Source organism: Hippoglossus stenolepis, chromosome 6, assembly GCF_022539355.2.
Source record: "Hippoglossus stenolepis isolate QCI-W04-F060 chromosome 6, HSTE1.2, whole genome shotgun sequence".
NCBI classification, from domain to species: domain Eukaryota; kingdom Metazoa; phylum Chordata; class Actinopteri; order Pleuronectiformes; family Pleuronectidae; genus Hippoglossus; species Hippoglossus stenolepis.
In genome coordinates this window covers 3,135,182-3,206,158 of record NC_061488.1, presented here as the reverse complement: position 1 = coordinate 3,206,158, position 70,977 = coordinate 3,135,182, and the positions used below count along the sequence as shown (strand labels likewise).

The window sequence follows — 70,977 nt, the reverse complement described above, 5'->3', positions numbered from 1 at the left end:
TCGACGGAGTAATGATTGATCTACTTTTGCAGGTTCTCTATGATAAACTGTGCAAAAGGTATTTATCCAGTTATAGGTTTTACACCGTGGAGCCTGTTTTCTCTGAGCAGGTTTCATCCTGAGAGAAATCCACCGGCCGACTGCTTGAGAGGGAAAGAGACCGACTGAAATGATCCTCAGAGGAAGCGTCCACATCGGATTGTTTATATAAATATCGCACCGGCTTGTCAGCTCGTCCAAACACCGAACACCCGCGAGAACAAGCATCATGAACAAAGTAAGTTTCTGTTTGGTTCCGTTAAAACCTCCTATTAAGCTGCTAAAGGCAGTTTGATGCAGGATCTCAACCTCAGCTCGTGTCACAGCTTTTTTATCCTTTTTACAAATAGGCACCAGATGTGAGAATTAAATTGTCTAAAATCAGAACAGGAGGTGAGGTCGCAGCCTTTAAGACAAACCGCGAAGGTGACGCAGAGACGTGTGTTGTCGCAGCAGCAAGAAACCAAACAGCAGCTCGGCTAAGCAACATGTAATCTGTCTTCATGCGACCTCTGGCATGTGTTGGCGTTGTGTAACAGATGGCGTCAGACGCTCTCTCTAACCAGGTGACGGCCGCGCCTCCTCCAGGAGAAAATCAAAGTCCGTTATCAGGTCTGTTTCTCCTGCTGGGAGCACAAATCCCACCGGCCCCGGCCTTTATCCTCTCCTCACTCCGACGCCGCGCCCGAGATCCTTGCTGCTGCAACTTAATCCGCGACTCGTTGAAACGTACGTGATAAAGCACTGTCTTCCAACTTCCCTCGTCGAATAGAGTCAGACGTCTTTAGTTAATATAGAGATCAATCAAAGCTGGATTATTAACGGCGTCTGCCGGCCATTTGTAACGGATATTAGTTTCACCCCCTTTCCCTCAATATGTCTGGAGAGTCAGAGATATGATGGAATTGTGCCGTATATCATTAGAGTTTAATGATTTCTAGAATATAGCGGAGCAGGACTTATGCTTATCTGATGAAGTTAATTATAGAGAGTGTGTTAAAAGTATTAGGGGCGGAGGAAAGAAGGAGTAGATTCAGATGTTCTGTTCGTTTTAGAGTTACAGTAAAAATATCAAATAGTAGAGTTTTAAATAAAATCTTGTGTGATGAATTTACAGTAACAGGAAAAAGTTTTACATTCCCTTGATGCATTTACAGTATTTCTAACTCAACAACATGCTTTGACTGAGATCTGTGTTCCTTGTTTCGTTATATTGCAGAATTGTTATAACCGTAGTGTACGATAGGAGGAGCTTTTCTTTAATTATTCTATATTTGAATCCAGTTATTGTGGGAAACTCATCATGAAAAAAAAAAATGACTGTCCCATATTTCTTCTAATTGCTAAGTTGATGTTGTTGTGTCCAATTATTTCTTTTGACCAAATCCCCACAGTCCTGCTCCTGCACCGGAGCTGGAGCTCAGCACACGAGCCGCACATCGTTTCCACATCCTCAACGTAGACGTGGCGCAAAACTTATTCCATAACAACTCACTGGCTAAAACTAATCCCACGTGTCCCTGTGATTCGAGGACCAATCTTGAATGATAATGAAGCAGTGATTATTCTCTCCTGCATGTTCCAGTGTTGTAGCTGCACGTTAAAGGCTCCAGTCATCACACCTCCCCTGTTTCTCATACCTCACCTGTCTGCGCTCTAACGTCGTCCTCTAATAGAAACACAGATTCATCATCCCTGAGCCATGCGAGCGAATAAGTGACCAATTATTCAGAGGGAGGGAAGTGCAGATTCTGCACAATGTCGGGGATCCTCACATTTGAGGCGATTGATAAGCCGCGTGTCGGTGTAAGTGCTCGGTGCGACTCTGCTGCTCGTGATTTAATACCTCCAGTAATTGGCCAGGTGTTGTCTTCTGCGGTGAAGTTCAGCGGCACGGCCCCCCAAAAAAAAAAACAAGCAACTTCCCCCGTGGCGCTGCAACGAAGATGAACAGTGAGGACGTGAGGAAGTGGTGAATAGTGTATGATGATGTACGATCCAAACAAATCTGCCCCTGGCGACTGGTGTCCTGATGGCAATTAATCTCCACTATTTGGCCCAGTCAATAAGAGCGGTAACCATAGAGAAAGAGACACAGCCCGTAATGGTGATTAGTTGCTACGCTATTACTCTGAAGGTGTCACCAAAGTTGGCCTTAAGTTGCATGAACTCTTTTCCCACGACGGGCAGGACGGCTTCGATCTCGATGTGAAGCAGATTAATGAGATAACACGAGAGAACAGGTAATCCCTGCTACACACACACACACACAGACACACACACACACACACACAGACACACACACACACACACACTGTCTCGTTCTAACAAAGCAGTGGAGAAAGAAATGTTTTCCAATTGGATTTCTTGAGCTCATCCTCTGATGAGAGTCGGCCTATTTCATTGATTGCACACGTTATCTCAGAATGGAAAAACCTCAAGTCCAATAAAGACAGATGGATGAAACCCCCGACAGGATTTGTTATGTATAACCCAACAACAAAAAAGAAAGAAAACTTGGAGTAAAAGCTTGAATTTCTCTCGTTCCGCACGTTAATAAACGCTGTGATCTCTCAGCTGTCGCATGCACGAAACAAATGTCTGACCTTCATTCCCACGACTGGAGAGTGTTCACGTGTCGTTGTTGAATCAAAGGAGATTCAATGTGTTTCCTGCAAAGTGATGATATAAAATAAATTCCAGACATGAACTCGAAGGGCACTTAGTAGAGAGCATTTCTCCGCCAAGGCCGAGCGGCCCCCTCACGAAACCACATCACACGACAACGAGCCGGTGTGAGAACACAACAGGAGATTGACGACGTTCTCAACGCGCAACAGATGCAAAACTGAACAAATAAAAGTGTACTAATATCTCAGGATGAAAAAGGGGGCGTGTTAGATGTAGAAGACGCAGACGAAAATGTCAACTTTCGAAAAGACGACAGGATCCTGGAGCATTTTGGTGATAAGGGCCAAGGTCGATCTGTGTCACATGCTGCCTCCACAACGTTCCTCATTCTTCTTGTGTGAATTCCGAACTCAGGAGAAAGTCCGGACTCAATCGTGAAGGTGTTTCCTTCGAGTTCATGACTGAAAATTACTTTAAATTCACTAGATCCAGACTTTGTTTTGAATCTGCACCTAATTACACACACTCATGAATATTCGTCTCCTAAACAAGTCGGATTTCTTTCATCAAGATCCATGAATTATTCTGAGAAATCAACAAAAAATTTGGCAAAATGTCCTTAATCACAATATAAAAGAAAGTGAATAACCCAAGTTTAATCCAGTTTTGTGGTAATCTGTCGTAATCCTGCTGACTAACTAACAAACAAACATGTTAACCTCCGTGGTAAATATAAAATACACGCTTACTTTCCGGTGTGAAAGTATTTATTAGGACACAAGCACCTGAAATTCACACGATACGTTAAGTGGAGATTTAAAGGGTTTCAGGAGATCACACGTCTCTGTCTGTAGCGTCCCGGTGCCGCCTGGCAGGAAGGACGATGGAAACCTGCAGAGTCTGGGGCCAGTTTCACTTGGACATGTTAGACGGGTCTGCGGTCCGTCTGCAGGCGGAGGCTGCGTGCACGCCACGTGGGAGGGGACGACGGGGGAAAAGACTCCCCCGTGTTGTCAACTTCAGAGTCCTCACGTCATCGGACAAGTCAAGATGGCAGCTGTCAAGTCTGTTTTGAATTCCTCTCCGAGACAAACATGTTCCTGCTGCACTGAACTGAGCGGAACAGTTTGAAGCAGTGACTCAAACGAACCTTGTTCTGTATGAAGCGAGCATTCAAGTCATTCCTGCAGAACAGGAGCTTGTGCAGCGGTCGATCCTGACACTTGGCATGAATGAATCTGGTGCGATTTGGACACACACAATATGTTGAATTTTAATTAACTTTGAGTAAACAGGCGACCGGTGCTTTGCAGCCGCGGCGGCTGAGACTCATCAGTCGATTGCAGCACGTTCACCACAGCTGCAGCAACAACGGCTTCTCCAGTTCGGGTGTAATTTACAAACCAGCCTGAGCAAACAATCTGATAATCATAGTGTCACACTGAATTAAAAAATATTGATGATCATAAAACATCATAAAGTGGATGCTTTTATTGATTAAGTTTGATTTGCAGCACAGAAACCATAAATTTACTGCAGCTTTTTTAGCTACTGGCTAGTTGGTAAGTACAATGATTATTTCAAGCAATTTTTTAAATAATAATTTTATATTAGACGAGGCCCTTTCACCTCGACGCCCCATGTTTAACACAAAGTCACGCCCTGGCTCTCAGCGGCTCATTCACCGCAGGTCACTTTAACAGTTTCAGAAAGGAAACTGCCGCCAGCGTCAGCACTCGCCAAACAAACGGCCCCGATTAGAACAGGGGAACCGCACTTGTAACGTACAAGCAGCCAAATTAAATCTACTCGGATTCGCTGTTGTGAGGAAATAAAAGCGTCTAAGTGGGCGAACGCCTCTCGTCGAATTACTGCGGCCGCAGCAATTCAGACTTTTTTTTGTGAGAGTGTTTGCGAAGCTTTTCCTCCATTTAACGTCCCCTCAAATCGGCAAACTGGCTCGATTTTTGTGCAGCGAGTGTACGAGAGGAATCACAATCAAGCCGTCGGCGCCTCCAGGCCGCTTGTTCTGCTGATTGTGAGAGGACGACAACAGGTTGGGCAGAATTAAGGCTCATCTCCCTCCGGCTAGTTCGGCACCTGCCTGTTGGCCACCGGCCTAATTTACCTCTGACAGCCTCGGCAGGAGTGATTGATGCCTTGGAGGCCTCTGATGGTGTCTGTGTGTGTGTCTGTGTGTGTCTATCCATACACAGCTCTCTCTTGAAACCCATTCCTGTCACTGCACACATCGGCTGCTTGATGTTTTCCCTCATAGGCTTATACTGTCCGTGGGCACACACACTCCTCAGAGATAAGCCTCCACTGTGCGGCGCTGATAATATTCTGGAAACCTTAATCACCTCCGGGGGAATTTCTGAGGCAATAAAGGTAAAAAAAAAAAAAAGACAAATCTGTAAATCTACATTGTTTAGCTGATGCTGCACAAAGTGTTGTGGGTTTTGTTAAGGAAGTTTACTCCTGACAGGAAGCTCCTCGTTTACATTATTTCATGAATGCTCGCCAACACACGGCGACCAGGGATTCCTCACGCCCGGCACTTAAGCTGTTTCTCTATTGTTCGGTGTCGATAATCTCATATATTCGCCTTGTGTGTGATGACCTGAGTGCAGCTGAACTCTATCCTCTTTTTATGCGACACACACACACACACAGACACACACAGAGCTCTTTCAGCTCCAAAGAATTCTAAACCCCCCCAATGTCCTCATACTATGGCATTTTTCATCGGTATTTTAAGCGAAGAGTTGTGAGGTCTTAGAAGTCAGCTGGCATTAATTCCTCCGAGGCAGAGGGATTCAACTTCTCTGTGGAAAGGAGCTTAAAGGAAAAGTTCTCCTGCTTCCAAACGACCGGATTTCTCCTCCCTCGCATTTATTCTTATTCTCCCTCGACGGACACGAGAACAACGGCTAATTGAATTCTGTTTGTGCTCAATAGCTTCAAATGATGAATTCAATACAAATTCTAATTGATATATTCATGGCAAATAGAAATAATAACACTCGGTGCAAACGGGGAAGTTGAGTAATCCCATTGTTCTCTGTGGTGGTGGGCAGCAGAGCGTCGGGGGTGCAGGTGTATGCATAATTCATCAAGGCAAGAGGAAATACAAGGAAACTGGCATTATTAATGCCGCTTTGTGGAAAAAAACATGAAATTTAATGTTTCAAACTAGCATGAGAGCAAGCCAGAGGGACAGGGGGGGGGGAGCAAAAGTGACCGGGTATCACTCAGCAGAGAGAAGTCAACGAGACAGGAAGCATAAATTAACTGACATATTCTTATTGTGCTGTACATGTGAGGTTGTATCAGGTGCTGAGGTACAAAGTCTAAATCTAGATGAACTTCTCCATTCGCATCACATTGATTCTGGCCAGTTTGGAGAACCAGCGGTTGGCGTGCGTGTTGGCGTGCGAGGCCGTTTGAACGAAGCCGATTTTTTGGCACAGGGCGATGGCGGCCGTCTGCGGCGAGCTGACGTCCAGGACGAGGCGGGCGTGGCCTCGCTCTTTGCAGAAGTCCAGGGCCTTCTGCATCAGCTGCGAGCCCAGGGTGCTACGGCGATGTGGGAAAACCACGACCATGTGGGACATCTCGCCGTGGCTCCCGTCTCCGGCGTCCTGGTCGGGCTCCGAACCTCCGCCCGCCACTCCTCCGTTCCTGTCGTCAAACCTTGCGCTTTCCTCCTCCGCCCTCTTCCCCGTCACTGCCGCCATCCCCACCACCTTCGTCTGGCCGCCTACGTCCGCCTCCGCCACCCAGAAACCACTATCTGGGTTGTCCAGGTAGTGGGCCTGAATGTCGGCCATGTCCGTGCTCAGCCGCCTCGTCATGTAGCCTTCGCAGATGTCGTGGCAGCAGAAATAGATGAGGCCGGCCCAGGCGCCGCCGAAGAGCAACGCCTGGAAGTAGGAGCTGCCGCCGAGCACGTAGCCGGCCATGGAGATGCTCAGAGCGATGCCCACGTGGTCGGGGTGGCTCAGGGCCTTGAAGAAGGCCGGGTACACATGTTCGAGGATCCCGTCACGGAAGAGCGACGTGACCACATGTTGATCTGAAGGTCTGTACTCCCTGATGGAGAACTGAGCTGTATGATAGAGGGAGAGAAAGAGCGAGGGGGAGAAGGGAGCTCAGTGAGACTAATCTTCCTGTTGTTGCACGGAGAAATTCCTGCAGGATTTCACAATAGGCTCAATGGGCTCATGTAAGTCGTAGAAGAAAAAAAAAAAAAAAGAGTGAATCAATACACCTCTTACCCTTTTCATTTTTTAATTCTCGCCATTCCACATGAATATATAAAAAACGCCTGGCATTTAAAAACATGACAACCCCGAGGTGAAGAGTGCAATTAAAATGATTATGCCGTTGTTTTTTTTTCCTTAAGATTTCAAGAGTCGGAGTCTTTGTGAGACGCAGAATAATCAGGTCTCAAAAGTGCTAACGAGAAAAAGAGGAATCAAAGGAAGGCGAAAGTTCCCGAGGCAACAAAGGAAAAAGATCTCTAGCTTTAACGTAATGTGTCACCGAGGCGAGTTAGTGCTGCCACTCATTTACACCCCAGCTGTCTTATTAGTGCTCTTGTTTGTAATCAAGTCTACTCGGAAAGAAACAGGTAACAAAAAAAGAAAGATGAAGATAATCAGAACAGGAACTTACCGTGACTTTTCTGGGCCATGACGACTCTGTTCCGCTCGCTCTCGCTCTGAAAGGGCTTTACGCTGCTGCTCCCCCTGAACTTAAGCAACAGATTGTGATAATCAGCCATTCACAAAAGGGATTGAAATAAGTCTGGGCATGCTCACCTATGGGAACACACACCCCCACCCACCCACACACACACACACACACACACACACACACACACACACTCACACTGCGACAACTTGCAGACCTTGAATGACATTAAAGTTTAGCTGCTCCTGAGATAAGGTTGACGGAGCCAGTTTTTTTACGTTCGGTTGAAATTAAAGACGTTGTTGCCGTGATTATGAAACTCTGAGTATTTTTTTCAAAAACTTAATTAGCTTACTCAACAGAGTAAAGAAGTATATCATTGGATTTCTCAGGGAGGATGAGCACAGATCCTGAGCACATTAAGTCAGAGAACCGAGCAGAATGGGAATTCAGCGGCCGTTCGAGCACTTCGGGGATATTTCCAGGAGTAAAATGTTATTAACCTCTTTTCTGGGTGCTTCAGCTTTCTGGTGGAGTCCTTTCAGAAATGTGCCGCGGATCTCTTCGCCGCTTTGTCCCCCCCCCCGATATATGAGGTGAAAGTGAAATAAAAGTGTCATGTGGTGTCTAGTGCAATAACCCGCCGGCAACTCTGACGTGATTCAATCTCCCGGGCAGGTGAAGGGGCCTTTACACCTGTTTAAATCAATAGCGCTGCCTCATGAATCTCTGAGCGCTGGAAGGTCACGACACGAGAACCTTCTCGGTTTCACGAGCATCAAGCGAATTCTGAATTCTGCAGACAGCGAGTGAAACCTCGTCAGAGCACTGGGGTCACGTCCGATGACGACTGTGTGCTGCCCCGTCTCCGGTTATGGTTCTCTGCTGTTGTTGGAGTGGCAAACGTTACGACTTATATTCAGAAGCAACGTTTTCTCTTGTCTTTGTCTGAATAAAACGTAATAACTGCACAACAATGGAGAGGAAGGTGAACGAAGAGCACAACCCTCCGACCAGAGCTCATCCACGGTCCAGTCTGGGGTTATTGGGCAACAGAAGCCTGTTGGTTAGGATTATGGTTTTAGTTCGTAGTCATTTCCTAAATTCGTCTCACAAAGTTCGTACAAACGTGACAATGCTTCCATCTCCAGAAAAGTGTATAAGTAAGGAGCAACTGTGTGTGTTTGAGTGAGCGTGCACGAGGATACTAAATTTGCATAATTAACACCAAAACAATATCATATGAGGAAACACGTCCCGCCCAAAGTTCATTCGTGAACTTTCTGAGTTTAGAAATTAAAGTCCTTCCTTATAAAGATGCAGAGAAGAAAAAGTTATAAATCACACTTATACACAACTTCAGAACAAACTGCAGGCAGCAGCGTAGATCATAAACCTGCCTCCTCCATGTTAGCAGATGGGACATGGACCAAAACAAAAAAAGTCAAAATATATGTCAAATACACTTTTTTTCAAAGAAGGTTTTTGTCATTTTGGACAGATCTGATCACACTGATGTGCAAGTGTTTCAGTAAGTTTGGTTCTAATTAGTAATTTAAAGCAATTAAAACATCATGAAAACTGATATTTTAGTTTCATTTTGCACATCTTTAATTACTCTCTGTGTCACAGTGTGTGTCAGAGATATTACCGGGAATATGTTATATTTTTCTACTTTGCATAGTGAAACTAGAATGTGACTCAGTAGAGCTCGTACCTCCGCCAAGGTCCAACAGTCCCCTTGTGAAACCACATTTAAATTCACTAGACCTGCATGTTTATGTGGCTCATAGACCTCGGGCCTGAAAACACGTCCCATATTTTTCAAACTTAATGTCTTCTCTCCTGAGCCACACAGCATCCTTCCACCAGGTCTCATGGAAATCGGCTGCTAACTCACAAACGCTGATGAGAACACATACCTGTACTTTCTAAAACTCAACTTGAAGTACCAACTTGTACTTCCAGCATTAATCAAGTCTGAGCCTCCTGAACGCCTCATGGTGCGAACTCCTTCAGCACACAACACTTCATGGCCGCGGGCAGTATTAATTTCACTTGATGAAATTGCCCGTGTGCTTCATCGTTGATTGCCCATTGTCTCGAAAACAAAAAAAAAGTCACAAAGAAAACAGGTTAATGTTGCCGTGGAAACGGAGCTCCGCGGGCTACCTGCACGCTCCGCCTCCATCGGGCCCACGAGATCCCAACGAGCGGCCTTTTTATTCAAAGACACGCACGAGGACTGTGAGGGAAAGAGCCTGTTCTGTATGCTTGTCACAGAGCAAAGACATTTAGGGTTTAAACCATTCGCGAGCATTCGAACGCACCGCGGACGACTTCATTTCCGACCCACTACCGCCGCTCCACAAACTCTAAATTGAACCTGTCCTACCTCGTGACTCCCGGTGGCTCCGGCCATCTTTCAACATTACAGTGTGGCATCTGCGCTTGTGCAGAATATATGTTTGGAGACGTTTCGGCGGTTATGGCGCTGGCGAGTGCTCCTGTCGCAGTGAAACGTGGACGTGGAGTCACGCTGGTGATTTTCCCCCTGTGCAGAGGGGGAAGGCGTTCAGTGATGGCACTTCCTCCACGTGCAGGATGTGCAAACACAAGAGGAAAACAACACGGATACACAACTGTGATGAGGTAAATGTTTGCTTCAATAAAGAATCTCGATGGTGTTTGTCGATGTTTCATAGTCGGAATCATGGGAGTCACATTTACTTTTTACTGTAGTGTAATGAACACAGCTGCTTTCAGACATGCACCAAAATCAGGACGCACCAATCTCGGAGGGGCTGCGTGTGAGAACGCACACGTCCGAGTGAGAGCCTTCAAATGGCCACTTCCCATTTAACAGGGGATTTTATGTCGTGCACGATTCCTCCGCTGGCGGCCCGACCGCTGGTCCTTGCCCAGAAATGGTTTGGCACACGAGCCTCCGGTAAAGTGAGGAGTTGTTTTCACACGTTCTTTGTTTTGTTGTATAAAAACAATCCAGATATGATGTGTGAATCCGAGCTGGTGGGTAGAATCTGTTAGATCTGCACAGAGCAGGTTAATGGGGTTTGTGCGATGATAAGTGGACCAGCTGCAGAGGTATTAATCTTCTCTATGTAGTCAGAGATCAGACAGAATAAAGAATAAATCCATTACAAAAATAAGAAGATAGATGTGGTCAAATAAAAATGAATACATTTAATAAAAACTATAATACAGATAGAAGTAATTGACCAAATAATGTGAAAACAAATGAAAGTTCTTGTTCTTCTTCCATCTTATTTCTCCACAAATTGCAAATGTATTTATCTATCTTGGTGTTTCCACATTTATTTACTTGATCTTTTGCAGATTTCTTCTTTTTGACATTTTTTGATATTTCTTATAAGCTCTGCAGTCCCAAGAAAACCAAAATGTAATTCCCCTCCTGGATTCTCGGTACTCATACTTTGTGAACTGTGAAAAGGAAACATAAAACTAAGGTGTAAATCTCTTCCTCTCATTTTTGGATCCTAAACCTGGAAGTTTCTGCTCATAATGTACAGACCAACCGACCCTATCTCCTAAAAAAAATCACTTCTAGAGACGGATCGGACGCATCTTTTACCTCCTGAATCATATTTAATGGGAACAAGTGACGGATTTATCATTTTTTTATGGAACTGAAACACTGAAGTCGAAACTGAGCCAGTGGAAGGCTGTCGTCTCTCTTGTTTTATGATTATCTGACTTTATCACAATGCCTCCGTCTTTAATAACTGCTGTGACAAAAAGTGATTGTCTCACCTCAAAGTCAGAATCCCACGTTATTTTTACACTGAAAATAACAGAAATACAATAATAGAGACACATCTAGACACATAAATGAGTTGGGAACAATGTGTGGATATATGAGAGATGATGAACATTACACAGATAGATTCCTTCTTCCTAAACCTCACCTTTAATGTCTTTTTGTGCAACACTGAGGATTTTACAGTAGATTGGAGGGGAAGACATGTTGTGTTTGGCTTCAGGGTCGTGACTTTTCAAAAGCGTTGTTTCCCTAAATCAAATGTATTTATCCTCTGGGAGACATGACAGCATTTAGCATGGAGGGTTTTATAGAAACAGTCTGAAGACCTAAACCCTCCAGGATCAGGAGATGGGGAAAACAAGTCAGTGAAGGGATTTGAACCGTGGTTTTCTCTTCCTATCATTGCACATCTCTGGCTGCTTGTCAGAGTTTGTTATTGGTCGGACGTCTGCAGGCAGCTCGCTCTCTCACGGGGTCACTGCCCAGAAGAGTTACTGAGGCGGCTGACACCTTTGAGGGCGAGTGTGACATATAATAGTGATTATTAATTGGTCAGAAATAATAATTTAGAAATGATTCAGAGGCTATTTGAGACCAGACTAAATTCTGGTTCACACTTTCATTTTCTATCGCTGTGGTTCCTGGTCTTGAGACATGCAGTCGTCCACTTATCATTCAACGTGTTGTTTTCCACTCGGACTAAAAGATTTACACCACGAGCCACATCAGAGTCTGTGGGTCTGATTTGAATCTGTGAATGTCGGCTTCAAAATCCATCTCATCATTTGAGAAAATGATTTTAGCTTCGGTCGCCTTTGAGCGACACAGAAAATGTTTATCTACAGGATCTGTGCGAGATAAAGGACATCGGATAAAAACCATGGTTAATGGATTCTAAATACATATAGAAGAAGCTGCAGAAATATGAAAAACAAACCGTGGAGTAAAGGGGGTTTGTTTGCACTTTCCCTGAATACAGATTGAAGGACAACAAAAGGCTTTTCAGCCGAACCATATAGCGGCTCCGGCTCATCCCGGCTCTCAGGGGACGACCGGGTCACACACGGACGCTGCAGCTGAAAGTAAACTCCATCTATCACACTTAAAACGCTGCACACCTCCATCTAACCACCGATGTGCCAGGAGATGTTCGGGGGGGATTATTCAGGGATTTTAGCAGCAAGATAAAGCTTTGAATAACCACCACCTTCTTCTTCTTCTGGTTATAAAGGAGAAGCTGCTATTGTTTCAGGTTAATCACTGACTTGGGGGACACGGCTTGAAAAGACGTGGGGGCGAAATGAAACAACTGGTTTGTGTCAGACGAGGAACAGCAGCTCCAGGAGGCTCTGATAGAACAAAGGAGGCAGTTCTGATGAGAAGTAAATGGGTAGAAGATATTTGATTCACCCAGTCGCTGTGATGTGGTCAGATAAAGACAGAACCGACCTTGCAAACACTGAGATTTTAGATACAAGAGTAAAAATTGAAACCCCTTGAAATGAGAAAGAATGGTCAAGGTGAAGCAGAAATCTTTTCAACGTTCCTTCCTTTTCCTTTTTCTAGGTCACAGTTTCTGTGAAATCAGCACAGATACGTGACGCATCTGTGCTCTGTGGCCTTTACAGCTGGTTCGTAACAGAACTCAATAATTTATTGAAACACATATGTTGAATTTAAAGAAACAAAAAACGTGTGACGCTGCTATTTTTACATATTTGGACTTTGAGCTCCTCGTCTTTACTTCACCTCCACTGACACACATCTCGTTCGGCTGAATCCTGAGCTTCTGTTTGTCGTTTTTTATTTCCTGCGTTCCTTCTGCTCCTGAAACCAAACATTGTCATTTTTTATTTCTCCTCCATTTCCACTGTTAATGCGATGGAACGCACCCGTTTAATGCAGCTCTTAATTCTACGCAGCCGCGTCGACGGAGGAGTCGAGAGTCTGTTCACGGCCCCTTCTGTTATTTATTCTTCCATTACCTGGAAGAGTTCATTTAAAAGTAAACATCCTCCTGGTTTTTCTTTCTATGGACTCTGCCAAACTGTTTACGCCAAACTGGATTAGATGTGGAGAGGACTCAGGAGTAAACTGCCTGCATGCATCAAATCACTTTATATGATATCAACATATTTCAAATGCAGATCCCATAATGCACCGTGCACATAAAAGCACGGCTCCTCTCTCCTTTTGAAAAGGTGGAGGCACAGTGTGAGAATACAAATTCAACTCTGGGATTGAAAAGAGGAGAATTTGTGAGACTGATATCGGTTATTTCTGTTTGGCTCCAGAAACTGGGTGATGTTTTTAAAAAAGTTAAGAAAGTCAAATAAGAGATAATCGAGCTCTTGATGTTGAAGTTGTTTTTCATGCAGAGAAAAATAAATTGATATTGCGCCCGTCAATAAAGTTAAATGAATGTTAAAATGAACTATAACACAACTTGGAGCGTATTTATTCTGCATCGACACAATCGAGCTCACCTGCTTCATATCTTTGCTTTGATAATAACGTTTAGTGAGCGGAAGCATCGGGAGCCAGGACCAGGGGGATGTCTGAAGTGCTTTTAGTTTCTGGGCAGAAAGAAACAAATCAGATTCAGATCCGTTAATGCAACAGTTTAAAGGGAAAGTCCTCAAACTAAACAAGTATATGCAAAAATGTCCTCAAGGATGAAAGTACTTAATATGCAGAATACACCCTTAAAAAGGTCCAGTGTGCAAGATTTGAAATTGAAAATAATCCTTGTGATGTTTTGTACGAATTGTTGTTTTCTTTTAGGCCAAAAAATTCGAAATTCGAACGTTTCCTCCGGCTCTTTTCAGTTTGTGAGAGAAGAGGAAACCTTCACACTGTCATGTACTTGCACAAATACTTCACAGTACAAGTACAGGACAGTGTGGAGGATTCCTCTTCTTTCACTTGCATGTCCATTGTTTTTTTTAACTTGCTCTTATCAGTTTGTGTGAAGCCGATAAGATTAACGGTTTTCGAGATATGCTAACCACAGAGATACGGAGAGATTTATAGATTAGTAGATTAATGGTGTACATATGTGGTGTAAATACACAATCAAATTATCAAGAGGGATAAGATACACGCAGTGAAGGAACGGGGCCCCCTGGGGGTCTTGAAGCCGAGGGCAGTTTCACCATTTGTTGTACCACAAGTGGTTTCTACAGAACCGAGTGCTCACGTCCCTCAAATCATCTAAACTTTTCTCCACAGCTCTGACAATATGGCTTTTTGCTCACAGCATCAATTCAAATCCACTTTTCCTGAAAATCCAGAGGAGAAATAAACCTCGGCTGTTTTTCTTCATCTCACTTAGAAAAATACTCCGACGGGAGAAGAGCTGCCTGGAAGCAAATGAGGTTAGACCGGTCTCTCTCCTCTGCGGCAACGAGATTTGATTTGAACAAAAAAAATGCTTTTGACACACAAATGTGTTTCAGCATCAGAAATAAATGTGTGTGTCTCAGTGCGGTGACGCTCCTCAGCCGTGATGGAAGGACGCTGTGACATCCATGTGCAATGTGACATGTGTGCAGCTGGGGTTTGAACATACATCACGTGTTTTCAGACCCCTGACGATTAAAACTAAGAGCAACGACTCAGCATTCATCTAATTTGCTGTTTTGGGCCAAGACCTGCGCTATTGATATTTTTACAAACTTATCAAAAGGTCAAAAACACCCTATCTCGCAATTTTCATTTATCCAGATTCGCTCCAACTTCAACAGGTCATGCACCGCCCCTCCAGGAAATTATATTTAAAATCGATTTAGTAGAATCCTGCGTAATAACAATCAAATCAGCAACAGTCCACTGACGAAACCACATTTAAGCCGTACGATCTTAGAGTTTTATGAACACACTCATAAATATCAGTCTCCTATTTATGCTTCTTCATCAAGATCCATGAATTATGTTCTGAGAAATTAGTACAAGTGTAAAAATACAAAAAAGCCCTTAAACCAGATCCATTCAATGAGTTCTTCTCTAACCCATGACACATCCTTCCACCAGGATCCTGCTAAATAACAAACACACACACACGTGCAGATGTAAACAAACCCTCCTTGGTAGAAGTACGACTAGAGTCAAGGAAGATCTGTCAGTAACATCATGTCCTGATCTCATGAATCTGAGGAGACATCTTCAGACCTTTGGTTGGAAATGGGCCTATCAATGTGTTTTTTACACCGACCAACAGGGGGCAGCACCAAATACTAACAGTGTGACCTCAAAACCCAGTTAAATTAGCTGTGCATGAAGTATTAAGCACAATCTGAAGAACCAATCACAGATCTGCTCGCAACTCAAGAGGCCTTTGAGCAGAGCTAGTTGGACTCAGTGGCGACATCTTGTGCCAGCTCCTGGAAATACAGTTTCCTTCATGGACGTATATGGATCTTTGATTGCACGATTAATAAAATGCTCCACACACACATGATCTTCTACAACATTGATATTAGCTGCAGCAGAAATGATGCTCATCAGGTCTTAACATCTCATTTTACAGTTGCATCATTGATTTATTGTTATTTCTGCTCACCTGCCTCCTTCTTTAATTTCCAGGTTATAATAATTTCATCATATTTGTCGATCAGAATCTTTCACCTGTGCTTGGAGGTTGAAACTTTAAAAAATGTAGCCCACACTGAATCATCACCGACCTCCTGCTGCGCGGCTCTAATTTCTCTCTGAGAGCTTTTTCCACTTTCAATTGTTTCATTTTGCTCCAAACATGTAAAGTCACATTAAAATATTCATAAAACCCGACGACTGTTCTCTTCATGCAGCGTCCAACGTGCCCTGCAGAGACGTGCACATTAGCCACACTGCCACTTCAAAGCTTTCCACAGACAGATCATCCCAGTCTGGTTTACCAACACACAGACGGAAGATGAAGATGTGTGTCGTGATGAAGGAGGGAGGAGGAGGAGGAGGAATTCCCAGGATCGTGTCTCTTCCTTTACAGAGCCTCTGTGCGGAGGCAGCGTTCTAACGGTTCTAACCCACATCCTCAAACCGGGTCGCTAAGGGATATCTGTTCAGATCTGAAGAGTCAACACAATAATGATTCTTATATCAGACAAAATCTACAACTACTACTACAAATAATATATATATTTGATCAACTAAGCCCTTTTCAAAACAAAGTTACAAAATGCTTTACAAATAAAAACCATGCAGGTGAAAAAACATACAAAATCTAAACATGATCATCCATAAAAATAGTAATAACTAGAATTAGATAAAATGCAGTAATGAACCTGCATATTTACATATTTCCTATATCAATCCCATATAATAATTTATCCTGATATGATTATATTACATTGCAATATATGCATTTTCCATTCAAAACAATGCAGCCTGATACGAGGGCAGCTTCAGCTTCAATCTTTTATATCATGTCTCCGCCTTTGTTTTCATTTTAAATCTTTTTAGAGGCTTTAAACAAATTTAAAAACGATCAACTTTTCAACTCACAGTTAGCTAAATGCTAAATGCTAAATGCTAAATACCTCTGATAAAATCTGCTGCCCACAGCTGATGAGTGACTCTGCTTCTGGACCTGCTGTTTCTAAATTTACTGCAAAACGTCGAGGGGTGAACCTTAAATTGAATCACTGACGTACAGTTGCAATGATAAATGTGAGATTTCCAAAAGCACAACCTGTCTTCCAAGCGTTCACCGGCCTTGACAGGTCTGAACTAGAGCGGGAGGGAGATGCAATAATCCTGTTCAACGCTGTTACAGACAGAAGCGATGCAGGAGAATTGGGTCGAGTAGATCATGAGGTAGAAAGTCTGAATCTATCAGCTCCAGCTCCTCGCTGAAATCAAACCACTCATATCTCTGACCTCTTTACACAATTCTATACAAGTTGGACTCGTTTCATCCAATGAATATGAGATCATATTCAAATTTTGCACTTTTTAAAAGAGTGTCCCAAAGCATAAATGAATCAAAACCAATGCTACATGCTTTACATGTATACATGAGTTCAGCCACTTGATAATTGACAGTGTCATAGACGTTAGCCCTGTTATGACTCGACAGCATCTCCGAGGAAATTCTCCTGCATTCAGATGCAGCTCAGTTTTTCTCTTTCATACATGAAACGGTTTCTTTCATGAGATGAATGCAGGTCAGGTCCTGATTCACCATCAGCAGCTTGTAACTGTACACACCTGAGACAGATCCCTGGTCTGCAGATACACTCACTTTGGAAATGATCTTTTTCTGTATATCCACATGTTTTACTGCATCGAAAAACATCAGCTCAAGGTCAAACAACTAATGTACCGTTTGAGTCCCTGAGTCCTCGCGGCTACATCACATGTCGAGTTGCTGCTGGAGAAGTCGACCTCCATTTTACAAACAGGGAGCAAAACTACACGGTTTATGGAATTTGTTGCTCTCGGTGTCGTCTGATAAAAACAAATACAACAAATCAAAAAACAGACAAGAAAAGAGAAGGTGATGTCAGGTAGCAATCAGTGTTAAACAATGGACGGATGGATATAGATGGAGTGATATAGTAATAGAGATATAGAGAGATGGACAGGTAGAGATAGAAAGATATAGAGACAGAGACAGAGAGAGGGATAACACGATAGAGCGATATAGAGAGATATAGAGATGGAGAGATAGAAAGAGAGATAGTTTGAAAAATAGACAGTGTGAGAGATAGATAGAGAGAGAGAGAGAGAGAGAGAGAGGGATAACTCGATAGAGAGATATAGAGACGATATAGAGATGGAGAGATAGAAAGAGAGATAGTTTGAAAAATAGACAGATAGTGTGAGAGATAGAGAGAGAGAGAGAGATAGATAGATAGTTAGAGAGAGAGAGAGATTGAGTGATGGATGGATGGATGGATTGATAGAGAGATAGAAAGTTGGAGATAGAGAGAGATAACGGTCATGCAGTTAGAGCAAATTACATTATTTATAATAAAAGTTGTAAAATTGCGTCATATATCCGTAGAACACCTCGAATTTAAAAATATTGCAACTCTTTTTTTTACTCAAACTCTGACTCCTCGGATGTCTCTTATCTAAAAGTGTAATTTAGTGCATGATTCCCCCAGGCTGTTTTAATGGTACCTCCTCTGAGCTGGTCGAGCGGCCTAATTGAAAAAAGACGATTTATCGGCAGGACGACAGCAGCTTACTGGCAAACATCAAAATTACAGTTTGAGCCGAAGCGTTGAAACCAAACAGCTGAAGTGAAAAGCTCCGACCCCACCCCCCCCCAGTGTCAGCTTCTATAACGGGATTCATGAACCTCAACCACCAGGATTTATGTGGGAATTCAGGAGCTCAGGTTCAGTTCAGGTTCATCACGTCATATATTATCTCAAGGTACTAGATGGTGCAGTGAGATAAAGCTGTGGATTGTGTTGATGCGTAACGTCGGAGGAAATAACACTTCCTTCCCCTGAACTTGGTTTCAGTGTTTTTTCGTTGTAATGAAAAGTTTCTCCAGATTCTGTCGGAATCCGTTATTGTGAATTTAAATGTCACGAAAACGGTGAGAGAGAGGAGATTGGAAGGAGTTAGAGCCGGTTGGTGCAGTGACTGAAATCTAAATCGTAAAAACAATCCAGAGTTTCTAAAGGTCATTGGAAAGTCCCTCAGATCCTCACAGAAATATTACTTTTTAATTTTCAGTCAGCACGAGGTCGCGGGTGATATTAAAACAGCGAGAGGGATCATTTACATGTCCAGAGAAAGTCTCACGGAGCTAAACGCAGAACTGAGACCGTCCCTGACAACAATCACCCACCATCATTACTTTATCTCTAAGCATTGAATCAGATAAATAAGATTTAAGATAAGAAAATATCTGAGTGAGTGGCAGGTTAATGAGGTACAGTTGGTTTGTTTGTATTTTCCAGATTTGGCTGAGAGGCTTTAAAATGAGTTTTCTTAGTTTGGGTTAAAGGTTGATTTAGAGGCTATAGATCGATTATATTCTTACTGCTACAGATTCCAGTTATACAGAATAAATTAAAGTCTAATTCTTCTATTTTCTGGTTCTGCCGTAGAAGTTGTTTCCATTTTTATTAGGTTTGTTTACATGATTCATGTTCTGTTTACTTTGGAGTTAATTAATCTGAAGGACACGTTTATGGACGTTTATGATATAATCTGACGTTTTCATTGCATATATAGACCCCACCTATACATTACATTTTATGATCAGGTGATGGGAGGACGTTGCCACGGAGATAAATAGTAGTTTGAATATTTCTGCAGCAGCTCTTCACTCCGGCTCCAGGAGATCACGTGACTGTGCTCTCTGGTGCAGCTCGGCCACAAAGCAGATGCTGATTCACTTTGTGCTCCGGCCTCATGTTGACCAATTTAATTGGACGAAAAACAAACGACAAGTCGTAATTCATCCCCGTTCCCCCCCCCCCTTCTTCTGTTTCACACCATTAATTGAGCCATGAGTGTGTTTCAGGGAGTCGGGGGGGGGCGGACGTGGAAACCAGAGGGATTATAGAAGTAACTGGAAAGATGTCCCCCTGTAGGACGACTGGATGAAATGTTCCGCGCTGTTATTTGCTGCTGTTGCACCATAAATCGAAGCTAATTGGACGACAGCAGAGCTGAGTCGGAGCGACACTAATATGAGTGAAGGATCATTGGTTTGAATTTCTACTTGGGACGGGGGAGAGAAGCATTCGTTCTTCAGTCAATGCAAATTAGAGGGAGGCTGTTTGATACACAGAACTTTGGATTGAAGAAGTGGGACTTGACCACCAGGACTTAGGGCCCTGTGGTATGTGTACTTAAAAATAACAGCCCCCCCCCATGCTCCTTTACTGGGGGAAGTAAAATGTGAGTCTGACGCCTTATTAGCAACAAGACTGAGTGTCTGCAGCCGTGCTAGCAGCACCGTGAGGCTGCAGGAGATTGTCCGAGTCAGACGCATTCACATCAACAGGAAACTCCCTGGAGCGTTCAGGTGAGGGGGGGCACCTGAGGAGAGCGTGCACCAGGCAGGACGTGCTGTTTAAATCCCACTGCGGAAATCAGGGAGCTAAATGGGAGGGGTGTGGCCGGTGGTGGTGGAAAATAAGAGTCCCATTCATTCCTCCCATACAAAATGTCCTGTGAGTCACAGTTTAAGTGCTTCAGCTTGGGTCAGCACAAAACTCACCGAGTTCACCGAGCGGAGAACGCAATTACTGTGCGAGGAGACACCGGGTTCCTTTGTCAAGAGGCTGAGCTCGTGAACACAGACGTTATTTATAACTCCACAAGGTGTCGACCACTCCAAACGCTTTAAAGAAAACTTCACGCACACCCTCGCGCACGGCCAGCCGCCCTAAGGGGTCGTTTGGGAGTCGCATCCATTTCAACACATTCACGTTCACCACCGACCCCCACCCACCCCACCCCACTCTGCCATCGGAGCTCTTTACCCACTGACTTACTGGTCCCTTGAGTCACAACACTATAGCCTGGTTGAACTGGTTAGAGTGGGGAGGTCAAACAAACGGCCCGAGGACGGCTGCTGAGACGGATCCTACAAAAAATACAACTTGCAAAGATATTGACGATAAACGAACCGTTGCCATGTTTGAGGAAACATCAGACACAGCAGCAGCGAAAAGCTAGTTAACGAAATCGCCAACATTGTCTTTACGCGGTGGTTTTACTGGTGTGGCCCACTACAGGTTAAACTGGGCTGGCTGTGGCCCGGGAACTTCCACTACTGACACAACTGGTTCCTTAAAATCCCTCAGACATCACTAACCAAAGATTTAAAGCATCCGTCAGGTCTTAAGAAAAGGTTCTCGTCTCCCGGCGGTTTGGACGAGTCAAGTTTCTTCAAGGTCTTCGTGAAGTAACTGACATAAATTCAGTCTTTGGCAATAATGATATTCATTGAAATACTCGGAGGCAACTTATTGTCTCTCTCGTGCAGGACGTCATTTGCTCCATCGCTCCCTGGTGGATATGGAAATACCTTTCTGAGGTGATATTCTCAGGATATTACGAGCCTGTGATTAAAGCAGGAAACCGATGGAAACGACTCCCACACGTTTCAGAAGCTCGACGGAACACGAGCGAATGTTTTAATTTCAAATTCAAGCAATTCATAAATGAAAGATAAACAAATATTTAAATAAACCAATGGATGTTTTGCTCTGAGACACCAATTTGTTTTCAAAGCACTTTTAGGACTTGATTGCTGCAACACACACACACACACACACACACACACACACACACACACACACACACAGAGGGATCAGTCCACACAAAGACGTGTCCTCATCATTCAGATGATTCATGTGCAGCCACAGAGGAATTGAGCTTTTATTGCCTCGGCTGATCAGCTTGACAGACAGTAATGAAATGAGTGACAGAATATATCCCAGCAAAGTGCTCAGCCTCCGCACATGAACCAGTCCAGAGTGAAGGGATGGAGAGGAATTCATTACCAATACATGAATTAGTCTTTAATGTCTCTAAAACGTCTCTGTGGCCTTTTCACTACGTCCTAAATAATTAAAAATAATACCTGAGAGTGAAATCTTAGCTGTAGATGCTACCTGCTCGTTCTCCTTTCACCATCTTGCCCGACATCCCCCGAGGAGCGTTGGGGCTTCAGACCGAGCAGCAGGAAGTGATGAAGAGTGGCTGAAGCCGACGCAGATGATTTTTCAAACCATCTGCGTCGACGCTCTTGACATTTAGGAGAAACACACACGGAGACAACCGGCAAACACGATGCAAACTAAAATCATCCCATCGCTGTTATGACTCAACTTTATTTAAACAGCTTCTCGCAGCTTTTCTCTGGATCTCATTCAAAGAGAATTCCTCTTCAGGACCCCGTGACGTGACGATGTTTGACGTGTTTGTTCAAGATTGACAGCGTGCAGCCTCGTCTAATAACCTCAGGGCTTGTGTTGGTCCCACGGTAAAGCTGTTGGATGTGACTGCAAAATTACTGGGGAGACAGAGACACCCTCTGGTCTGTTTGTGCTGCTTGTGCATTGAGCTCAGAGAATCACAAACATCCATTATCTCTACTGCTTATACTTTAATATCACAAATATACTTTGTTTTTTTAACACAAATAAGTTTGTGGTCCCTGTAATAAACTACATTTAGTTATACAAATATAGAAAGTAACCACACAGTAGGTAAACACTATCTGAGGACTTGAAATGTTGCCTTAAAACTTTTACTTGTTTTAATTGTTTTTGAGCCATTTCACGCTCACATAATTTGCTTTTGCCACTTTTAACAGTTTCCACTTTAAATGATGTATTATATCATTTTCTGCCCTTAATTGATATTTCATAAAGCACTTTGTCGCAGCTGTTTTTGAAAGGTCAACATTATTATTTATTTCAGTGTCCAGTGAACATGTTTATCTCTTATAAAATACTTTGATCAGCAGATTCTGGTCGACCACAGCAACTTATTTGAAGAGGAGGTGATGAAGATTCAGTGGAAGTCACCGCGGTGTGAAGACTCTGAACCTCCGACAGCACAGTGGATAAATATCAACATCTGTGTGGTCAGGCAGCAGCGGGGGGAGGGGACCCAGAGAAACAAACAGCTGAAGACAGAGAGTAAATAAGGACGTGAGGGAAATAAGTGCAGTGATTTCCACGTGTGTTCCTCCGAGCCGGGGGTTTAACAAGCTGTGCATGAAGACGAGCCTGCGAGGGAGGAGTTCCTCTTCATCACAGAAACCCACTGGGAGGAGGAACTCGTTAATTGAGATCTTGATCCTCCAGAGGTGGTTTTTGCTAGAACGTCAAGGTCTACACGTCTCTTTCCTTTCTCTTTTTTTTTTTAAATTCCAGATATTTTATTAGCTGGAGCAGGCCGCACTCCAGGGCGCAATTTAATGAGGTCTGTGCGCCGGTGGATATTTGCGGGAGCCACGGAAATCGTCCAGAATATACAGACAATTAACTGGAAAGATAGAGGACAGATGTTCAGAGAAGAAACTCTACTGCGAATCTTATTGTTGTATTTGTGAGAGAAGCTTTAAAAAGGGCCGTGTGCATTATTCTGACTCACTGGATTGCTGCAACATCAATATCCTACAAAGATGTGTTTGTTTTTAATAACAAATGTGGGTTTCTGTCAGATTTTGGTAACCATCCATTTATAGATTTTTCTAAATATGTTCAGTTGTTGACTTTGAATCAGTTGTTTCTCATTTACCAGATACTGGAATTTAATTTGTTATTTTTTCCTAAGCTCATTAAAAGTTTAAAAGTGTATTATCTGTATTTTTTATTGCTACAAGCGAAGACTAATTAATTATCATTTGTGCAACAGGGCTGCAGCTAAAACTTCTTTTCATCAATGATTAATTTGCTGAATATTTTTCTTGATGGATTTAAATTGTTAGACATTTTCAAGTTTGCTTTTACAAGTTTTGATATTTTCTTTAAAAATCAAACTCAGATTTATAATTTGATTTATCGATGAACTGTCAGAGCTGTAAAGTGTAAACATTTCACAGGCCTTGATCATTTTGTTGATTTGAGCTCATCAGTTCATCTGATTCATGTGACGACGTTTATCAGCTCAATGATTAATAAGTCAAGGAAATGTGCAGGAAAACCTTCAGGAAATGTCCTGTTGATTGGTTTAGTTCAATAACACAAACGTTTGTGGTATTTGAATTAGTATTAAACAGTATAATAAAGTTTTATGAGTAATACTATGTGTCTGGTTTCATCCTGCGTCTTATTGTCCAAATCAAATATTAATTTTGACTTTCGGGAAATAGAACCAGGCTCATTTGAATCTTTCAGTCTGGGTTTCATTGAGGCGCTTGTGACCACTCAGCTGCTCAAACTTCAAAGTAACTGAAAGTCCCTCAAACACCGTCCGTCACGACCAGATTTAGAAATCTGTGTAGTTTGAGATTCATTTTCTCTTTTCAAATAAAAGCTTCACTTGTGTCTCTTAAATCCAGACGGTTTGGAGGATTTCAGTGTTTTCACTCCTTCGTTTGCTAAATCATGTTTTATAAAACATCGTGGTCACAGATTAAGACGAGATGACTTATTTAAGATGTGTTGATTCATCTCAGCTCAGCGTGTGACTGCAGCTCAGATGTTTATTATTCATTTCAAAAGGAAACGGCGGGTCTGACTGTATTCTTCAGTGACAGAGCGAACTCATTTAATCAATACCGACTTGATTTGAAGTGTCGACGCCACAATATTCGACATAAGGTCGAAGCAGGTTGGACACTTTCAGTGCTTTCATTTGAAAATAACACTCACCAAGCACGGAGCCCTGTTGTCAAACTGAGAACTTTTATTAAAGTTAATCCAAACCTTTCAGGGAATCAAATATGCAGCAGGCTCGTAAATGAAATGTGTTGTTGTGCAGAATGTTGAACAGAAGCTAAAACAGACGTTTTGTTCCTCTCTTTCACTTTAGCCTCTATAACAAGTAAAGAAAAACATGAACATTAAATAAGAGGCCGATTAAATGCAGAAGAAATGAAGTGTATTTATTTATTTTTACCTTTGTGACTTTGTGAATATCATCTGTGTAAACAGAAGCTACAAACCTAAGCTGTTCATGTCGGAGCTCGGTTTGGAAAACGTCCTGCGGATGTGATACGAGAGCTGCATGAAAAAGTCTGTGTCGGCGAAACTGTCAAAGTCCATTTCACGGCTCAGCTTTCGTCCGCCTCCAGGTTAATGTTGTTGCCGAACTTGGCGTAGAGCTGCACCTTCAGATCACCCAGCACTTGCTGTATCCCCGACACTTTGTCCTCGAGGCCTCCGACCTCCTGCTCCAGCGCTTTCTGTTTGTAGACGTAGACACAGTTAGATGACAGACACGGAGATTTCCCCCACAGAAGCAACAAGAGGGTTAAGACTGATCTGTCAATAAAAGACCTTCACTTCCTGCCATTGTACAAAGTGATGCTGCCATCTGGCACTTGTGAGGTTATTTGGAGCGGGTGTCTGGTCGTGGTGTGGAGCTGTGGTCACTAGGTTCTGCTGATACTGACAATCAGGATGTTTCACCCATTTTGTAAAACATCAAATAACCAAACTTTTCAGAGACCTGGACACTTGAACGACCAAACATTAAATAAAACATCTTTGGGGAAAACTCTCTCTCAGCTATAGAGACAGGGGTTAAGAGTTTAGAAATCCCAGAGGAGCTTCACGTAGAAAAGGAGACAGGTTCCCCCATCAAATCAAGATGCCTCATTTCATTGGTGGTTTAACGTTGGTTGTTTGGGGACAGACCCAGAACTCGCTGGAGGGACAACATCACCATCCCCAAGGAAAGAAAGCGTGGCTGAGGAAAGGGACACTTGGGACACCCTACTTGGCCGACTACCCTCCATGTCCCATCTGCTAACGAGGATGAGATTTGACCTAAGCTGCAGCCCGCCACCAGGGGGCCATCAAGGTGTTTTTGGCTTCACTTTCGAAGGAGCCATATTAACAGTCTGTGTTTAAGACTTTCAAATCAAGCAGCTTTGAATAAATGACTTTTAGTAGCCGTGTCATCAGAAACACGTTCTGAAGGGAAGAGGAGAAAAGAACTGTGTGCAAAAATGTGCGAGAGATAATCATGTGCGGACATAATGAGTGATTCCTCATTAACCGTGTGCAGCGGACTGCCCCACATCAATCAGGGCTTCTGTTGTGCGATGATGACGACGTAAACACGAGGACGAAGAGGGACGAGAGACAGAACGGAGGACGAGGCCTGATGTAAAATCCCTCTTGTTCACCGCCTGCCCTCTCTGTGCTCAAGCAGCTGAGGAGCAGTGACAGCGCCTGGCTCTTCTCTCTCAGCTGCCCTGAGGAGGAGCTTATGAAAAATGCCATCTGGCTAAACAGCATTGTCTGACACTAGAGGCCCCGAGTCTGGAGGAGTTGTTTTATTCTGTTCAATCTTATTTCCTATTCAATCTCACCTGCACCAACACTTGAAGGAATTTGTGAAATACACTCATTTGTTTTCTGGCAGAGAGTTCGATGAGAAGATCGTCCTCTCCACTGCTCTCATGTCTGGAGGCTTCCTGTTGTTTCTAACTGAGAGGATTCCAGAAAGCAAATGAGCTTTTTCTTTTTCATAAAACGTTGAATGATTAATTTAAACCTGTTTATGGGCACAAATACAGTTTGTACACATTCTGCTTCGGTCTGAAAATCCAGTCTGATAATGAAGAGAATCAACAACACACGAGTGAGTCTGGAAATACTGGAACACGTATTTCTGTCTGCTAACGACTCGTAAAGCTGTCGTACTGTCTTCGTCAAAATAAAATATCTGCAATTAAAACTTTGTGCTTTTTTTGTGCTTCTCATAAAAGGTTTTTTGTTGTTGAGTGTTGTGTGTCCTTGGTGGACAGAAATCCAATTACAGCTCTTTGTTCTGCACATAAGGAAGAGAAGGAAGTTCATTTCTCACAACAATTCTCGTTGGTGTGTGTGGAAGTATTTTGGGTTCATCGTAAATAGCAAAGAAACGAACAAAGAAAAGGAAGTTGTGAAACCGTGCGCTCAGTGAAAGAGTTTTGTGAATAGATTGAACATTTCCATATAACTTATAGATCAGAATTTCTTTAGGGCCACTGTGACAGGTCTCTTATTGAAGTGGGAGACGACTGGAAAAATGTATTTGTGTGAACAGATGTATGAAGCAAATGAAACGTTTTAGTTCAGAGCTTTTTGTGGCTGAAACATTTTTCGAATAAAACACAAAACTGAGGCTTATCTGCAGGAAGTGACGTATAAAAGAACCAATACTTCAAACTTAAAAGCAGCTAATTCATTTCAAAACTTTCAGGTGAAGGAACATTTCATGAATATTTATTTAAAAGATTTGAGGCTTCACATTAAGACACAACTTCAGATCAGTGATTAGTGTAATTCACTAATTAAAAACAGTCTAAAAAGGTCAAAAGTAATTTTCAAAAACACAATTTTGCTCAGATTATCTTACACCAGCGGCAGAAATCTGTGCAAAATAAGTTTTAATAATTAAAAGCTTTGAAAGTATTTGTCACGTTTGATTCATTTATACTTAAATGCTTCCTGATTTAATTTTGCTTCAAAGAAATTAAAGAGGATCCATGAAAATATGTGTGTGAGCTATTTTGCTGCATTTCCCTTTCTATTGTAATTTATTTTTAAATCAATTCATCTTAATCATTTTCTGGAGGCGAACTGCTCATCAATAGTTTCTGTATGAATCATTATATGTTAAATTATCTCCCACAGTCCTTTCACTTGAAGACTCTGGTTTAATGGGGGTGTTTTACATATGATTACTACTCTAAAGAGGATGAATGAGCGCTGAACCCCCCACCTTGGCCGTCTCCAGCATCTCTTGCGTCTCCTCCTGGGTGTGGCTGATAAACACGTTACCGATCTGATAAGGGATCAGTTGGCAGTCGTCGTCTAACATCATGAGGTCGTCGCTGGCGTCCTGCAAGTTCTGCAGCGATTTCTGCACGGAGACATCGGCAGATCATTACAGAGCGTCTCAGCGACGGCTGCTCACGAAAGAGTTTGAGTAATTTAGCAGCTGCAGTGCTCTTCACACAGACTTAACCGTGACTCATCTGAGCAAACTGAGCTTCAGAGGAATCAGTAAGTGTTGATTCAGCTTGACAGTCACTTCACAAGCTGCAATTTGCATTGATGATTAATTATACCCCTTTCAGTGAGGGTAAACTAAAGATTAGAAGTAAGTAAATAAAGTTTAACAGTGAATACACATGAAGAAAATAATTATAAAGTTTATTCAATGCCTCCTACATAGTTTCGGTAAACACTCAACACATTATAACCCTAATGAAATAGTTATTCCTAGCAAGGCTGTCTGATAAACCGGCAACTGAATACAGATATTAAAACGTAAGATCCAGTTCACAGACTGAGGTCTAAATCAAAATGTGAATTTGTAATCTCAGACTACACAGTGGACCTCGACTGTGACAGACACACATTACTTACTTTCTTTGCCTCTATTTCGCTTTTGAATTCGGACATCCGACTCGAGTTCCGGGCAAATTTGTTGATCTTCTGCTGATCTTCAAAAGTGACGTTAACGTCTTCGACCGCCTGCGAAGAGAAAGAGAAAATGAGCAGCGGTGGAAGAAGTCCTCAGACCCTTAGATGAATAAAAGTACAAATACTACACAGTAATAATACTCCATCCAACTAAATGTACACTATTAATTATCTAAGTGCCATCAGTAATAAAATACATGTGTTCTTTTGAATTGTGGTTGAGCAGAAGTGTTAAGTAGCAAAACATTAAAATACTCGGGGTTTAATACAAGTGCATCAGAATTATACGTCAGCAGTTGTATTGAGAGAAAATAACAAATACTGTTTACACAAAATGCAGAAGAACATTTCAGTCAATAAGCACAAAGACATGGATAATAATATATTGTTGTGTATTGCTCTCTTCATGGGACTTCATGAATAAAACTTAAACATAGAAAAAGACACCTTCATTACTGCTTATTACCCTTTAATACTTTCTATGTCTCTCATTTGCCAAAATGAAAGTAAACAATGACAATGATGACAGCAAAATATTAAAATATGAGGGAATCCAATACAGAAACACGTGTGTTAAGTTATTAAGGGACCAACAATCAAGTATTTACTCTATTTGAGCTTCAGTTGGTGATTTATCTTCATCAGAGCTTAGAGTTTTGTATTAAAAAATAAATAGACTCATAAAATAAGACATCTCCTTTAAAGCAGTTGAGAAGAATAAAGACACTGCATATAAATACTCATGTACAAGTACTTCAGGTTTGTACTTAATTATAATAAGTGAATATAGTGAATATGATTAGTGGCACTGATTTCACTTTGTTAAACACACTTATATCTGCTGCTCCATCATATTTCACAGACTCTAAGTCTAATGCACAACTTCATAAAGCTTCAGTCATTCATATTTGAATCTGTATTAATCTGTGGCTCAACGCTCGAGTTATGGAGCTAAATAAAAACAAACCTGAGAGAATGAACGGTCACTGCAGCTAACGTTAGCACGTTAGCTAGCTAGCTAGTGGTGGTGTCCTGACACTGTCATGTCACCGTTTAGCGTCGTGACACCAACAATATTATTATTTTTATTGGTATTATTATTGACATTAATAGCATGCTAAACCACCAGTTAGCCTCTAAAGCTAACAGTCAACAAATTACAACTAAATACAGCTGCTGCATTAGCTCCGGAGCTAACAGCTAACGGTAGCTGCTAGCTAGCGGTAGCTGCACGAGGGTGTGACCGGTGGTTTTAAAAACATCCCTGACACCGGAAACGCTTTGTGTTCCTGCACATGCACGTGAACACGTATTTATTAAAGACGTCCACAGTTGAAATACACAGAAAAACACGCACCACGAGACACGTGAATATTTATAAATAAAGATTTTAAACTTACAACAGGTCCCTTCACTGCGGCTGCCATGGCTACTTCCTCGACTGCACAAAGGGCGTAGGAGATAACGCGAGAGGGCAGTTATAGCGCCATCTAGCGGAACACAATATGTGGAGTCACGGTGAAAGAACAACAGCTAAATGTTTTAGTTTTGTCATTTTTGTCAGTTAAATATTAAATTCCTGTTATAACTCGACATCGCAGCTAAAGTTTAAATAACTTTGATTTAATTTAGCATGAAAATGGGCCTTTATCTCACAGCTAGACACTCACAGACTGAAGTTATTTAATTTTTAATGAATTTCAATAAAAAAGTGACAACTCAGTAAGTTTGGTTCATATTTGTCATGAATCATACAATGATATATAAATATATGTGTGTATACACTTGCTTTGAATGGAACAGACATGTTATTATATCAACCGGAACTGCAGCTCTGTAAATATGTCTCCAGCAAACAGTACTACACCCCATTGCAAATATTTACCGAATATATCTGCAAAGCTGGAGCAGCATATAGACGAGCTGCAGCACAAGATGTCAATAAATCTAAGGGAGAGCACCACATCAAAGATATGAGCTGCAGCAGAGTATCGAGAGCAAAGTCGAGAAAAGTCATATGTTGGAAATACTGCTGCTTTCGACCGGACCTAAAATCAATGGGCTTTTTGTCAGCGTCGTGCAGATAATAAAAACTAGTAGGCCGTTCTGCGTTGGTACATCATGAAGAGTTTGCTTGAGGTCTCTCAGCTGCGTGAAGTCAGACGTGCACGACCCAAACAGGGGAATCCAACTCCCACCTCGACGTGCAAGCTATAGGCTGCACAATCGAAGCATTGTGTGCGAGGATTCCAGGCCTTGTCATGATAAAGTCAATAAATACAGCAGAGGGGGGCGAGAAAAAAAAATACTCTGTGGTTTTGGTTTATTTGAATGAACAATCTTTGGTTCTTTTGGGGTTAAAGCGAATAAAAAAAAACACAAAATGAGGGTAAAGCAGCTTCAATCAGTCTGGATCTCAAAAGAGACGTGAAGATGAGGATAATAACAGGAGGAAGGAGCGACAGGATGAGCTCCAGTCACTTTGTGTTTGATGACTGACGTCCTCTGTGTGGATTGATGCATTGACAGACCCTCAAAGACATTTCTAAGTGACCGTGTGGAGGAGTCTGAAGACGGATGATTTCATTACTGAGCTCATTGTCTGTCTTGATTAACTGAGATAATAAAGAAGTGTCTTCATTCTCTTTGCAAATGCAAAACAGCTTTTTTTTTTTCTTTTATTAAATAATATCAAAAGTAATAGAGTTGAATAGTTTTCTATGATTTATCATGAACAAAGTCTAAATCTGAAAGCTACAACAACCCCAGATCGTAATGATCTAAATAATAAAATACTGAAAGTTTTCTTTTTAAAACCATAGTATTCAGTTTTCAAAGGAGCAGGGTTATATATATTTTTTAATTTTGGCCGCATGGAAACGTGCCAGACTCATATCCTTAACACACATCCTGCTACTTCCAGCTACGTTTGTCAACAGAGCAGCGATGCAGCACCTTATCACCGCACGTTTGATTAGAGCAGAGCTTCGCCGTGATCTTGTCGGAGTGTTCTCAGATAATAGATTATTGTGACCTAATCATGTGCTTTTACCGGTGAGCAGCACGATGGGCTCGTCACTGGAGGAAATCCAATTGATCACCTGAAAACCGTCCCACCCTTTTTATAAAGCACACATAAGACAGCCTGCTAACAACAGCAGGAGCGACTCTCTGACACAGTCACGGACACTTACCGCATCTTTTTCTGCAAGAGGATTTCACTGGACTTGACTGGCGGAGGTGTAACAAGGTAAGATTTTCCAATGATACTGAAATTAGGAAAAAATGTGAGGGGTTTGCAAATAACATAGTTGCATGAAGACTTTACTTGTGTCATTATCGTGTCAATGAAACATAACAAAGTTGTGTTTCTGCATTTTTTTCAGTGTGTTTCAGTTGAATCTGAACTGAACTGGGATAAAAATGGGAAACGAGCAGTCCACCCAAAAAGGGCTAACCCAGGTAAACTGATGCAAAGTTCACACCAGGCCTGATATGTTACCTGTGTAGCATCTGTAACTCTGCTGCCTCTGAATCTGCTGTACGTACTTTGTTTGCTGCTTTTCAAAAGTTTCCTGAAATGCTGGTATGTTCAGTTGTTTGTTTACAGTCAAATCTTGCTTGTACACGATGTGTCGTGTCGTGCGCGGCTTGTACGGGTTATTTATTGTCTCCTGTTTTATTTTCTTTGTAGAATGGGAAAATTCCAGAGAAGCATGAAAACGGATCAGCGAACGGTGTCACTGCAAACATCACATCAACTGGAATGGAGATCGATGGTGAGAGACATTTTCTTTTCTTTTCTTATTAAGTTAAATAAAGAAAAAGTGATAAATAATAACAACGTCTTATCGGAAAATATGTTTTCTTAAAATTTGGGGAATCTCAGGAGGAAATATTATGATTAACCTCAAATGATTCTGTTTAATTGTTTCTTGCTTCGTGGGAAAAGCACATTTATCGGCGTGTGACAGACGAAACCAGACGATCTGTCCATGTCCATGTTGGATTAGTCCTCTGGTCTCCTTAATGCTCTGCAAACACAGTGACTCCCAGCTGGATTGTACCTTCAGCTTTCAGTGAAGGCGTTGTCCCCAGACACTGACATGGAACCACTGTTTGACCTGTCACAGTGTGATTAGAGCTGCAGCGGTGACAGAAACACCGTAACATTCCCACAGGAACCTGAGTTTATCTAAGAGCTAATGTTGACCCTCAGATAAAGATGCTACTTTCTCCAAATTGACCAGCCCATGTTTACATGCACAAGTAAACACAATGCACGGGTTTAATATTGCATGTGCAGAGATTAATTGAGATACAAATACAAATACATGAAGAAATACAATCATCAGACAAGTTCTCAGGCTTTTCAAACATGTACAGAAACATTTGTTCAAGTTTTTCCCAAAACTAAATAGTGTCGTCTCATTTAAGGCGCTAATGATCAAATAAGGTTTGTCAGTTAATTAAAAAATACATTTATAGATAAAAATTCCTCCACACAGCATGAAAGGAGGGGAGTAATTAAGATAACTCTCAGAATGTTTGTGTATTGAAAGAGTCGTCACTCTGTTTCAACCAGATCAAATTCCATAGTTTGAAATATGCTGCATGAAACTTTTCTTCATATACTGATCCCTTGTTTTTTGTTGCAGTTAATAGTGAGACCGTATTCAACCAGAGCAACGAGCCCTTCTCCCTGAACCTCGCCACGGAATCAACAGAGCCAGACTTTGTGGTCGTGGAAGCGGAACCCGCTGAGGCCCAAGTGGTTCCCGAAATCATCGAAGCCGTCGTCCAGGTCGTCGAAGCCAAGAAGAATAAATCAGTCTTTGGCAAAATGTTCAAAAAGAAGCCAGAACCTCCAGCTGACGTCGTGAAGGTGGAACGATCAGAGACGTCAAATGAAGACGTAACGGACGGAAGTCCTGCTGCTGCTGATCCACAGCCGGTGAGTAGATCTACTGATTGTTTCTAAACATGATATCTACACGTCTACTGTCAACCAGCCCCATGAACTGATGCTACTTACGAGCATTGACAGCTTCAATATTATGGTCACACCTCAAAACCATTGAGTGACTCAATCCTGGAAACAAATGTGTGTTATTCTACAACTGATAATAATCATCAAACAATTCAGTTTCTTCCTGTTTGACCTAAAGAGCCCAAGGGTTTTAGGAAATAATTAATCTTAAAGTAAACTTTTATATTTGATGTATATTAGTTAAAAATTACCTTTTCAGTAGGAACGAATGGTATTTATGGGTTTCATCAGTCTATTTAACTGATTAAGGGCTAAAACTAAGAAACTTTTGGTTTTCATCGTTTCATCTGATTTGTTGTTCTGCAATAATCTCAAAAACAATCCAAACTGATCAAACAGCATGAAATCACTGAGATTCTCTAAACACCTTCACATTTAGCAGAACATTCATCACAAAAAGAAAATCACAAAATAATTCCGTCACTGAGAGACCAGACAAATATTAACATCTGTAAAATGCATTGCAAAACATTTATTCTGCATTAAAGACTGAATTCTGTGGTTATGTTTTCTATTAGACAGAATTACACCAAGAAGTATTTATTATTTGATAATACATGTATTATTTCTTTACTAATTCATTCACAGTAAATACTGCATGGGAAATACATTAAAGCAAAATGCAATTCAACATCTATAGATTTAAATCAACATCTCACTGACACAGGCACAGTTTGATTTGAGGAGAACACTCACAACTTGCACAATAAATCAAACTTTATTACTTTAAAGAATTTAATATAAGACTGTGGTGCTGCAATGCAGATGTGTTCCCATTCACTTTAAACACACAGTGTGAACAAGAACACGGTTTATATATTTGTCCCGGAAGCAAAAACCGAATGTATTTTATTTAAACACGAATGTCAATTTCTACGATAAAGGAGTTGAGCCCGTTCGGAGAAGAAGAAGCTGCTGTAACGATCGTCATCGGGAACCAGGAGGAGGTCGAACCTCCACGAACGGCCGACACGTCGACGCAAACGGACGCTAAAATCGAAGTCGATATTGCAACGCAAACAGATGAAGATGAAGACACGACTGCGAAGTCGCCTGAGAACCTGGTGGAAGAGGAAGTTGTGATAGAGTCAGTGACGACGGGAGAGTTCCTGGATCAGTTTGTTGTCATTGCTGAGGAGGCGGTGGAGGAGGCTGCGGATGAGGAGGCCTCAGATAATCTGACAGCTGCGATCATCGGTGAAGAGGTGGTGCTGACGGAGAACGATGCGTTTGAGAATATTATGTTCAGAGCAAATCTGGTGGAGGTGATTGAGATCTGCCCGTGCACAGCAGAGGACGAGAGTTTTAATGGACCCGAGGAAACTGAGCCAGAAATCGCTACGGAAGCAGAATCAGACCCAAACAGATCCGCGACAGAAGAGGAAGATGAAACTGTGTCACTGGAGGTGCAGCTTCCTAAAGTGGTGGCAGATTGCATTCAGCTGGTTTTCTCTGCTGTTTCTGACTCAACCGACCACGTTGCAGTGGATGAAGCAATTACTGAAGAAACTGCTGAAGAAGCTGGAGACATGTCAGCTGACGTGGCGCCGATTGGAACCACTGGACCTGAGGCTGACGTCATCACTCCAGAGCCCGAGGAAGAAAATGACGCTCCCTCCCTGTACGAAGAGATAGTGACTCAGGTGATGGAAACAATCTGTGAGGTCGCTCATGTGGAGACAAATCCTGGAAACCAAGACACATCTGGAGAAGAACCTCCTGTCCTGACTGAGACAGCGATTCAGGTTACGGAGGAATCCGCCCACGTCGAGGTCACCTCTGATGACGCCGTTGCACCAGAAACAAGCGAACAAGACAAACCGAGCTCCGTGATTGACGATGAACCCTCAGAGAAGTGTGACGAGGAAGAGATTACCACCGTGGAGGTTTCTCCCAGTGAGTTCATCCCCACCGAGGAACTCCCTGAAGATGAAGTCAAGCCTGAGACGACTCCAGGAATCCTCAATGCTGAGATTAGTGAGGAGTCGACATCTGACGTCGGACCAGAAACAGTTGACGAATCAGAGCCAAGTCCTGCTGTTGTCAGTGAAGGTGATGAGGTGATACCAGAGGCAGCAATTGACGCCCTCGCTCAGGACTTTGCCGTCACTGTTACCAGCCCTCAGGAGCCTGCAGCAGATCATGAGAACCTGGTGGAAGAGGAGGTGATCATTGCAACAGTCTTCACGCCCCTCTCAGCAGAACAAGAAGTAAGCCTCAGAGTTCCAGAAGAGCCTGTGGACGAGACAAGTATCCCACCCAAAGACGAGACAGTTGCTGAGCAGCTGATTGAAGAAGCTATAGAGGCTTTGTCAAACGAACTCGAAGCGGTGCCTGAAAGTCCTGAGGAAGAAACCGCCGTCCAAGAAATCGCAGGGTTTAACACTTCTGAAGAACCTGAAGCAGAAAGCAACGTCGAAGAGGAAAAAACTGACATACTCGAGGATGTTCCGGCACAAACTGAAAGAATCGAAACACCAAAACAAATTCTTCTTACCTCAGAGGAACCTGCAGAAGAAGATCCAAGCGCTTGTGAGGAAGATGCAACCACTGAGGTGTTGGAGAAGACTCTGGAAGCCGTCGTTGAAGCTGTTGTAGACACACCTGAGGTCGCTCAAAATGTAGTCGTGGAACCTGAAGATGTTTTGGCAGAAACTAAAAGCACAGATTCATCCAAACAACCTCCTCTTATCTCAGAGGAACCTGCAGAAGAACATCCAAGCGCTTGTGAGGAAGATGCAACCACCGAGGTGTTGGAGAAGACTCTGGAAGCCGTCTTTGAAGCTGTTCTAGAGAAGCTTGAAGTCACAGAGAAGATAGTCGAGGAAATTGAAGATGTTCTGGCTCAAACTGAAAGCATTGAAACACCAGAACAAATTCTCAGCATCTCAGAGGAACCTGCACAGGAAAATCCAAGTCCTTGTGAGGAAGATGCAACCACACCGATGTTGGAGAAAACACTAGAATCAGTCGTTGAAGCTGTTTCCGAGTTGCTTGAAGTCACGGAAAAGATAATCGAGGAATCTGAAGATGTTTTGGCACAAACTGAAAGCATCGAGACATCCTTATCTCTTATCTCAGTGGAACCTGCAGAAGCTGTTTTGGAGAAGCTTGAAGTCACGGAAAAGATAGTCGAGGAACCCGAAGATGCGGCTGTGACACCAGTGGAAGCCCCAGAGGAGTCGGAGCCGAGTGTTTCAGTCCGAGAGGAGGAAGAGGAGAAGGTTGTGATTGATGAAGAAGCTCCACCTGCGGTTGCAGTCTTGAGTGAGTCACCGGCAAAACCCGAAGTGCTCGTGGTAATCTTAGATACGACTGAGGATGAGGTTACACAGGAGATCGTACGTGAAACAAACAATTCTGTGGAGGTTCCAGTCACGAGCTCTGAAACTTCGGATGAGCCCGTGGCCGAGTGCGTCAAGGTCGTTCTCGAGACCATCGAAGAGGAGCTCATCGTGGAGGAGGCGACTGTGACTTCAGAGGCGGTCGCACCAGAGAACGACACGACAGAATCAACAGCTGACTCACAAAGTGTTAAAGTTAGAGACGGTTTGAACGATTTACGTGAGAAGTTGCAGTCGGCTTGTGCGTCCGTCGTTGAGGAATCGGCGTACAGACTCGGCGGTTTAGAGATCCTGACTCAGGAATACAGTATTACCATCACCATTCACGTGGCGCCGAAGACACAGCAGCAATAAAAACGTTGAATGGAATTTTTTTTTTTTATGTCGTTTTTTTGTTTTTGAAAAATATCGATCTACCTCATCAGGACGTTGTGTTTTATTTTTAATGTTTTGCAATAAAATGAAAAATGAAAACTCCTCTTGACTTTGTCCCTAATTTATTGGTATTCTCTTGTTTTTAAATGACAAATAAACCTTCTGTTTATAAAACAAAACAACAAATTAATATATAAGAGAAATAAATCTTGTCAGTGCTATATTCTACATGTGTGCGCTATAAGGAAAGGCAAGGTATTTGAGTTTTCTGACATTTCTCAGGGCATAACTCTGACACATTGTTGAATATCAATGAGTGAGGGGTGGGACACACACATTAATAAAAGGCTGATTGTTGACAATGCCCCGAGTAGGCAGAGGCATGGTTGGAATTGTGCTCCCCTCTCAATGCTCGCGATTAAGACAGTCACTGTGCTTGCATATCAGCTCCGCCGCTCCAACATAACCCTCAAAGGCCGATTCTTTGTGTGATGGTGTATAGGAGACAGCGACAGCCGACCTAACGCCAGAGGCCCAATCACCACCGGAGCCAGACTGTGGTGTGACCGCAGACGCAGGACCGGAGGAGGACAACGCTCCCGAGACCGACACCAGTCAACCTGAGGAGAACCAAGAGGAGAGCGAACCCGACAACAATCCAGTTATGAACTTCTTCAAAACACTAGTAAGTGATTCAGGACAAAGTTTGATATTTCTAATTTGCTTGTCTTGTGAGATCAGGCTGATTTGGGAAAGATGCGTAGTTCACTTGCTTTAATCGAAGTGGGGAAGAAAAACCTTGTTATCCGCAGTTATTACTGAAACATCACAAATCTAATTCATGTTTGCTGGAATTATTGTCTGAAGGTTTTAAAGCTGAGACGTTTGGTGATTAGTCTGATAAAGTGGAGATGGGAGATAATAAATCAAGCGGTGAAGACGTCAGACAGTTGTTTCATCTGTACTCGTCTGTTTGTTGGGGTTTATGAAAGTGGCAGTTTAAAGGTATCAGTAACACACATTCTGACGGCGTCACCAGCAACAACAACAACAACAAGCAGCGATTGTGCTCCTCTTCATCATGCTGCCTTTGGGACTCCTGCCGTTTTAAAGAGTCCCCATCGCCCCGGGGCCCATGCTAATCGAGTGTTTGAACATGCGGGAATGTGGCGGCCTATTGTTCGGCCCCGGAGCGTGAGCTCACAAGGGAGGCCTGTTGCGGATGGAAGTGGAGGTTTGTGAAGACGGAGCGAGGGCAGGCCTACGCCATCGCCGGAGCACAATGGCCGTCACAATGACAGCGCATGTACTGTATGTGCTCTGTCAGGGACCTCAGAGTGCCCTCAGTGTGCCTGAGTCAGGCCGCACCACAGAGGCCCGTGTCTGCTTCCATGAGAGGCTTCTGTTTAATTCAAATAATTATTATTCTGTCCCTGTTATGACTGTGTCCTCTGTTTCTTAAACGTTTCAGCTTCACTACCAGCGGCAGCACAACGCTCCATGCGATGCTTATACACACTCATAACACTTTTATTTTTCATACTATAACTTTTTCTCCATGCACAGGTGACTCCCACTAAAACGACCAAAAAGGAAACGGCCGCTCCAGACGCCACAAAAGATCAGGTGACCCGATGACATCACAGATCACATTACACTACATGATCTCTTGCTTCTATTTGATTTGCTCTAATTGCTTTATTTCCTTAGGCCTTATCAGTTAATCCCATAATATTAAAGATCATTTGATTGTCGAACACCAGCTGCTACAGGTGCAAGAGAGAGAGAGTAACCAGCCTCTCTGTTCTGTTGGAGGATATTTCTGTGACATTTAAAAGGGACGAGCTTTTATACGACATGTACACAAGCTTTTTTTTTTTTTGGCAGATCTTTATTTGCTTTGGTTTAACTTCACTCGCTAACTGCTTCCTCTTTCTGTTGCCAAATAGTCCCAGCAGGAGACCCACCCAGCGGCAGCCACCACTGTGAGCATATAACCCTGAACTGGTTTTTATTTTTATATGAGATCCTGAAACACTTCCAGAACATCACTGGGTTCAGTTTGACACTTTATTTTTCTCATTTTACTGTTTACGTACTAATCACGTTTTTAATTGCTGATATCTGATATTATACGTCGCCTGAAATTGCCTAAATGCTGATAAACGTTTCCATTATTTTAACGTTCTCTCTCCATCTCGAATAGACTGCACAAGTCTCCGAGCCGCCTGCAGCACCCAAAGGAATGTCCATCCCACCTCCTCCTCCTCCAGAGCCACCGAAGATGGAAATCAGGGGAGAAGCAGCTGCCAAACCTGCGAAGCCGACACCCAAAGACGAACCCAAGGCTGCTGCCAAGCAACCCGAGCCCTCGAAAGGAAAAGCTGCCAAATCTGCTCTGAGCAAACTCTTCCGCCCGAAGGTAAATAAGTTGAGATCACAAGATGAGAGCATCATCCTAGGGGGCAGGTTCTCAGTGAGAACAGGGTGTGAGATTATGACGTAGTGTGAAACGTGCTGTATGTGAATTTGAGGTGCAGATAGGTGTCAAGGCTTCCAAAGGCAAAGGCTGCTGCAGCACGTGGGGTCGATGCCCCGGCCCCGACCGCAGCTGGGGTACTGTAGATCGTCGTTTCCTCCAACCGACCGCGGCTCATCCTGTTACTAACTGAACCACAGCTGGTTTATTGGTTTTCTGGAGGCAGAAACTGAACAATGTGCTTCAGATAATATGCAAAGAAGCATCGGTCTCCTCAGTTCAACTTGCAACCATTAGGTGTCACTGGAAAATAGACTCAGATCTTTGTTTCTACCACAGTGAAGAATCACATTCCCGTTATCAACGTTGCACTGGTGATTCATTTCATTTAAACTTTGACATTTTGAGAAATCTATTCATTTTTGCTGACTTGCCCAGAGTTAGATGAGAAGATTGAAGTCTCGCTCATGCCTGAGCTGAATCCGGGCAGCATTTAGCTTAGCTTAGCACAAAGACTGGAAACAGTTGGTTTGTTTGATTGTCAACAGGATTACGCAAAAACTAGTTAGCGGATTTACACAAAATTTGGTAGTAGGATGGGACATGGGCTAAGAGAGAATTTGTTAACTTTTGACGTGGTTCAGGACAAAGGATAGATGCAAAAATCTGACATAATCAGGGGATTTATATCTGAGTGTGCACAGTTTGAGCGGCTTCAAATAAAAATCTGGATCTAGCGGATTGAAATGTGGTTTATTTCAGCTACTGTACAAATATGGCTTGAAACCTGTAACTCCCACCAATGTATATCTGAGATAACATGGATTCAGTAGAAGTAACAGTTTCTATCCTCAATAGTTTTAGAACTGTTCAAATCTTTAAAGGGCCTTCGCAGATGTCTGCGCTCTACGTGTTTATGTGATAGTTTGGTTTTCTCATCTAACGCTAATAATATGAATATTTAAATGTCAAACTGTTCCTTTAAGCAGTTCATGCTGGTCGTCTTTCATCGTCATGCTAACACGCTAAGCTGTTCTCAAAGTAAATATTTCATGCATTTGAGGCTCTTGGGTTGTTAATGCTTCCTGTTCTGTCTCGTTGACTTTTCCACTAACGATATTAACCCGTCCACTGTCCTGCAGACGGCCAAAGAGACTCCACCGGCAGCAGTGCACGTAGAGCTGCAGCCAGGTGTAGAAGAACAGGTAAAACCGGGAGTCTGCTCACTCCTCTCAGCTCTGCAGGGAACACTGTGTTCATGTACTCTGGTGTGTCTCACCAGCAGCTCCTCGCATAATGCACATAAAGCACATCATGTCTGTGCTGCACAACAGACACACTGCACAGTAAATTAAAGCATATTCATTAAACTCAGATTAAACCTACTCTGCAGGAGACGCCTGAGGAGGAGGCAGAGGCAGTTGTAGAGGTCCAGGTAAAGAAGTGTTCCTAATGTTGGGTTTTTTTTTATGATTATATCACATCAACATCTTCTGAATAAAAAGGATCTTTTGCTTTTGGATTAATTTGCATTTGCTCAGAGTGAAAATAAGGTGGAAGATCAGGAGACAGCAGAGGAGGTGGAACAGCCAGTTGTAGAGGAGCAGGTAAATCAACGAGAGGTGCTCGGGATTATTCAAACTTTATTTACTTCTTCTCTCTGCTGAAGTTTAAACAGTATTTTAATTGATGGGGAAAACAAATAACTCAACCTCTGCTGCAGGTGGTAGATGGAGAACCAGAGTCAGTGGAAGAAGTTGAGGTAAAATAAAAGAGTTCGACATTTTGGGAAATATCCTTATTTGCTTTAAATTTAAGATTTTTATTATCTCAGAGCCTGAAAAGCTGTTTCCTGTCTTTGTGCTAAGCTAAGCTAACCTGCAGCTGGCTCTTCATATTTAATGGACATATTTTGTTTGCAAGAAAGAGAAGAAGATTATTTCCCAAAATGTCAAATTATCCCTTTAAACAAAGACAATCTCTTACTTCTCCCTTTTCTTTTTCAGAATTTCACGTTGTTTGGTGCATGATGTTTTGGGTTCTTTCTTCTTACAGGGACCGGATCTGATGATTTCTGTTTCCGCCTCCTCTCTGCTGTGACCTCTGGGTATTTCTCTTTCCTCTTCTTTCACGTGCAGGTGGCAGATCCCCCTCTCTTGGTCTGTCAGCTTCCATGATGGCCATGCCTTCAATCTGTCGATAGCTCATGATGTGTGTTTTTTTCCCCTCTGCCGCTTTGAAAACAGAAAGTGGATCCCTCAAAAACCGGCACCCTGGAGGCCGCTGCGAAGCCAGAGCCGCCGCCGCCTGTTCAGGAAGAGAAGAAGAAAACAGCCTCGAAATCACCTTTCCTCTCTTTCTTCAAACCCAAAGTAAGAAGCAGCTCATTCCTTTGGAATATCTGAACATCTCTGAGTATGAATCATGAGCACAAAGGTGCAGGAAGCCTCCTCAGGTGGAGTTCAGCTCCTCAGGAGAAGAACTGGAGCAGAAGATACAGTAAAATTACCTCTCGAGAAGAAAAACATCATTAACCAGAGTGATTTCATGAATTACATCTGGTATTAAAAGTATTTTTCTTCATATTTGAGAAGCACAATGACCCATTAGTGCTTCTCATCATCCCTCAAACCTTAATGCCACTTCAGATAACATCTCAGAGTCACATCTGCATTTTATCACTGCAGCACATGAGGCGTTTTGAACCTCTGTTGCTCATGACGTCTTCACCATGTACCTTTCAGGATGAACCCAAGAAGGCCACCCCCGCCCCGGCTGCCGCGGCAGCAGAGGCCGCTCAGACGGTCAAAGCCAAGGAGGAGCCCAAAGCAGCGGCCAAGTCCGTGGAGGTGGTCGTAGATAACAAACAAGCTTCTGTGCAGGCGGCAGACGATGCAGCCAACGTCCCCAAGAAACTGGAGAAGAGGAACTCCATCGGCCTGTTCTTCAAAGGCTTCGTAAGGAGAGCGTCGCTTTGATTACAACAGAAACGATGCATCCTCACAGCAACATACATGCACATAAACACACTCATCATTATAAGTATTACATTCATATTTTTGAATTGCTTGTTATTGCAATATGTGGCTTCATGACCACAAGATGGCAGCAGCAGCTCACCGAGCCATTAAAGCTGTGGAGCCATTTCACAGAGTGGAAGTTTGATTTTTAAAAACCTCACAGTTAATAAACTTGACTTTGTCCTGAGGGAAACATAATTACACACATTTCATGCAGTGATTAAGTTTAGTGACGTAGGAAGTGAGGAGAAGAAACTGCTTCTCACGTGAAGAAAAGCACTTTTGTATGAAATCACTTTTTATAAGACGAGATATTACAGAGAATAATGTGAATGAGAGAAAACACTTTTTGATTTGTCTTCCTTTTGAACTTCAGGGTCTGAAGCGTCACTCTACAGATGCCGGAGTCCAGGCAGAGCCGGCCGTTGCTGCAGCAGCAGCAGCAGAAAAGGCCAAATGAACCAACAATGAAGTTTCCTTGTACAGTTTCTCTCACTCCATCTCCATCTCTCTCTCTTCCTCTCTCTCTCTCTTTCTCATCCCCCCCCCCTTCAGGCTCTTTATTTACTTTAACGACACTTTTTGTTACGGTTTGGAACGTGGCAGCGGGAAAGGGAAGCTTAGAGGATAAGAGGATAAATGGATAAAAGCAAGTGAACAGTTGGAACTAGTGGCAAGTTGAACATGTATGTGTATATATATATATATATTAGGTCATATAAAATGTCTTGACAAGTATCGCAGGGGGAGTGTGAAACCTTTTCTACAGACATTTAATGTGACTTCGCTCCGATTCCTGCAACTTAAGGCGCCGGGATTTTACGAAAACACAAAACCACGCTTCGCTTTTACCGATTAATTTTGTCTGAAACATTTAAAATAAAACATATTGTCATTTAGCTTTATAGCAGAAAAATAATCATACATGGAAGAGTTAATGTGATGTAATAGCTTTGTATAACAAACTGCACTTATAGACTTTATTAATCCACGACAGCTACATGTAAACTGAAGCACATGCAGAATCATAAGGGGAAACCACAATCTTTAGTGTGTCTGCAGGAAGCTGATTTTTTAAGTATTCGTGTGAACAAATGCAGCCGAGGTGGCAGAACGGTGTCGTTGCGAAATGTGTGTTGTTGTCGTGCCTAAAGAAGTCGTCGTCGTCATAAATCACAGACAAGTAGCTTTTAATTTGTTAGCAGCACTTTGTGTCGTGTCATTAAACTGAAGTCTCACTGTGTGATATGTGCTCTCGTTTGCCTTCGTGTGTGCGTGTATGTGTAACTTCAGTTTTCTCGAAGACAATAAAATATGTATGTAAGCATTTCGTCTTTTTTCTTCATGAGCACGAACGATGAATGGATTCGTGAAAGTCAATCAAACTTAACATCTGGGTGTTGCAGCGACTGGAGAAGAATGTCGCTCAGCAAGTCCGGCAGCTAAATATGACATTAACTCATCAGGGCTCACATCCGAATCCTTTTAATCCACTGGAGCCGTGGGTGTGACAGAAATACTGTGAGTCCTCTGTGTTTATTTGTATCACTGACAGAAAAGAGAGAAAGATCTCACATCCGTGTAAAATTCCTGATTCAGAAAAGTGCACATCCAAGTCATTCCTACATATTTTTAATTAGTTTCTTCTTCAAGCATATTGTGTTCTTGCCATATTTACTGTATCTTTAGTTAGGGCCCAGTCACACGTGGATGCAAAATGAATATCGTGGGTTAAAGTTCACCAAAGTCAATTTCTTTGCCACCATAGCTCACGTTTTTATTCACCTCCTTCCTCTCACAGATTGGAAGTGAACGAGAGGTTCATCACTGACATGTTTGCGTCTGTGTGAATGTGCCTGAAGAGACTGGATGTTTTTTAAGACTACTGACAGGAGAGGGGCACTTCAGGGTCCAATCCGATTCCAGCTGTGCCCCTCTGGCCCCACCCCTTGATCCACCCCTGCAGACATGGTCAACAATGTTAAAAAAAGGATACAAATTTACAAAATAAATATAGAAAACTGATCGACCCTCATTTGTAACTCTGACTGACACTAATTCACGTTTTTAGAGTCTGTGAGATGTGTTTTAGGGATAAAACATATAAAACAAGATCTAAGAACTTGTATATTTCAATCAAAGCCACACCTGAATTCTCATTTTCCCTTTTAAGATACGTAATATCTGTGATTGACAGCCCAGTGTGTCGTCTTTGGAAGGATGTGTGTCAGAGACCCACCGTTCACCCCCCATTAAGGGATGAGTCGCGGCCCCCGAGGGCAAAACTCCCACTGCTCCTTTGTCATCAATGAGTGGTTATCTGCTCGTATTACTCTCTTTAGTAGGTGTGATCCGAGAAATGTCCGTGGCACTGAAGTTGAAGAGGGTTGCTCGGTTCATGTCGGTCGCACTCGATGTTTTTCCCCCTGAGGATTGTTTCAAATGAAGATGCTGTTGGGGAATTTCCAGTACGACGAGAGTAGAGCACATGTTCTCTCACCAAACATAAAGTGCACAGCTCAGGGAAGAGGAGGGGATTTTAAAAGAGGGTTAATGAGACAGAAATATCGATTCTATACATGTCAAATCAATTACCCTGACATCCTGCGAACAGCATGTGCTCACACAATATTTCAACCGAACTCACGGCAGAAACCTGAGATACAAATCTACAGAGAACCTCACAATCGCTTCCTGGCATCTTCACCTTCTTATTTAATATTTGAGGGTGCGGACGAGGTTTAAAAGCTGCATTTCCCTACATGTGAGCTTTTTAAAGGGAGGACTTTTCTTTATGTAAAACGATGAGAGCAGTTCAATTTGATGAGTTCCGGTCCGTCCTCCCTGCACAGACAATAACGAACTGAGGGTCTGTGTAAAATAGGACACAGCTATAGGTATGGATTAAAGCCTGCAGACTGTGTCACTGCACGAGAGCCGCTCTGCTCCAACCACCATGTTGCTGCAGTTCATCCCAGGACAATGCATGAAACTGTGTGAACGCCCAGGGCTCAGAGAGGGTGGGACTGATGGGGCAGGGGGGACAGTGTGCAGGGAGGCCCGACAGGAGGCCTGCTGTCAGGACTAATGTGCATCACGGCACTGCTCTGTAGTAACAGGTCCGTTCTGCTGCCAGATCACAAAGTGAAGCGAACTTAAGCCTCTGAAAGACGGTTTCATTCGCTGGGATTGAGGGAGAACGGGCAAACATGCATGTTAAACGTGAGGCAGGGATTCTAATGCAGATTATCTCTGTCGATGTTTAAGGGAATCTTACATATGTAGTCTGAATAATAATGACTTCAACTATTAGTGAGTTTATTCAAAATACGTTGGATGTTACCCAGATATTTGCTTGAAATTCAAATTAGTGAGAGGATCGTGTTTTAACATCACCTGAAAGATGGACGCTGTGGGATTGACTTTACTAATCCTATTGTAATTTATATTATTATATGAGGTAAAAATTCAGATTAAACACTTTTATTTAGAATCAGAATCGGGTTTTATTGCCAAGCAGGTTCGCACATACAAGGAATTTGCTGTGGTGTATTTGTGCAAGTATAAATATAAGAAATATACAAATAGGAAACTAAATTAAATATAAAAGCCTCTCACAAATATATTGGTATCAGCGTTTATTTTTGCCGATAAGAAAACTTGAACAATTCAGAAAAGATGCATTTTTTGTTTTTCACCGAGACATTTAAGTTAGTTTCTTAATTCAAGCTCTGTATTTGTGTTTTCTTTTTATTCATAGTTATTCAAAATAAGGTTTAAATGATCAATAATAATAATTAGAGTTTGATAATGACATCTCAGGAATCATTGCCAGTATTTTAACATATAAATATTATATATGCTATATTCTTTATCTTTATCTTTATTGGTCGGTCTCTAAATAATATGAAAATATTGTGTTCTACTGTTAAATCTTTATCACAATTGCTGATTCTTTTTAATCTATTATCATCTTAAAGTCCATTATAAGTGCTGCTCTCATCCTATTTGATATTACTTGTAAATAGTTGACATCTTTTGTTTTCCATGTGCAGATTAACTGTCCGTGTCTATCACTGAAAAGCAAAGTGAGGAGAATAAAGTCTATAAGTCAAACAAGGTTACAGTGACAGAATGATCCCAGCATCACAACAAAGGGACTCTTCCTTTTTCTCAATTTCTCCTCCTCCGAAGAAGCACAACATTTCTGTGATGATCCACAACACAACAGCTGGTTGCATTGAATAAACATTACCGGCTCAGGGTGAGAGAGGAGATTATCTTTCAGGAGCGACACCAGGATTGTGAAAGACGCCAGGCTGTGAATCCGGAGGAGAACAATGCAGTCAGCTGCTCCTGACACGTCAAGACAAAAACAAGCCGCCGCAGCCTTTCCCCATCCGTTGATCCAGCTCCTATCACGGCGCCCGTCCACTGAATACATAACTACTCACAAAAACACACACAACTTAATCTCCTGGTTAGTGCTGAGTACACACACACGTAGGATTTGTTTTGAGAAGAAACAATGTGAGACAATGAGTTTGGAGGATTTTGGGAGAGAAATTAAATTAGCATAAAGTCCCACAATAGGACAAAGTTAATTAAATCAGTTGGAGGAAAACAATGTTTGCCCACTTGTTGCTGTCACTTGTTCCTCTACACATGATGGACGCCCATTAAATACCTGCAACAGCATCATCATCGAGTGTAAAGAAACACAAACTGCCAAACACCTCCACGTGAAAAGGGGATTCTCTCTTTTTCTGATGGGCTCCACGTCTCTTGGCAGTTTCATCATACTGCCGCTGCAGATTGATCGCCCTTCACTGAGCCTTTGTGGTCCCGGAACAATGGGAAATGAGCGGGAGGCCTCGATGTGTCACACGTGGTGCTTTTGATTAACATACTCCACTTGTTTGTGTTACAGGATCTCGGGGTGAAGAGAGAGAACAGCCACAAAAAAAAAACTGAATCATAGAGGAAAAACAATGTTTTCATCTCAAGGCGGCACAAGGAGGCGATTGAGTCGATTGGTTTAGTTTTGTGGGGAACAAAAGAACCGACAGATTTTACGATGAAATAAACTGTCACTCAGAGGGAACATATCATTTCCCCTAATGATACCAAATAATTCAATTTAATCTTTATTTAACCAGGCGGCCTCGTTTAGATGTTTCAAGAGAGACCTGAGAATAACCAACAAATAAGTATAACACCACAAGGATTTAATTAAAACGATTAAAAGAATCAATTTAGATTCACCAGATACCGATTTTTCCGTGAGTTATTCTCTCATGAAAGAAAAAGAAACGAATCCTGGGTCTGGACCCACAACTTCATTTAATGGATTCTTCTCTGACCCAGTTTTTCATCATTCAAAGATCTTATACAAACATGTAAAGATATAAAGAAATATGTATATATATAAAAAACAACAATAGAAGCAGCATCAGAAAATAACTATATACAGAGGACAGAATAACTGTATTTACAAATAGTGCCAAACAACTTAAATTGAATCCTCCTTTTTTAATGTTTTAAATCCTGCTGACTAACAATCAAACAGACAGTCAAACAAACACAGAAGACAACATCACTGACAGTTTCTTGTTATAATAAGTACAATATCATCTCTCATGTTGACTATGTGAAAGACACATGATCCCTTTATTAGTATCTGGCAGCGGCCCAGTGATCACATGCACTGCTGCAGACTCCGGCTGCCAAAACCTACACATCTACTGGTGCCTCCGTCCCAAAGACGTGGATCTAAACCTGTTTGGTAACGACAAAGGATTTTAAAACATACAACAAAAAAAGAAACATACATGTATAAAAGCAAACACACATTTTAATAATAACACCACAAAGCAGCCATTACTGAGAGAGAGGGGGTGTGTGTGTGTGTGTGAGGGGGTCAGGCTGTAGAGTCTAATGTGAGAGATGGTGTTGGCAAACCAGTCTTTGTTCACTGTTCCTTCACTGGGAGTGGTTACTGATAAAGTTTTTTTTTTCTTTCTTCCAGACATTGCTGCCATTCAGAGGGAGTTTGTGTGTGTGTGTGTGTGTAGTGTAGTGTGTGTCTGTGTGTGTCAGCGGCTGAATATCTGCATTGACTGAGCCGTGCATGGCTTGCTGCTGCTGCCCCTGCCTGATGTCTGTGTGCAGGGTTGTGAGGGTGGAGGAGGGGCAGCTGTTTAATTACACACAGGCCTGTGGAGGCTGCTGTAGGTGGTGGATCTCTATCTCACCGACTCCCTGCTCGATACGTTTCCACCGGCTCGGCACAGGCTGCATCACGTCAGCTGCTATAATTGCTGTTATTATAATAAGGTTTTTGTTATGTTCGGTTGACTCTTCTCTTTGAATTAAAGGCTTTTTTTTTAGCCAGACCCCCCTCCCTCCTCTCCTCACATTTACATACACCACTGTAAAGTACCAGGGCTCGTCAGCTGTGTGTGTGTGTGTGTGTAATCAAATCAAAGTGTGAACCTTAAAACAATCTCCTCTGGCTTGTTTCTATTCAGGTTCCATGGAGGCTTTGAGAGGAATAACCTGAGAACGTCCTCATGACTCAACCCGGCCTCTCGGCTTCTGCAAAAAAAAAAAAAAACCCTCATGTATCTGTGAAAAGTTTGAGTCTCCCCCTCCCCCACCTCCACATGGTAGCTGATGCATGAAGTGAGAGCAGGAGGAGGAGAAGAAGAAGAAGAGGAAGAAGAAGAAGAAGAAGAGGAAGAAGGAGGAGAAGAAGAAGAAGAGGAAGAAGGAGGAGAAGAAGAAGAAGAAGAAGAAGAGGGGGCCGCTCTTTAAAGGCTGCAGCAGCAGTACATGTGAGACTAGTGCTGTTGTGTAGCCTGAGGCCTCAAACTACACACAGTGGCTTTAAACAGGTCAGTGGACTGAAGTGTGTGTGTGTGTGTGTGTGTGTGTGTGTGTAACAGCATCACTGGGAAAATAACAAGTTCAAACACAACAACACGTGTTTGTTTAGGAGTAAATAACCACACACACAAACACAGGTGCCGTGCTTGTTGTTTGTTTATTTATTCATTAATTAATTAAGATTAACGTGCACTTTTTTTTTTTTTCTTTCTGTTCCACGCGACCACGTGACTTCTTTTTTTTTTTTTTTTGTTATTTGGGGAAGGGAGGGTTAGTAACTGCTGCACGTGCACGCGCCCCATTCGTTGGTGAGAGGGTGTGAGTGTGTGTGTGTGTGTGTGAGAGGGAGCGAGCGAGCGAGCGGGGGCGCGCGCGCGGCCGGATTCAACAGCTGCACGGGCGAAAGAGAGTCCGAACAAAAAAAAATGATCCGATACAAGGTGAGTGATCATCGGCGTTAGCATCGCTAGCATCGGCGTTAGCGGCTCCGGAGCTCCGCGTCCCCTCGGTATCGATCCCGGAAACTGTGCCGGTGTGTGTGTGTGTTTTGTGTTTGGTGAGTTTCTAACATTTCACAGCAGGGAGAAAAAAAAAAAAAACACACGCAAACAAAAACAAAAGCGTACGTTGTTTTTTTTTTCTGTTAACGTTAACTTCACTCGCTAACGTTAGCATGTGTGTGTGTGTGTGTCAACTTCTTTTATAAACTGGCATCAGTGGAATCACACACACACACACACGGTGGGTCCAACTCGCAGTGTGTTGTCATGAACGTTACAAATAAAGTTAACGTAGAGTAAAAGTTCGCGATTCCAAGCGTCCGCGTTTGCGTAATTTCTATTGATTGGTATCGACGCGTGCGTATTAAGCGCACATACACGCGTAATAGCTGCTCTTTAATGGAAGTTCAGGAGAAACTCAATAAAAATAAATTGCGTAAATGGTCCAAACGAGCGTTGAGGAACAAGGTGGTTCCACACGTTTTATATTTATATTTATTTATATATATAAAGTTATTGATGTATCACCTGGATTTAACTCAGGTAAAATTACCACAACGACACAAAGAACAAACAAAGTGTTAACACACGTTGTTCAGTGTTAGGAAAAACAACTCATCTGATATTAATAATAATATTAATAACTTTTCAATACAAGCAACAACAAACAATATGGAAATCACACACAATCAGAGTAAAGACGTCATGATAATTAAGAGACAATTAAATAAAAGTCGTAGACGTCATGTGATATATAAGATTGTTTCTTTATATATATATATAGAGATGTGTGTTCAAAAGGATGGTTCACCCAAAAATGAAAATTCACTTATCCACTCACCACTTTGCCGATTGGAGGGGGGTGAAGTGTTTGAATCCACAAATCACTTCTGGAGTTTCGGGGTAAACAGCGTCGCAGCCAAATCCAATACAACTGAAGTAACTTGGATAAGAACAGCGTGGAAGCATGTTGTGTTTTCCTCTTTTGTTTTTTGCGTTTGAAGAATGTCACTATTTACTTAAATTGTATTGGATTTGGCAGCAACACTGTTTAAACTCAAAGTGTTTTGTGGACTCAAACACTTCACCCCCCATCTGCATAGTGGTGAGTAGATAATGAGAGCTTTTTCATTTTTGGGGTGAACCATCTCTTTAGCAAAGAGGTAACCTAAAAAGTATACTTGTGATTTTTATAGGTTCAGGATTTAAATGAAAAGGATCTATTGTCTTTAATTGATTATGAAGTAATCCTAGTGAAGTTTACACTAGTGTGTTTCATCCAAATTGTACAAATTGTTGTTTCTTTACCCTAGAACGGCCGTTTATATTTAAATACTTTATATTTCCATCGGGGGGTCCTCTCTACGGAGGCCTCCATGTTTTTTTTTTTTCAAACTTTACATGTTTTTAGTATCAACGACAACTGAACCTTTAATGAACTAAAGCAGTTATAATGGGCGTTACTCTGTGTTGGTGTCACACTCTTCACTTTGGCATCGTCATGAACCTGCTCGTCCAGTTTCTCCACTCCTGACTCAATCAAGCAACCGGTGAGATTTAGAATTTCCCCAACCGCATAATTCGACTCTAATAACTTCATTAATGCGTGAGGAACTTCGTTTGTGTAAAAGTATCAACAACCTACAGCATCCAGAGAGTAATCCACAGCGAGTGCAGCGTATAACTGTAAAAGCAATAAACAAACAAACAATAGAGTTAAAATGATTCAATCAACCATTAATTAGACTCATTGATGTTTCTTAGTCCTGAATGTGAGTGATCTGTTTCTCTCTAACTGAGTTGGTTGTGTAACGTGTGTGTTCATGTGTAGATAATAGAAATATTAGAGTTTACTGTACCTGCTGAAACTGTACTAAGACTAAGTCACCAGGAGGTAGTGCCACCGGTCGCACAACAAAAGTAGAATAGGATCACACACCTGAAACATACCAGGTAAATGTGTCAACAAGGAAGCTGAGGAGTGGATAATACGAGTTTTTAGGTGTCTGGTTGTTGTTGAAAGCTTTTAAATGGCACCCAAACCAAATCCATGTAATGTTTTTAAAGTTTTAATTTAGTGTCATTTAGAATCAGATAGCTGTAAAACTAGACAAAGCTAAATATTATATTTATGGTTTTATGTCATGGATTTCAGTCTTTTTGTTTTATCCAACTGCAGTTTATTGTATTCAGTGGTAACTATCACCATCTACACTTTGTTTGAAAGAGTGTAGTTAACAAACATATTGTAGAGGAATGGCAGTATTAACCTACACATTTATATTAATCACATTAGAGTTATATGATTGTTGAAGTATCACAGCTGCTCACACACGTACATACTAAGAATTTAGAGAAATGAACCTTGTGAGCAGGAAAAAATACAGTTTTTATGTGTTTTATCAGTGATCTGCATATAGAGGAAATGACTTGTCTGTGTAGTTGATTGCTAAAAAAGACATTTCCTGTTTCAGTATGAGGGAAGTCAATTCTGTATGCTGTATTTCAAACTGATATTTATCTCCAGTCAGGTAGTAGCTACCTGATTCTAGTTTCTTACTGAGCAAAGCCTGAAGACTCTTTTCCCATATTCTCATATTTTCCAGGTTCCTAAAAGTCTGGACAGTGTATAGAGCGTTGTTGCTCCGCCTCCACTGGACGATGCCGACTCACTCGCTGCTGCCGTTAATGGAGAGCCCAGATGGACTTGGCCAAGATATTCTGATTAGTAACAATGCAAGCATCCCAGGGTCTGGCTCCAGCATGACGCCGCACGCCATCAGCTCAGAGAAGGCTGCGTATCAATCTGCAGGAAGCTCGCCGCTGTCCTGTATGTTCTGTGAGGAGACTTTTACTCATCAGGACGAGCTAGGACCCCACGTGCTCACTCAGCACCCCACCACTTTTCCTGAACCCACTGTGCTCCGAGTCGAAGCTGAATTCAGGATCCCAGGAGAGCGAGCCCGACCCAAACCAAGCAGCCACCCCCCCAGTGAAAAAGAGGAGGTGCACAGCTGCATTGTTTGTGGCCAGGTGTCGCAAGATGCCAGCGAGCTGGAGGCTCATATGAGGAAGCACAAGGACTACTTCACCTACTGCTGTAATGTCTGCGGCCGGCGTTTTCGAGAGCCATGGTTCCTTAAGAACCACATGAAGATGCATGCGAAGCCTGGACCCAAGAGCAAGGCCCAGCAGGACCTGGAGACCCCGGCTACAGTCAATGACGTAGTCCAAGAACCTGCTTCAGAGCCGGTAGTCACTGTTTACAAAATGTGCATGGTTTGTGGGTTTTTCTTCCCCGACCACGACAGTTTGGTTGAACATAGTAAAGTACACAACAGAGAGATAGAGCACAGCAGAGATAAAGACAAGGAAGACGTGGACGCCACTACTGAGTCCCTCACCGAACAGGAAACATTTCTTCATAGTTTGAACCTTCGGCCTCATTCTGCAGGAAATAGTTTGCAAAGTGAGAGATCATCAAAATGGATTCCCCAGCTAGATCCCTTCAACACCTATCAGGCCTGGCAGCTTGCTACAAAGGGCAAGATAGCAGTGGGTCCAAATAATACGAAAGACATTGGCCAGGAAGCCAGCACAGACAACGAGGACTGCAACTCCGATAAGGAGGAGTTGAATAGTATCTGGTCTGAAGGCCAAGGAGACAAGGCTGCGAAGGAGGTCCTTGGAAGAGAGCCGCGGCCTCAGCAGCAGAGTGTAGCAGAAAGCCCAGCGCCACGCCGGAGGTCTCTCATGCAAAAAGATAAGGACAAAGAGAGGCCGACCACTTGTGAGGAATGTCAGAGAACCTTCAGGACGTACCACCAGTTAGTTCTTCACTCCAGGGTGCACAAGCGAGAGCGAGGTGGCGAGGAGAGCCCCACTTCCTCCCTGGAGGGGAAGTTGTCGAGGGTGGGCTCCCTGGACCACGTGGAGGAAGGATCCGAGGAGGGCGTGGAGGAAGCTGCATTAACAGGTACATTTTGGGATCAATTCACACACACACACATTTCTTTGATGGTGAATTGTTTCATGCAGAAAAGCTCCGGTACCAAGTGCTCCCTCTGCTGATGAAGGATGGTAACACATCTGTGATTTGTGTTTTTATTACTCTGTGGATTCATTTGTGTGTTTGTCTGTTTTCAAAGGTGAAGACGGGTTTGATCGATCAAAGGTCAAATCTAAAGAATGCAGTTACTGCGGCAAATCATTCCGATCCAGCTATTACCTCACAGTTCATCTGAGGACTCACACAGGTACAGACACATTTAGCTTGAATATAAATATGAGTCCAGTATTTCTAATTCTGTGATTCATTTCTTTTCAACGTCGCTTATTCTTCTGTTTGTTTCAGGTGAAAAACCATTCAAGTGTGTTTACTGTGACTACGCTGCGGCACAGAAGACGTCACTGAAATATCACCTGGAGCGTCGCCACAAGAACAAACCTGACGTGGAGCTCGCCAGCAGACACGTGCCTTCGGCGCCATCTCCCTCTAATGGAAGACACGGAAACGACGGCGAGAGTAGCGCCCCGGCTCGATCCAAACTCTGGGTTCCGAGCGCCGCAGCGACACCGGACGACAAATACGATAGCGTGGTTAGCAAACTGGACAAACCCCTCGCTCAGGTGAATGCTGAGTACGAGAAATTAATTGCCAAGTCTGCTTACTCGCCGACTGATGACGTGGTGGTAAAGTGCCCTCTGCCTGTTAACATGAAGATGGAAAGGGAAGATGTAAAAGAGGAAAACTCTGAGGCCCCATTAAATCTGTGCTTAAGAGCGTCTCTCTCCATCCCTGCCGGTGTAGAACCCAGAAACGCATTAAATCCAATTACCTGTTCTTTTTGTGCGTATAAAACCATGTACCCCGAGGTTTTGATTATGCACAAGAGGCTGACTCACAAGGACAAGTCGGACAGCGCCAAGAAGAGTGGATATGGAGGCAGTGTGAAACAGAAGCGTTACACGGGCTGCCCCCCTGCGCTCGACGGCAAAGATGTCACCCCGCTTCCGATGATTGACAGGCGCCACCCTCGTCGAACCAAATCCCCTCCTCGCCAACCCGCAAAACCTCAGGAGAAGACGCCGCCTGTTAACCCGCCTCAAGGTGTGAAGCGCTCCCCGGTCCTCGCACCCCTCAACAATGTCGTCCCGGAGACTCAGCGTTACAGACAGAGTTCTGACCCACACCCCAGTCAGGAATCCCCCAGGTTTTCCGAGCACATGAGGAAACCCACCACAGGCAGCAAGTACGTGATGGAGCGACCGGGCCCCCCGGACAGAGTGGGCATCGGTGAGAGGAGCTACCCGGTGCGGAGTGATGCCATTTGGCACTCGGAAGCCGCCAGGCTGTGCCTTTCCAGCCGATTCGGGAGCCTCCCCCAGATGGATTTTGGCGAATCTTCCAGCAAGAGACTGAAGTACTCGGTACCCACCGGCAGGGAGGCTGACATCGGGGAGAAGCCGGGCTTCAGAGCCCCGCTCGGGGATGGATCCAGCAGAGTGATCATCTCAGGGAGAGGTGTGAGAACCATGGCTCCGTCCACGGCTCCTGAGACGCTGGGTCATGTGAAGAACACGGCGTCGGCTATGGGAGGAGCTTTGGACGCTGAGTGGAGTATGATGAACCTCCTTCGCCCCTACACGCCCAGCGATCTGGCCTCCCTCTATCACAGCTCGGCAGCTAACCCCAGTCACGCGGGCCTGACCAACCAGAGAGCAGGTATGTAGTAGTGTTTATTTTATCAATTTAAACAAGGGGGATTCTCGCAGGTTGTGGAATTAACTGAACGGTTTTCTTTCTCAGGGGGCAGAACGGTGCTGTACCAACACTTACCCACTCTGCCCATGCTGCAGAGGAGAGACCCCTCAGGCCCGTTCCCTCATCAACGCTACGGGGCTTCGGACAAAAGTAGCTGAAGTGGCTCCAAGGTAAAGGGTTGAAGAATCTATTGACATGCACACAGTGGGGCTTGGTGGTTTTTTTGGGGGATCTTTGAAAAGTTAAACCTGGTAAATGAATCAAGTGAAGATTGAAAACAACAGATTGTTTTCCTCTCTTTAGATTGAACTGTGCTGCTACCTTATTTTGGAGAGAATGTTTTCAATGTACAGATTAAAGAAGAGACGTCTGTGCTCAGAAAGTGGCTCCTCTAATTTAATATTTTTTTCAATAGCAGAACATTTATGTTGTGTTGACATTTCAGGGCTCAGGCGTTTAGTGTACATCTTGTTTTTTTGTTTTTTGTTTGTACTTTTTGAATGAAAAAGTACAGAGTATCTCTCTTTAAAGTTATTCTTCCACTGGTGTGCACTGTGATATTCCTCTGAACCTCTGAACTGTTGTTTTTGACCCACACTAAAGTCCAGGTACCTGTAAGTGTCTATGACATAACAGTAAAATGTGTTACGTGGGACAACGTCAGTATATCGGTACATGAAATTATATGAAGTGAAAACCTAAGAAGAAAGATTTGTGTGAAGAATTGCTGCTCAGTTTGCCAACTGTCGACGTCCAAGCGGTGATTAAGCACTATCCAGTTTTCTGTTTCCTTTCCCAAAGCACTGGCGGGGTGGGGGACCTTCTGTCCAATAACTTGATGGCTTCGGCCCAGTGGTTTACAAACAGGCCAGAGTAACGAGTCCTTCTGTGTTTGCTGGAGTGGTCTACCTCACATTGTGCTCTCCACACTGTTGTTCTTGTTAAGCTGCTGTTTCGCGGCCGCGTCAGCCGAAGCTCCGAGTTTGTCGTCCGTCACAGTATTTTGTCGACCACTCGAAACCCGAGCTGGTCTGGTGACAAAGAGCAGCTCCTACTGAGGCCGTCTCGACCAACGGCACAAACGATTAACTGTGCTTCTTTCATATACTTGATATTCACGAGCCCGGTTTTAAAACACAGAACAGATATCGAGGTTATTGTTTAATCCCTTTTTTTTTTTTTTTTTGAAATGGCAAATGTCTCTCCGCTGCTTTGGCCTCAAATCTATGAGCTGCAAAATGAACCAGACCTCGTGGATTTCTGTTTGTGTGTTTAAAGAGTCGTGCTGTATTTTCCTCAGTGTCTGGAAAGTGAGGTTTTGTCTCGGCTCTGGCTGAACGTGGCCTTTTTTTTTACATGTGTGACCGTGTGGATTTGGGGGAAAAAACATAAAACCAGTGACGCTGGCTCGATGTAAACACTGTGAACAAAAAAAGTCTCAGGTTATTATCTGTTGTGTAATTTAGTATTTTTGCCACATTGAAAGGCTTAGGTTAAGTTATTTGTTTTTTTTGTTTTGGTATCCACATTACATGTGTACTTATATAAAAATGAAAATATTGTTTGAGATTTGTATGACACCTTTCAATAATAAAGTGACATGCGAAGAGCTCGGTGGTTTTATGTGTTATTTACCTGCAGCTTCAGGGCCTAACGTGCACACAATGAGTTAGTGCACTGCTTTTCTTTTTGTGTGATGTTGCCCTTTGTGTTTTATTTTTATTTCATTTATTTATTCTATGTTTTAACCTGAAGGTCACATTGAGATACTGGAATTGTCCAAAAGTCAACGTATTAAAACCACATTTAAATTCACTAGATCCACAGTTTGATTTGGATCTGCACTAAATAGCTCACACTCATAAATATCAGTTCCCTAAACATGTCAGATTTGTTTTTCCCACATAAAGACCCATGAATTATTCTCTTGAAATCAACAAAAATGTTAAATGTTCGATCTCACAATGTTAAAGAAAGTGAAAACAATTCCTGGATCCGGCCCCTGATCCGGATATACAGCAAAATGACGTCTTGACCCAAAAGCTAATCCTTCAAGGGAATCCATCCTCTTTTCATACTCCTACTAACTAGCAGACAAAAACAGAACGTCCTTGGTAGTGTTCATTTTCTCTTAAGCCTGTGAGTCCTGATCAAGATGTGCAGCAATGAAATAAAAAAGGTTTTGGATACACAGGGACAAATAACACCAACAATAACAACAGCAAACAGAGTAAATACACAGAACATAGATAGAAACACACAGGAATCAGTGGCTTAAATTGTTTGTGGAAAATTAGAAGCTCTTGTTAAAAGCAGTGACATTGTTCTACAAAAACTTAAAGGACTGTTCTTAAACATACATCACAAGCACTTGGTGCATGAAGGCAGATTTACTGAGCTCTGTTCAGGTTGTTGAGGAGAAAGTTTCCTGATGTTCAGGTTTACACCAAATAAGCTATAAAAACACTTTCTACGTAAAAAAAGGTTCCAATCTGAGGAAACTGTGTTGAGACGATGTAGTTTTAAAGGACTACAATGTTTTTACAACATCTCCTATTCAAGATTTCAGCTTTATCATCAGTGCAATGAGATGGTTTCAGATTGATGCTCTTTACAAGTTTATCCTGTCAAAGTAACTTTATCACAACATGAATGTTATAAACTACTTTTCACAAAAACAATATTTTAATTACTGGATTTCATCATTGGTAAAACATAAGTTAACATGATACAAAGCAATTTATATATTTATATTTCCTGTCCCCACCGATGACTCAGGTCGGCCACTAGATGGCAGCATTTACAAAGTCGAGATCACAGCCTCTCACGTTGAGTCTGAGGAGCAGAACTTCCCTGTGCTGCAGTGAAGCTTCATCAGAACTACACGTGTCCAGGGTGAAATCAGAATAATGAAGCTCAAGTGAGAAATAAACCAGATTTCAATCAATTACACGATTTGAAAAAAAAAGACACCTCTCGTGGCACAATGTGATAAAAACGCTGCTGATCTTCTTCAGCTCAGTGACGAGTCTGCTGACCACACCCTGATCCATGATGTCACTCAGGTGTTGACCTGCTGTGACATCACCTTCTTCATCATCATCATCATCATCATCATGGCTGAAAGTTTCACACAGCAGCAGCTTCTCCTCCTCCTCCCGTGACTCAGCGAGCTCGTGGACCTGAAAAAGAAACAACAAAGGCTCCTCAAGAGAAGTTTGGTAAAAGCTTCCACATCAGCAGAGACGTTGACTCCCCTCGTTTCTATAAAAGGAGAAGTCTGACGCAGCCTATCACGGCCGAAGCATTCTGTAAACAATAAACTGCAACGGACAATCTTCAGCACATTGAGGACTATAAAGTTAGATTCTCTCTTCTTCCCCGTCCCTCCTCCCATTTCGGAGTAGACCACATCTGTTTGCTGTCTGTTCCCCTGGGCCAGCACTGTGTAATCTATTGCATTAGCTCACATTAGTGCATATCGCCCATGGGCCTTGGTAATCACAAACGCAAAATGAGCATTTCACTTAGCATCACCCTCACATTCCCCCCACTCTGTGGCAAACTTAGTGCAAACGCGTGGCAGAGAACGCAAGTCGACAACAGCTTATGACATGCGTCCCGTTCCCCCCCCCGATCCCCGAGTCCAGGAGGCTGCGAGGGGCTTCATGTCAGAAAGCTCCCAACGAAGATTCACTCTGAATTCTCCCCATGTTCACTTCTTATTCGGTATTTTTCTTTTTCTCTCTAATCTAATTTGTGCATTTCTTTTTTACCTTCATGTTTTTTTATTCTTTTGCGGACTCGTCCTCTCGCTGTAGGAATCCTCATCATCTCTGGGCCGTCACGTTGTCTGGAAATAACGTTAGATTAATCCAATAACATCATCAAGGTGAAGTTATAGATTTAGAAGTTTACAAGTTGAGAAAACAGATTATCAATCTTAAAACTTCAATTTTTTCCTTTTTCCTTAATTCGCCTTATTTCCAACTGTGCACAGTTTCACAAGAATTCACGTGGGATTTGTTTTTTGTCCGAAATCGCTTTTGCACAAAACACCTGAGGCTCCTTATCAAGAGTCTTTCATCACATTAGTTTTCATGTTGATAAGGATTCACAGGAGACTTTTTACTGCACAATTCAATACACAAATAACATTTCATGCTTGGTCTGAAATCCACTCACCTGTTCAGTGGGGTTGGGTTTTCAGAAGAGCTTCCGATGTGGATTTATTCAGGATAAACTCAACTTGATGCTTCCTCCTTTCCCCTTAAGTGCTCCCTCCTCGTATTTTCAGTTCCTTTCATCACTCATAATTGTCGCCTCCAGAATGTCAACTTGCATGAATTAGCAATTGGGCCAAACAAAGCGGGACGTGGTCAATTGTCGAGGATCCTGTCACAATTTGAGGCAGAAAGTCTGCTCCGGCTGTGATTGCTCATCATCGTCACCCCGTTCCTCTGAGGGAGAGCAGCGATGTAATGGTTCCCACAAAAACAGCCCCTGGCCCGAGGAAAGGGATTTGGGTGTCTGGAGACAACAGGGGCCATATGGAGCGGGCTGAGATAGCAAGGCACATGTACAGAATAATGGATGACGTGTCATGTTTCATGTTGCCGAGAAGCCGTCAAGAGACTTGGTTTGGGGAAATCAAAAGGCTCACGTACAGCTAAAGCGACTGTTGTACCATTTAGCATTTTGCTGATTATATATATATACACATATGGCCGTTATACTCCGTTTCGCAGCACTACTAGTTTGTGAGGTGCCAACATGTTTTTAATATAGTGATGTATTAAAAACTCCTTCCTTAAAAACATATATATATATAAATATATAGTTTCTAGTAGATTTCTAGAGTCGATTCTATTATATCTAGATTTCTATTATTCCCTCTTTACAGGTATTGCTCCGGTTTCCCTGCACTAAAACGCTTCTATAGGATTATCACAGCTTCTAGAAAATTTTACAGTTATCATTCTGGTTTCCGGGTTCATTTCCACATTGATTCTAAAACCGTATTGACGACTCTTCTCACTTAGCACCACCTCTGTGTGTGAAGGATCTACTGACTCCCTTTGAGCCTGGGATCAGCTGATGGTCTCTCTCTGCTGGTTCCCAGGGCCTCGTGGTGACCAACGGATCACAGGCCCACACACTCTGGAAGGATTCACCTGCTGAGATTAGACTCACTTCATCTGTTACTTGCTTTAAAATCCTTTCTTAAAACGTTAAATGTATTTTAAATACAGACCAATGGGTGATATCCCAACATATGTGTAACTATCAGGGTGAATCCACCTCCTGTTTACTGAAACTAAGACGATCTAGAGGATTTTTAAAGGGAACGTTTCAGAGGAAAGATCTAAAGCGACATTGAAATAAAGAATCGACAACATTCAATGCAGTTTTATTTGTATGGCACCAAATCACAACGTACATTATCTCGGGGCTCTGCATCAAAATGACAGAGAAACACAACAGTTCCCACGATGAGAAAGCACGTCGGCAGCCGGACGATGTATAATAACTGGTTTAACTGTTACGAGGCTGCGGTGATGCTTCGAAACGAGCCGTAAATATACCTTCAGGATTCTTGATGAGGATTATGAAATGTTGAACTTCCAAACCTTTACCACAGGCTGTAAATTAAGTGAAGCCGTCGTCTTGATCGCCCCCTGGTGGCTGGCTGCAATATAGGTCTTTAACTACGCCTCCTCCATGCTAGCCTAGCAAACAGGTGTCATTTTAGCTTGTTCTCATCATCTTGTTGTCATTAAGTTTGGTCGTAATTAGATATTTGGGATGAAACGTTACCGCTACACAATTGGTAGGATGTTTCGGCTTCGTTTCTGGATATCGGGAGGAAGACGAGCTGCATCGTCCATCTTTATGTACGGTCTACGCCCTCAACGGTAGCCATCTGGGCTACGTTGGGAAAAGCCGGTAACAACTAGCCTATTTTCAAACTTCTAAAAAAATGTCGTCTGATGAAGGACAACACGTCGGCTGAGGTGATGGCAGCATGAGTGAGCAAAGGAGTCGCCAGATATTTGGAGAGCGACGATCACGGTCAAGCGTTGCAATCGTCTGCGATGTACGGAGGAATCTGTGTTGGTTCAATTTCAATAAATGTGAAAAACAAACCTACAGTAAATCCAGAATATCAACATCAGAAGAAGCAGATACACAGAAGCTGCTGTTAAAAACTCCTCTGTCCAGAGCTCTGCTGCCAGGGGGGGCACTGTATACTTAGTCCCTCCCTATCTGCTCTACACCTGCATGTGGAATAAGCCGAGCGCCTCACCTCTGTTTTTCTCCCAGTGTCAGAACCACACTTAAGTGCTGTTTCTGATACCCATGAGTAAGCCCCATAAAAGCTGCCCCATCGCCGCAGTGTTATTGTTTCTCGCGGATGATTGATTGATGGATGAGGGCTGACACTTCAATGAAGCCATTTCCACTGGCATCTCTATCCGATGATGTGCAGCGTATATTTTCCATCCACGCCTCATTGCTCGCCTGTGTCATTCCTGGAACTTCATTTACACCATGTTCCCTGAAGGACCTTTTTTTAGCCCCATCTCCCTTTTTCTCTCCCCGGCTCCTCTTTTTTATCTCCTCTCTCTTTTTTTTTTCTTCTTCTCCCTTGCCATAAAATAATGCTATTTCTCCTCGACTCTGGAGGGGCCTGGAATCATTTGCAGGGAATGATAAAACCAAAGGCGTGGAGGGGTTATTTACAGGAAGTGTAACACTGACAGGGTCCCACTGTTCTGCCTCCTTCACCGTCAGATGCCAAGTCCGTGCTGAGACGGGTTCCGGGCTGTGATATACATTTCAAAACGCACACTCGACCTCCACCGCACGCACACACACACACAATCACTTACTATTATCTCCTGCAAAAGCAAATAGGGCACCTCGCCGATTCCACCCAAATGTCGTCCACGGCCCCGAAAGCCGAAGTTAAAGTGTATTAGATCAATGACGGAGTGATTGAGGCGCCGTCTCGGAGACAATTGCCTGTTTTTGCTCATATGGGGAGCAGATGGTGAGCAGGCATCAGTGCGGCAGCCTTTCTGGGATGACAGCCATGAGATTCCCCCTCAGGTGCCATTGGAGCCCCTTTAGAAGAGGAGAGTGATTGGTAGGACATGCTACCTCCTAAGCAACGGGTTCCCCCCCCCATCAACAAGCTACAGGGCAGTAAATATGTCGACAATGACGCCAAGGAAATTTGTGTTTTTTTTTGCAGCTTTGATCTTGTCAAACAGTAAATTTATCTCCAATTATAAGAGTTTCCATGACATTACACAGGATTTCATCTGCAGGACATTCTGGTTTCGCTCCGAAGCTAATCGATCACTGTCTTTGCATTTAAAACAATTCTGAGATGTTTACAACACTATAGGGATCGTGAAGCATTCATCACTGATTTATAAATGCTCCACAGTTATGATTAATACTACAAAACAACATAATATATATATAATAATATATGTTCAGTGTTACATTTATAAAGAACCTGGTTTACAAACATAACCTGTTTGATAAATGATATCAAACATTGTTGGACAGTCATTCCTCTGAAAATGGGAACTCAAAGTAAAGTATTTTTATAAATTAAGTTATGAACAACCATTTAATAAACTATATAATAACTTTACAGTCTATTAAATGCTTATACATGTGTAAATCATCTACAATTTTTGAATTTCAATGTGTGCTGTGCTATCGGATATCAATCAACTGAAACGGTGCTTTTATTTATTTACACACTTAATATTGAAATACACAAACATTATTTTCATGTAATTTGCGATTCAAATTCGACACCAGTGAGATTTGAATAAAGTTGTTTTCTGCTTTATCTATATTCTCTTAAACTCACAATGCGGTATCCTATTGTGTTGACTGTATTGCATGTGTGTGTGCGTGTGTTTGTGTGTGTTTATACACCAATTAAAATAAAGACACAACATAAACCTAAAGATTTTATTATGTCATTACATTGATGAGTTGTACAAGTTGCAAGTTAGGAAGGAACAGTCTGCATTATATGTTTTTGTATGTTCATATATTATTATGTGTTTGTTTATATGTTTCTTATCTATAAACCACTTTTCTGTGACACACAATTGAAGCATCTACCAACACCTTGAAATCACATCGAACCCTGTAGTAGATGAAAAGGACCAAATAAGAGACACAATGCACAGTTGAACACATGATGCATTTACTAGTGTTTGTGTGTCTGTGTGTGTGTGTTTGACCTTGGCTGCTACAGGACATTTTGGATCATCAGGAAAGATGATTGTTTCCTTTAAAAGATATTAGGAGGTCTGTGTCTAAAGGCAGCTGACATGGCTCCCTGCATCCCTGATGGTTTCCACTCCGTTTCTTTTATAGTCACTCAGTAGGTACGAGAATCGTGTCCCGCCACAGTATTTATACATTAAGCAAAGGGCCCCCCCTCTCCGGAGTATCTCCGTGATTGGCCCCTGAGTATAATTCCTCCTGTGACTACATCGGCGTGTCATCCTTTATCAATAATCACCTTGAAGGAAGCGCCGGCCTCGTTGGAGGAGGATTGACCTCTGTGGTGATTAGGGCCGTGTGGATGGTGGTCATCCGTTACCACAACCCATACTCGACCCTGTTTAATATCTGCAAATGGGGAGGGTGGGAGGTGTGGGAGCGGCCCCCTGTTATTGTGGCAGCACATAGAGGGGGTGGCCTCCTTGGCCCCGTAAACCCATCTCAAACCTGTCACTTCCCCCGACGCGTGCGCTTGGTCGCGAGGAAGAAGACAAAACGCCGCTGCCTTCGGATAAGAGAAATGTAAAAAGTAAGAAGTGGTGATGTGCTCGGGCCCGGTTTCCTTTTTCTTTTAATGCATCCATTAAAGCCATTATCTGATTGCAGTGCATTTACATTGGATTATTTTGTTATTCCATGTGGTTGTGGGATGTGAAAAAAAACATGGGAATGAATGAGCGGCTCCATCTGGGAAAGGAGGAGCGAGGAAGTTACGCATCAATTCCACAAAGCAATAGCCCTCCTCTTCTAATGCAATGTGACACTGAATACTACACACAGAGAAACAAGTAACCTCAAATTGGGTTATTCTTCCTACCTGCCAGTAACCCAGTTGATAAGCACTATACATGTAGATTTCTGGGGAGCAGAGAAATCAGATTACCCCGAGCTGAACTGGGATTTTCAATCTAAATTGGCTGTTGTTCCTCAGGTCTCTCATTCTAACAGGATGAATGAGGAGAAATAAATAATTTGACTTTGCGGCAGATAAATCGTCTGCGTGGGAGGAACACAGTAGTTAAGAAAAAGAAAAAAAAAACAGAAACACACCAGGCGGCCGGAGATGCAGCATATATGTGCATTTAAAAGGGGATTTTGTTTAGAGACGTAAAACGAAATCTCAGGGCAACGATTGTGCAGTTTTTCTGCATCGATCATCTAAACACGGGCGAAGGTTCTCGGCGTGTAATCTCGTGGTTCGGAGCTGCGAGGAGGTGAAAGTGTTACCGAGACTTTTATTGAACAACAAAGACTAATCTGGTGTCATGGACGACCAGAGGGGCACATGTTTCATAAAGGTGCCTCAGCAGGACTTCCTGGGAAGAGCCCGTCTCGAACGAGACTAATAAACTGAACCAGGATTAATCGGTTTCATAAAGGCAGCGGAGACCTGATGATCCGACCGCGTGAAGGCGGCACGGCTGCAGTGCAACAGCTCTGAGGCTGCACCACGGACATGCAGCACGTCGATGCTAACATGCTAATCTTCAGCTGGTGTGATGCAAGGTGGTTAACGACACTTGCTAATTAGTGCCAAACACAAAGTGCAGCTAAGGCTGATGGGAATTAATACCTCCACAGAGGAAGTTATGTTTTCACCCCTGTTGGTTTGTCGTGAATATGAAACTTGCTGGAAGGATCTGGTGTGAGGGACAAACCCAGAAAGACGTCCTCACTTTCTTTAACATGGTCTGAGACGTTTTTAAACATTTTCAAAGTTTTCCCAGAAAATAATTCATGGATTTTGATGAAAGAAATCAGGCAAATTTAGGGAAGATATCTTAATTAGCTGGATTTGATTTAACGGGACTATTGGAGATATATTTACAGGTTTTTGATAATAAAAAAAACACACTCATGGTGCATCTATACCAAAAGATCATTTTTAACCCAATGAGATAACGAAGTCAATGCAAAGACGCACATTGACACGATATTTGCATCTTTCTCTTCCCTCGTATTTTAACTTGAGCAAGAAAACCAATCAGCTTTGAGGATAAAACTCCCAGGGACTAAATCAGGTGGAGTGTGGATGAATCTGTGGCAGAGTTGGTGCTTCGTCAAACGGGAAAAACGTGGTTGTATCGATGCAGCTTTAATCAAAACAGCTTTAGGGGAGTTTAACCTGATCAACTGGTTTGACTGGTAATCTTTTGTATTACAGCTGAAGGGTTAACACCATCATTTGCTTCCGATTCAACGGAGATGTTTTCACTCATTTCTAACGTGAGATGTTTTGGGGGACGAGACACAAATCAACTGATTTTAATTCCCAATCTTTACTTTTAATGGTGGATTTAATAATCTAAGAAAACAGTATAAGAAAGAAGAACTGGATTCATGCCAATTGTGATTCACGTGCCACATCTCGGCATGATTTATGTCCGACAGTATTTTTTCCTCACCTCGCACATGCAGCCACAGTCTCTGGCTCTCCTCGGCTCTGTCCGTATTTTCTAACGTGACACGTGAATCCCCGGTGGCCCCGGGAATCAGACAACCCAGGTGCAACACTAATATCCTCCCAGTGTCCAAACATTTCCTTTAAAAGTAACTGGCACATTGGGGCCCATAAATTAGTGCTGAACGCAGCTCAAGATGTCGGGCTTCCAATAAGACTGTACCCAGAGCAATAAACTTTGACATTGCAGCTTGAGAAATGTCTGCCCTTTTTCATTGTCAAGTGTTACAAATTGATGAAATGAGTTCATCGATGTTCTCTGGTCATTATCTCTCCAGTGGCACTTTGTTTTACAGACAGTGGGAAAAGGGACAGTGCAGATTAGAGGCCCCGGCACAGTTTATCAAACAAAATCTAATATCATCCATAAGAGTGGAATCTGGAAATCAATACTTCATTACTAAATTGTTAGTGGGGATGAAGAGTAATTGTGTGAGTTCAGAGATGTGTCTCGGCGGCCGGGGCATAGGAAGTTCAATGTCACCCGGGAAGTGATAAGTAAAGGCACTGATGGGAAGAAACATTTCTGTAATGGGGGGGTGCTGCAGGAGGGCAGGGACCTGAGCACAGAACAGACAATAGACACTGGTTTGCCATTGATTGGCTCAGCTATAAAGATGGAAGGGAGCTGGGGGAGAGAAAGAGGGGAGACGAATGAGGGGAGAAAGAGTTACAGTGAGCTGGATTCACCCTTGTGCTGTCACCAGTTCTCCTGTGGTCGCACGGATCAATCGTCCTGCACATTTGCATCCCCACGATGAAGTGTAACGGTAAAAAAAGGAAACTGGAGGACTGGCTTTGACGACTCAACCGGCGGTTTGTCTTTGAAATGACTTCGAGCTAATGAACGTTAATAAATAACGCTGATGGTTATAGTCATCGCTGTTTACGGTGCGTCCGGCTTTTTTTTTTCCCCGTTATAGGCTCGCGGCCCGCGGCCCCTCTGGCCCCTCTTTGGTTTCGCGGCGTGTGCGAGGTCACGTCAGTACAATGAGCACATCGCCTCCGTGCAGCTCGGCTCAGCCTCGTCCCTCTGACCTGTTCCCCTGCCTCGCCGTGTTCAGCCATGCAAATCAGAGTGCCTTCAATTTCAACATTCATAAGCCGAAACCTGCAGCTCGCGCTTGGAGCCGGTGGGAGCTCGGAGGGGGCGCGGCGCCGCCCGATGTACAGTACCTAACCTTTATATATATCGGTGAAAGGACAAACCAGTGAGGCGAAGGGAGAGCAATGTTTTTTGTTGTAAATGTGTTCATGTGTTTGGAAATATTAGTTTGTCACCACTTTTCTACAGACAGAAATTAGGCCCAACATCTATTCCATGGATTGTTTATCCCGCCTTGTAGACGTTCATGGTCCTCAGAGGATGACTCAAAACCGATTGTTTTGAAATATGCAACAACACATATTCAAGGTCCCAAGAGGATAAATTCGAACTGACTTTCGTGAAACCCCTGATGTTTCCTGAAGCAAATTCTCCTTCAACCTCGACTATAATTAGATTTTAGTGCTAATTAGCAAACGTTAGCGTGCAAGTTGTCCAGTTGACCTGGTTACACCTGAACATCCGCATGTTAGCATCTTCGCTGTGAGCATGTGAGTTCAATATTCATATTCATATTTGTTTCCACCTGACGAGAGTAAGTCCACTTTCCTTTTAGTTCTTTTCTTTTCCACATTACTCAGCAAACACCAGAGAATAATCACGATCCATTAGGATACAAACAGTGGGAGGAAATTAAAAGACGTTTAAAGGACATTTTGGATAATGTAAGAACCCAAGTCAACAGAATATGTAATAACAATAAGTTGTTATTAGACATTTTAATGAAGAATTGTTCAATATCATGACTTTAAAGAGGCTGAAACGCTTTTTTAAAACCGAAGGAAACTGGATGTTTTGCTCCGTTGTCGATATGAACACAATCGATCTCTTCACCTTTAAGTCTTCACTCCACCGAAACACCGATTGCAAGCGGGTGTAACTCGGCGAAACTGAATATCACGAGAGCGTTGCAGTGTAATCTCGCACCTTTCATCCGAGGTAATGTACGGACGGACTTGTTTTTCTAATTAACAAAAACACCACCAGCGCTTACACGTCACAACACGGTGATATAACAAGCTGCTGGGATCCACTCTCACTTCGTCACATGTTTGAATGTTCAGCAACTCTACTGCTCCATTTAAAAAGAGCCTCCCCCCGCCCCCCCAACCCCCCCTTGTTGACAGAGATAAACATTTTTTTTCTTTATTTTATCGCAGCGCTTTGACGTCGGGGAAGTGAAGTTGACAGTCCAGTAACAGGGGCCGTTCGCTAATGATTTTTGAGCAGCCCCCAACTGAGTCCTAAATGTCTGCAATATCCATAAACAACTCTATACTGTCCAATTAGGCAGACAGAGATGTACTGGGCTGTCAGACAGATTTGCATGGCTAAGCACCTGAGATCCAGAGGATGATGAGGGGGATGGTTCACCGGCCAGGGAGAGAATGTGCACAATGGATGACTTTCATTACGGCATTACCGCATTACATACACACTCATCCAATTACTGCCTGGATTAATTGATCATCGTACCTTTCCTGTTCCCCGGCACCAGGGCTGGAGCCGGGGTGTTTTTCTCCCCCGTCTGCGAGCGGCTGCACGACCCGCTGCTTTCATTCCTCCTGCTCCACGGCTCCTGTCCCAGGTTTACAGCCAGAGCTCTTCATAAAAAAGTCTAAGGGGACATTTTGAGAGGGAAGAGGAGGAGGGGTGGGGTGGGGGTGGGGTTTGTTAGAGAAAGCCGTCAGCGGCCACCACTGTGAGGACGGCCATTTGCAGGAATCGCATACATTGGGAATAATTAGAATTTATGTGCGCTCGTCAATCCCGCCTCGTCCTCGTCTCTGCTGTAGAGCCATCAGTGGTCAGAAGGGTTCACCGGAGCATGACTCATCCCTGAGTGCGTTTGATCAGAATGAATTATGCCTTTTAGATTCATTATGGCACTTTATTCCTCCTCTCCGTCCTCCTCCCTTGTCCGTTCAGCACCGGGAATGAAACGTACAAGACAGGGTACATATTTTATTGTATGCATGCTGTCATGCACGCACAGTTAGGGATAAGAGGTAGGCAGCGGCGGCGGTGGAGTCTGGCCATTTTAGCACGGAAATGAGAGACAAACGTGCAAAAAGGGTGTGAGAAGAAACGGCCACAGGATACGAACATCTGCAATTTCAGTGCACATCAGGGCCTGAGAGCTCGCGGCACGGGAAGGACACGTCGCGGCCGTCCCGCAGATAATGTGAGGGAAAGCACGACTAACTGGAAGACTTCAAATGTGGCATCTCGAAAGCACTTTAATATGACACAAAAAAAAAATCTAATTGAACTCACGCTGTTTGGTGTACAGGACTATGACAAGTGCTAATGGGATCATTTAAGATCATTTAAAATACAAACGAGTCTTCGCTTTCTGTTCATTAATTACCGCTAATTATACGAACAGCTAGCCTTGGCGGGGCCGTGCATTTGGCTGCGTCGGGAACATCAGGTCTGAGCGAGCGGATGTCCCACTTCCCTCCTGGATGAGTGGCTGTAAATGTCACCATGCAAGAAACAATGGCCTCATTCGTATATGTGTATTTTTATGTATATTTCACTTACTGGCTGTTTTTACTTTGTGTTTTTCTGTGAGTAAAGTTAATTATTTCTCGTCCACTGAATTGCACCAAAAGACTCGAGACGTCAAACGAACCGAGTACGATTTATTTCCCCCTCCAAAAAAAATATAAAAAAATCCTCCCTCTCGTGCATCTGCAGTTTCACATCCTCGGTCCATTTTTTTTCCCTCAAAGAAAGACTGCGTTTGAGATTTCAGGAAAAATAAGTCCGCAGCATCATTTAGCGTGAGCAGATTGCATCAACTCGTTTCTTGCATTTTTAATTGTGTTTTTTTTTTCTCTTTCCTTTCTGTGCCCTCATTCCCCTTCAGGGAGAGAGACCAGTCTAACAGAAAGGTTAGTAATCTCTGATGCAAGCAAGCTGCTAGATTTCAGATCATGTTAAGTCTTCCTCTGTTAGCGTTTTCAGCCTGGTTAATAATGTAGTTACCTTTCCTCGTCCATTTATTCATGCCAACGTTACCTCTCCAGATTTCCTTCCCCTTAACTGATATCTGAAATAATTACCCCTCTACTGAGTGGTCAATCTTTTTTTAACTGTTGTTTCTTCCACCCCCCCACCCCCTCCCCCTGTTCGTGGCTTCATCAGTAATCAAGGGTTAATTTCACACCTCAGTGGATTGCCTGCCTTAATCTCTATTCAGTGTAATTAAATCTGTCCAATAAAGTGAGCTCTTTTCCTCTTTGTTCTCCCGCTCTCTCCCCTTTTCTTTTTTTTTTTTATTGTTTTACACCCATCACATCTCATCGTCTGAACTCCAGGCCGTCCAGCCGCGCTTGACAGGCAGAATCTATCCCTAAAATTAAAACATTCCTGACCGAGATTGTAAGAGGGGAAGAAGGGGGGGGAAGGAGGGAGA

At 42.9% G+C, this 70,977-nt stretch overlaps 4 protein-coding genes and 1 long non-coding RNA gene across 12 annotated transcripts; 2 read left to right on the top strand and 3 right to left on the bottom strand.

The window, feature by feature from the left end:
- Positions 1-5,830: 5,830 nt before the first annotated feature.
- On the bottom strand, positions 5,831-7,451 carry LOC118111282 (N-acetyltransferase family 8 member 3). Its single transcript, XM_035159722.2, has 2 exons — positions 7,351-7,451; positions 5,831-6,781 (listed from the first exon to the last, which is right to left on the bottom strand). The coding sequence occupies exons 1-2, from the start codon at positions 7,367-7,369 to the stop codon at positions 6,030-6,032; spliced, it is 771 nt and encodes a 256-aa protein (XP_035015613.1). The 5' UTR covers positions 7,370-7,451; the 3' UTR covers positions 5,831-6,029.
- A 17,035-nt stretch (positions 7,452-24,486) lies between these two features.
- pfdn4 (prefoldin subunit 4) lies at positions 24,487-29,740 on the bottom strand. Its single transcript, XM_035160151.2, has 4 exons — positions 29,646-29,740; positions 28,189-28,296; positions 27,539-27,679; positions 24,487-25,007 (listed from the first exon to the last, which is right to left on the bottom strand). Exons 1-4 carry the CDS (start codon positions 29,670-29,672, stop codon positions 24,876-24,878), a joined length of 408 nt encoding a protein of 135 aa, XP_035016042.1. The 5' UTR covers positions 29,673-29,740; the 3' UTR covers positions 24,487-24,875.
- Positions 29,741-31,217: 1,477 nt separating this feature from the next.
- bcas1 (brain enriched myelin associated protein 1) lies at positions 31,218-43,840 on the top strand. Of its 6 annotated transcripts, none has more exons than XM_035159823.2 (15): positions 31,218-31,495; positions 31,632-31,707; positions 31,940-32,024; positions 32,904-33,199; positions 37,517-37,699; positions 38,581-38,640; positions 38,964-38,999; positions 39,221-39,436; positions 40,636-40,761; positions 40,887-40,928; positions 41,035-41,100; positions 41,217-41,255; positions 41,740-41,865; positions 42,238-42,450; positions 42,890-43,840. In XM_035159823.2, exons 2-15 carry the CDS (start codon positions 31,669-31,671, stop codon positions 42,971-42,973), a joined length of 1,611 nt encoding a protein of 536 aa, XP_035015714.2. In that variant the 5' UTR covers positions 31,218-31,495; positions 31,632-31,668; the 3' UTR covers positions 42,974-43,840. The 6 variants fall into 6 exon arrangements, with proteins under 6 accessions (XP_035015714.2, XP_035015717.2, XP_035015718.2 ...); XM_035159827.2 differs by having other exon boundaries at positions 31,220-31,495; positions 40,636-40,698; XM_035159826.2 differs by lacking the exon at positions 41,217-41,255.
- Positions 43,841-49,148: 5,308 nt separating this feature from the next.
- Positions 49,149-57,275, top strand: znf217 (zinc finger protein 217). Of its 3 annotated transcripts, none has more exons than XM_035160335.2 (5): positions 49,149-49,409; positions 52,508-53,877; positions 54,050-54,157; positions 54,256-55,626; positions 55,711-57,275. In XM_035160335.2, exons 2-5 carry the CDS (start codon positions 52,563-52,565, stop codon positions 55,821-55,823), a joined length of 2,907 nt encoding a protein of 968 aa, XP_035016226.1. In that variant the 5' UTR covers positions 49,149-49,409; positions 52,508-52,562; the 3' UTR covers positions 55,824-57,275. The 3 variants fall into 3 exon arrangements, with proteins under 3 accessions (XP_035016226.1, XP_035016228.1, XP_035016225.1); XM_035160337.2 differs by lacking the exon at positions 49,149-49,409 and adding an exon at positions 49,724-49,841; XM_035160334.2 differs by lacking the exon at positions 49,149-49,409 and adding an exon at positions 49,828-49,957.
- A 1,236-nt stretch (positions 57,276-58,511) lies between these two features.
- LOC118111454 lies at positions 58,512-60,163 on the bottom strand. The gene is made up of 3 exons (XR_004697094.2): positions 59,851-60,163; positions 59,442-59,518; positions 58,512-58,847 (listed from the first exon to the last, which is right to left on the bottom strand). It is a non-coding gene; the product is annotated as an uncharacterized LOC118111454 (long non-coding RNA).
- Positions 60,164-70,977: the final 10,814 nt, after the last annotated feature.

What these genes read in the sequence shown, in the direction of transcription:
- pfdn4 (XM_035160151.2), bottom strand. Translation starts at nt 29,672, where the DNA reads ATGGCAGCCGCAGTGAAGGGACCTGTT. An exon ending in GCGAAATAGAGGCAAAGAAA is followed by an intron (nt 27,680 to 28,188) that starts GTAAGTAATGTG and finishes GTCTCCGTGCAG; the next exon opens with AAATCGCTGCAGAACTTGCA. An exon ending in AGATGCTGGAGACGGCCAAG is followed by an intron (nt 25,008 to 27,538) that starts GTGGGGGGTTCA and finishes GTCTACAAACAG; the next exon opens with AAAGCGCTGGAGCAGGAGGT.
- bcas1 (XM_035159823.2), top strand. Translation starts at nt 31,669, where the DNA reads ATGGGAAACGAGCAGTCCACCCAAAAAGGGCTAACCCAG. An exon ending in ACCCAGCGGCAGCCACCACT is followed by an intron (nt 39,000 to 39,220) that starts GTGAGCATATAA and finishes CATCTCGAATAG; the next exon opens with ACTGCACAAGTCTCCGAGCC. An exon ending in TCTCTTTCTTCAAACCCAAA is followed by an intron (nt 41,866 to 42,237) that starts GTAAGAAGCAGC and finishes TGTACCTTTCAG; the next exon opens with GATGAACCCAAGAAGGCCAC.
- znf217 (XM_035160335.2), top strand. Translation starts at nt 52,563, where the DNA reads ATGCCGACTCACTCGCTGCTGCCGTTAATGGAGAGCCCAGATGGACTT. An exon ending in GGAGGAAGCTGCATTAACAG is followed by an intron (nt 53,878 to 54,049) that starts GTACATTTTGGG and finishes CTGTTTTCAAAG; the next exon opens with GTGAAGACGGGTTTGATCGA. An exon ending in TCATCTGAGGACTCACACAG is followed by an intron (nt 54,158 to 54,255) that starts GTACAGACACAT and finishes TGTTTGTTTCAG; the next exon opens with GTGAAAAACCATTCAAGTGT.